The following is a 58375-nucleotide window of genomic DNA, read 5'->3' as shown; positions in this document are numbered from 1 at the left end:
CAACACCCGCACCAACAACAACACCCACACCGTCATCACAAGTGATGATTTTTCGTTTTTCGGATCTATAATTTGTTGATGTTTGTTTTGTTTAATTAATGTAATTTCAGATTTATAATTTTTCTCTTTTGTATTTCTGTTCGTTTTTTTATTTTTGTTCATTTTCATTCTTGCTTTTCTTATTTTCATTCCTTTCTGTTCATTTTCATTCTTTTTTTTTTCATTTTCGTTCATTTTTTTTTTTCATTTTCGTCCCTTGTTTTTCAATTTTCGTTCGTTTTTTTTATTTTCCTTCTCTCTATTTTCTGATTTCATTATACTTTTTTAGTTCCAGATCTGATTTCACTATACTTTTTGTTTTTTAGTTTATTTAATTTCATTTCGTTTTTTAGTTTAGATGCAATAATATCATATTTTTTTCGGTTTTTAGGGTTTAAGTTATAATGCTGTAAGTGTGGGTTATGTTGTGTAGGCAATTTCCAGTTGAACAACGAACAATATCAAATTGTGCTTTTTGCTTTGCTGTAAGAACAATTTCAAATTCGTGGTTCATTGATCAATCTTTTCTGTTTTGGATTGTTTAAACAATATCAATATGAGTAGATATATTTAGGAGTAAAAAAATGCAAAAAAAAGCGCAGCCCTTCGTTGTGAAGGGCTGGCTGCCTGGCTTGAAAAGCGCATCCCTACTTAAAAAGTGAAGGGCTGCTATTGAAAGGGCTGCTGTCAAAAAGCGTAGCCCTAAGGGCTTTTTTTAGCGCAACCCTTCTTTATTTTTCCACTAGTGAGCCCTATTTGTTTATTAAGAGTACCTTTTATTGTTAAGAGTAACCTCATCCTTTAAATGTAAGAACATTTTATCATACGAGTACCTCCATTCATTCATTAATATAACCTCATTTATATCCTTTTGTTTATAAAAAGTAACCCTATTTAAATATAAGAGTAACATTCTTCAATTGTTATGCATAACCTTTAAAATATTATAAGAATAAGCTCAAATTTTTTTTTAGAGTAACCTTGTTTTTTCACAAGTATAACCTCATTTTTTTCACAATTGTAACCTCATTTGATCGTATGAGAAACCTCTATTTAACCTTATCAGTAACTTTATTTAATCATAAAAGAAACCTCATTTATTCATACCAGTACCCCCAAATATTCACGCAAGTAACTCTATTTATTTATCCTATTAGCACATTCGTTCATAAGAGTAAACTTAGAGAAACTCCAATATTTATAATTTTGGGTCTGCAATATTTGAAAGTAGTTAGCTAGTTGATTAACCATTCGAGCAAAATAATTGATACCTGCTTTGGCAGCAAAACCTGCTCCACGAAGCTAGTCGCTCGACTTCAACAAAGGCAATATAACTTGAAATTGGAAAAAAAGGAAAAGGTGATGTTCACACTACATATTTGATATGTCTATTTTATATAAAGATTTTACCTCTGTCCCTCATTGATTATTGGTCTTAATTGTGCTCTTTGGAGCCACTTTTACTACTAATGTGCTCCTTGTAGTTTATTTCTATTTTTAGGTTGATCATTGCAGGAATTCGCATGTTTTAGTGCATTTTCTACTCATTTATATCACCATAAGAGATGATGATATACTTTCGAGAGAACGGACATTGAGTTGGAAGAGTTTTGAAACAAAGTGAATAGTGAAAGAAGTAGAAAAATGACTTCAGTCCACTCTTTTGATTATATCTCAAGTTCTACAAATACAAATGAAGTAATTTAAATTTTATTAGATTCTACATTTGAAGAGATTTCAACGAGTGGTCACTTGCCTGATTCCGACGAATAACGAAGAAGTTATGGTGTTTTGAAGATAGAGATTTTGTGTAGGCTAACGACCGCCCGGCCGGGCGGAATCCGCCCCGGGCGCCCTTACTTAGCCAAATTTCATCATTTGGAGAAGATTTGGATAAAAAGAAATTATTTCATTGAAGACCCGATCTGACGGGGAGCTATTTCCTATTCGGCGATTTATGACCTGACAACTGCTCGACCAGGCGAAGTCCGCCCGGGTTGGTCAGGCGGGGCTCTTTTAAGGTTTTAATACAAATACTTATCCTTTTAGGGTTGATAAAACAATGTTTTTATTATTATAGATTGAGCTTTTAATTTTCAAAGCACTCTTTAATAACTTAAGAACCCTAGTATTACTTTTTCTCATTTTTACATTGAAATTTAAATAGAAACGTTGATTTTACAAGATTGTTTCTACAATTGGTATTCCTTATCTTCTCTTATTATTCTTATTTAACTCTTGATTATTTATTCATCATGTTTACTTGTTTCACCATGAGTATGTTTGCTTCAATTATGATTGAGTAGTCTATTTCTAGGGTTAAAGGGATTCATGCTCAATTATGAAGGGATGTTTATAAAGTATTGATACTTGATGATGTATGTTGATTCCTATTGAATGTATTATCTCTATGCAATCTAATTTGGCTAGATTTGATTGTTATAGTATTGCAATATTAGGTTATGCGCCGGAAGGCTAGTTTCAATAGGTAGATTTGGTATTAATAAATTGCGAGAGCCTGTTAATATCATTCTATGGTTTATTTCGATTCGAGAAAGAAAACCAACCTGTTTAATTGCATTATTAATTATTGATTGTTGTGTTTCATTCTGGAATATTTTTCATTGGTGAGCCCATACCCTAAACTCTTTATTATTGATATTCTTGATATAATTATAGTTTGGTTTAGCATAATCACCAACAACACTCGTTCCCTATAATCTAAATTTGATCGACAATTAGGAAAAGAACACTATTTTTCCTGTGGATTTGACCATACTTTCATTACTACTATTTGTTAGAGGACTTTACGATTGCTTTTGATTAGGTGATATGGCTTTAGCCTGTCAACATCATTGGTGAGTGCATCTATATCAACAACAAAGGCACAATTTTTTTCGTTTCCTTCCTAATTATGATTGTATGAATGATTAAATTTGAAAATATTAATTGACATAAGGAAACCATACAAGCAACAATATATTATAGCTAGACTTGGTTATTGTAAAGGATAGTCTAGTGGCTAAAGGGTTAGGTTGAATTTATAGGGATTTTATTGGACAGGGCTTTAATGAAAATGGCCATTATGGGGCTGATAAAATATCCCAATAATTTTGAAATATAAATAAGATATTCCAAAAAATAATTACATGTATGGAATCCTATTCAATTATATATACTTACTTTTGTCTCTCTCTATTCATTTTTTTTTTCTTACCAAGTTGTCAACCCACCCATTATCGACTCGCGGCCCGTATTGACCCGACATGCTTGTGAATCCTTATGAATTAAACCTTTTTTACCCGACCCGCACCGAAATCTGCTCAATAATCAGGTCTAGTTGTAGCCTACCATTATGAGACTTTGTAGCTAGAAAGCAATATTGCTTAAAAATTTGATGTTTGGCAAGTCAAAATACAAGGTGTTGCATCTCACAATTGGAGTTGCTCTTATTATATATTTTACTTTTGTTATAAAAGTAATCTCATTATTTATAAGAGTAATTGTAACACCCCCCAAAATTCTCTCTTTCTAAAACATATTTTATTATAAAACTCTGAGAAACTTGAGAGTATTGCCGTCATGTGATCACGTTAAAGGCTTTAATACTATATACCAAATAAACTTTAAACTAATACAGCGGATTAACTGAAATAACTTACTCTTCATTGAAATAAACTTTATTGTTCAACAATGACAATGGAAAATAAGAAAATAAAAATAACAACTCAACCTGTAAATTCAGGTCGCTAAAATTAGGGTCATCATAAGGATAAAACAATAAAAGAACAAATATAAAAGTGTCAATAAAAAATACTAAGTACAGGTACATGCTGAATATTAAAAACATTACTTAATAAAACATTCGAAACATTTAATTTTGAAAAACCTTTTCTTTGATGCTTGTAACACTTATATTGTATTCACTATTTTGATGATGACAAATACTTAGTAGTTAGTATAGTTTTATTTTGAAAAAATATAAAATTGGAAAAATTGATAAGAACAATTCCAACTATGGGCGTTCCACCATTTTCAGTCCCAGTTAAGGATTATTTATGAGCATCCCAACTATGCATCATTTTTGCCAAAATTGGTCTCAGCGGGTCAACGACCTGCTATAACAGGTAAAATGAGTTTTTCTTTTGTTTGCCACAACCTTTTTCTTTTTTTTTTGCCACAAACTTTTTCTTCTTCCTCCTCCACCTCTTTATCACTCATCCCTCCACCATGTCCTTCTCTCTCCTGCACCGTCCCTCCTTACTGGTTTTGGGTTTCCTTCCTCTTCTCCCTCCTTGCTGGTGTTGGAGTCTACGGTGGTGCTTCTGCCCCAATTTCTCTCTCCTCGCAGCTTCTGCCCCAATATGCTCAAATTAACATTGTTTTTGTATCAACAACCTAATCAAACAAATCCTCCTTGTAGAATATTATGAATTTTTAAAAAAGAAACTTTCATAAATTGAAGGTCAATTAAGTTGCAGGAAGTTGACAGTAAATTATAGAGGCCGCCCAAGATGACTTGTGTCCACCAACACAAAAAATTTCTATTCGTGTTTTGAAAGCCAAAAATACACTCGGCAAATGACCCACATCCAGATTTACAATTCTAGACCAGCTCTTAGGGAATACTTCTAGGTTACATAGTACTGACTTCACATGTGGATTCACACACTCATAGACCGAAATTAGCAAATATTTAAATATAATGGATATTAGAACCCTGAATATTGAAACAAAAAATCAATTAAGAGAGAACTTCATGGTTTGACGATATATTTAGGTAGAAAACAAGCATTTTAGAAATTATTTATTTTATGTTCATTTGTAGAATCATCAAGCTTAATAATGCTTGTAGGAGGAAGCTATGAATTTGTAAGAGTATAAGATGGTTAACGTTGCAGCCATTGGATTGTTCCACCGCTATTGGCGTTCCCCGTTGTGTTTTAGTGGTTCGCATAGAGCCAAAGAGGGTGGCTGGGGAGGGGTGTGAGAGGGGGATCAAGGGTGGCAGGGGAAGGGGGAAGGGTGGTAGGGGAGAGGGAGGGGTGGCATGGGAGGAAAGTGGTAGGAGAGAGAAAAATGAAGAAGGAAACTGATTTTAAAAAAATCAACATGTTAAGCAAGTAACCAGTCAGTTGGGACCAGTTTTGGCAAGAATGATGTATAGTTGGAACCACTCGGAAATAATCCTTAGTTGGGATTGAAAATGGCGGAACATCCATAGTTGGGACTATTTCTATCAATTTTTCCTTTTATTAATTATTACATGTTGATCTATATTTTATTTGGTGGAGAAAGATTAATGAGTTTTAATCTAGTCAATCTATTATATATAAATACTCGATTTTATTATGTGGTATGTTTAATAAATCTCATAACTTAGAATCTTTTGAATGAAAAGATTCTTAAGGTAGTTAAGATATTGTTGTTGTTTTTGTTGAGAAAATTAGGATGATAAGTCGTGTCTACAATGAAGAAGAGTTGGGACAAAATTATCTCCAACAACTTACTTAATATATGGTGCACAAACAGCTAGAAGAAGACAATGAACATTGTTGCAAAAAACGTGGAGTTCAATTGTGCAGCATATTATGGGTCATGATTCCTAGATTTCAGCAAGTACACAACATGGAGAACGTGGAGTGAAGAATACGAAGCTACTGCAACTATTTAAGATAAATACTTGTTCCGAAAAAAATAACTTTCAAGCATTACATTCGAATATTTACTTAGAAAGATTTTCTATTATTTAGAAAGATTTTCTATTATTTTCTTCTTCTGCTACATTACAAATCATTGTAATATCCTTAGGCTCCCTTTGGTAGGGCGTAAAACATTTTCCTGGAAAACTATTTTCTTTTATTTTTAATTTTACATTGTTTGGTTTGCAAAGGAGTATGAAACCATTTTCCCTTGGAGTAAAATTGTCCTCCCAATGATGGAAAACCATTTTTCTTTTCAAATGAAGGGAAAATTATTTTTCCTTCCTCTTCCTTATCTCTCTTATGCACTCCTCTCATTACCTCCTTTTTCTCTTTCATTTTCTTTCATGTCATCATTTTTCTTACATGAAACCAAACAACGGAAAACAAATATTGGAATTGTGTTTCCCATTGTAGATTGTAATCCATACGAATCATTTTACACTGAAAATGTTTTACGCCCAACCAAACGGAGCCTTAGTGTTTGGGTGAGTAAATCCTTCTAATCAAATGAGAGAAGGAAAAAGAGAAAGAGAAGACTTCGAGTGAAGTCAAGTGAGTGTCACTAGTTCAGGGGGGAAATGGGTGACTAGGAAAGGTCCATCAATAGATATAAGAAGTGTATTTTAACCTATTCTAATAAGAGAAGTGTTGATTCAAATTCTCTTGGGGTCAGGGTTTTTCTTCCTATTGGGCTTAGGAAGTTTTCCTTGTAGGTTAAACTTTGTGTGTTTTTCTCTCTTTACTTTGAAGTTATTTCAATTCCGCATTTTAGTCGAAAATTTCCCATTGATTACAATTCACCCCCTCTTTTAGTCAAAGATTTCCTGGTAGGTTAAACTTTATGTGTTTTTCTCTCTTTACTTTGAAGTTATTTCAGTTCCGCATTTTAGTCGAAAATTTCCCCTTGACTACAATTCACCCCCTCTTGTAGTTGATCTAGTGTTCATGCTAGAATAACAATTGGTATTAGAGCCTAGTTACTCCAAAAATCAGTTAACCCTAAAGAGCTTGTACCTGGCACCATGAACACTACGGGAGAAAAACTTGATGAACGATATTCTACCCAACGTCCGCCTACGTTCAATGGGAAGCATTACCCATATTGGAAGAACCGCATGGACATCTTCATCAAAGCAAAAAACTATCAAGTATAGAGGGTTATTAAACTTGGCGATTTCGAAGTTACAAAGAAAAATGAAAAGGGTGAGCTAGTTCCTAAACCCCTTGAAGAATTTGATCACGATGATATTCATAATGGAGATGAACATTTTTCCTCATGAACACAACAAAGTCATGCGATGCAAGACTATAAAGCAAATGTGGGAACTCCTTCAAATTACTCATGAAGGAACTAGCGAGGTGAAAAGGTCGAAAATCAATATGCTTATGTATAAGTATGAATTGTCTCAAATGAAACAAAAGGAGCATGTTCAAGACATGCTCACTCGCTTTTCGAACATCATTAACGAACTTGAGTCTCTTGGAAAAGTCATTATTCCAGAGGAACAAGTTCATAAAGTTCTAAGGAGTCTCCCACAGGATGAGAAGTTGATGTCTAAGGTTACAGCTTTATTGGAAACAAAGGATTTCACCACATTTAATGTTGAGCAACTGGCCGGTTCCTTGATGACCCACAAATTGGATCTAGGAACTCACGACATTGAACCTGTGAGACCTAAAGCTCTTGATCTAAAGATAGAAGATCAAGAAGAGTCAAACACAGATGACGAAGAAGCAGTAATGATCACTCGAATATTCATAAAGTGCTTCAATAAGAACTACAAGGGGAGGTCACAAGGAAGCCTTAAAAGTTGAGCTGTCATAAGTATGGAAGCCTTGATCACTTTATCAAGGAATGTCCTCAATGGGAAACCGAGAAAGGCAAAGGAAAATTCAACAAAAAGAACAAGGAACATCAGAAACCTTTTTCAAGAACTGACATGAAGCGAGTCATGGTTGCAGCATGGGGAGAATCTGATTCTGTTAAGGAGAAGGAACAGACAGAAGAAGAAACTACCCATCTATGCCACATGACTAAAATTGAAGACAAAGAAGAATCGACAAACACCAAGGTATGTTATAACACCATAGGAGAAAAGCTTACATAACCTAACAAAAACCAACTTGTAAAATGACTTTTGGAGACCTTAGACGATTATAAGGGGATTTGTGTTCAAAAAAAGGAACAAGTAGAAAATGCCTTAAAAGTCACTAAGAAACATTCAAAGTGGCTTAACTCATTAAAAGTCTGATATGGAAAAAGGGTTCTTTGATATTTTTGATGAAAATCGGAGTATTTAAGAAGCTTTTGAGAAGGTTAAAAATGAGAACTACTTCTTGAGTATGGAATTGGCAGAATTGAAATTATTTATTACTAAAGGAACTAGTCCTTCTACTAGTATCAAACGAGATTTCGAAAAATTAAAATCTAATTATGAAAATGCGTTGAGTGAAAACCTGGTACTTAAGAAGGAACTAGAATCCTCAAGGAACAAGCTTCTTGATCTAGTGAGCTGGATACAAAAATATCAAAACAAAGGAAGAGATGGACTTGGTTTCAATCACAAAAAGAAAAACAAAAACAAAAAAAAATATGTGGATCTGCCAAGTAGCAAAATATGTTCATACTGTGGGAACAGTGGACACATAGTGCCAGACTGTTCCATCAAGGAAGAACGTATTGAGAGAACTACCTACATTATTAAGCAGGTATGGAAGGTTAAGAGTGATTCAAATCCAACAAAGGAACCCAAGCAGGACTAGGTTCCTACCACTAACTAGTTGTTTTGGATGCAGACTGAAGTGAGGGGGAACAATTTGTGGTTCCTCGACAATGGTTGTTCTAAGCATATGACCGAAGATAAATAAAAGTTTCTCTAACGTTATGTTTACAATGGAGGCATCGCGACCTTCGGAGATAATCTTACAGGTAATATAGTAGCGGTTAGTAAGATTGGAAAATTTCAGTCACATTCCATAGATAATGTATTTTTAGTTAATGGTTTCAAAATAGTTTACTTAGCATTTCTCAGTTTTGTGCTACGTGTAATATAGTGAAGTTTAATAATGAGTCTTTTATAGTCAACAATGAAAGTACAGGATCCAAGATCCTTGAAGGAACAAGGAAAGGGAATATTTATACGGTTGACCTAAACCTTGTTCCTAGGAACAATCTCACATGCTTGAGCGCGATTGAAGAAGATCCCCTACTATGGCACAAGCGTTGCATCACGCCAACTTGTCACTATTAGACAAACCAACTGGGAAAGACTTAGTGATTGGATTATCAACAATTAAGTATATGCACCACGTTGTTTGTGATTCATGTGTAAAAGGCAAGCAAGTGAGGTCCTCATTTAAATCTAAGAAAACGATAAGCACATAAAGTCCATTGGAACTCCTTCATATGGACTTATATGGCCCTGTATGATCCAAAGCAAATCGGGTAAGAAATATGTATTGGCTATTGTAGATGATTTTTCTAGATATACATGGGTTATCTTTCTCCATAGCAAAGATGAAACCTTTGATGATATCTAAACCTTTGCTAAAAAGATTCACACGAACTAGTGGTTTTAAATGGAAACATTTGAGATCTGACCATGGAAAGGAATTTCAAAACTCCAAGTTTGATGAATTTTTCAGCAATGAAGGCTTAGATCACAATTTCTCTGCTTCAAGGACACCACAACAAAATGGAGTAGTTGAAAGACAGAACGGGACTCTAGATGACATGGCAAGAACAACGATTATTGCAAGCGATCTTCCAAAAAGCTTATGGGCCGAGGTAGTGGACATAGCGTGCTACATCATCAACCGAGTCACGCTAAGGCCAATTACATTAAAGACACCCTATGAACTCCATAAACCTATATATTTATAGGGCAAAAAGTACAAAAAGATGCCTTAGAGAGAGAAACTCTCCCTTCTCTCTAGGAACATTGTTCCATTGCTTTTCCTTTTAGCATTTTCCGTTGTAGCCATGGCAAGAGGAAGAGCTAAGAAGAGTGCTCAAAAGGGAAAGGGGAAGAAAACTGGACCTTCATCATCTCCGGTGAATAAAACGAAGTCAGTGGATGAGGTCACAGGGGTAGATGCGATTAGAATCCCTAGTCCAGTTGTCGGAAAAGATAAAGTGTCTGGAAATGTGGTGAGAAAAAATGTGGAGGAGATGCTGATGTCGAGTGTGGATGATACAATAACAAAATCCATAGAGAAGAGCACACTCTCAGAATGGTTAAATGGAATCAAAAGTGCAGAAAAACCAGCGAGTGCGCCTCGATTATCATGGGCTCAGAGGGTGGAGAATGAAGTGGCGGAGGAAGGTATGACTAGCAATATGAATCAGGTAAATGACCCTTATATAATCTCAATAGAGCTTGATGATATACAGGAGGAAATAGAGTATTGGATGTCTGCTGATGTATGTTATGTATTAGGTTCCAATCCACCTATCTCTGTTATGGAGGGCTATTTTAAAAGGATTTGGGGGAAAAATGGTATTGATAAAATTGCAGTTATGGGGAAAGGAGTCTTTCTAGTGAGATTTTCTACGACTAAAGCAAGTTTAAAGGTGATGAATGATGGATTTCAGTTCTTTGATCAAAAATCGGTGATAGTGAAATTATGGGATCCTAATATGGAAATAAACAAGGCAGCTGTTAATTTGGTACCTATCTGGGTTAAACTTCCAGGGCTACCATTTAAATACTAGGGAGAGAAGAGCTTATTTAAAATAGCAAGACAAATAGGGAAGGTAGTGAAAATGGATGCAGCAACTAAGTCTAAGGATAGGCTTAACTATGCAAGGGTAATGATTGAAGTTGGGATCCAGGGACAGCTACCAGATAACATCCAGTTCTATAACGAGCATGGGGTCTTATTGACTCAAAAAGTGGAGTATGAGTGGAGACCCATTCAGTGTGCCAAGTGCCAGGGTTTTGGCCATGAAACTGAAATGTGTAGGAAGAAAGAGGGCAGCAAAAGGTGGGTTAAAAAGGCTACACAGGTCATAGACCAGGCGGGATTCATTAAGGTCAATGCTCAAAGAGTGACTAATGAATCAAACACAGTAGAGGTTCCAGTTCACAACACCTTCTTACCTTTGGAAGAGGAGGTGGAGATTGATAAATTGGAGAATGCCTTGGAGGATAAAGGATGTGCAGTTACAGAGACAGATGGTGATATTATTGGGGTAGATAATGAAGGAATGGAGTGCAGGAAGGATTCTAATTGCTAGAGTGGTGATAGCAACAAGAGTAAAGAGCAGAGGGGGGAGCCCTCTATTCCAATTGGATAATATTCTGACCTGGTACATAAGAGGCCTAAACAGTAAAGCAAAACAAATAGAGATTAGGAATTTTATTGCTAATCACAATGTTAAGCTGTTTAGTCTCTTAGAAACAAGGGTGAAGCCTTATAACTTAGGTAAGGTTTATTTAAATCTGTGCCCTGGTTGGTGTTTCACTGACAATTTTCATTGTCATGCTAATAGGAGAATAATAGTTGGATGGTGTCCTATTGCTTTCTCTGTAAATGTTATTCAGGTTAATAGCCAGTTCATTCATTGCTTGGTTAAACCTAAGAATGGTGTGGAATTTGGGTGTACATTTGTCTATGGATTCAATGATGTAAACAGTAGACTGGAGCTGTGGGATGGTATAAGGACCATATATAGTTCTAATGGGAGGCCTTGGGTTTTACTAGGAGATTTCAATGCTCTTAGTAATATTGAGGATAGAGTTGGAGCTATGGTCAGGTTAACTGAAACTAGACCCATGTTGGAGTGTATAACATACTGTAATTTGGTGGATGTGAAAGCTTCAGGGAGACATTTTACCTGGAACAACAAACAAGAAAGGCAACAGAGGGCGTTATCAAGAATTGATAGAGTGTTAGCAAATCAGGGATGGATTGATGTTTACCATCAACCTGAAGTTTCTTCCTTGCTTGAGGGGGACTATGATCATACACCAATGGTCTTAAAGGTTTACCCTGAGCTCCAGCACAAGAAACTGTTTCATTTCATGAATATGTGGTGTAATCACCAAGCTCTCTGTGATATAGTTGGTCAGATATGGTTACAGCCTATTGTTAGATGTGCAATGTTTAGGGTGATGCAGAGACTTAACAGGGTTAAAGTGGAGTTAAAAAAGATGAATAAGGAGGGTTTTGGGGATGTGGAAGCCAATTTGATTAAAGCCAGACATCAGTTGATGGAGGTCCAGGAGGAGATGCATGCTAATGTTAATAATAGCAGTGTGGCTACTAGAGAGAAGCTATCCCAAGAGAATCTGAATAGGGCTAGAAATGATCACCAGCTTTATCTTAGGCAGAAGTCTAAAATCACATGACTTAGCAGTGGGGATGAGAATACTAAGGTGTTCTATCAAGCACTGAAGCATAGACAGTATCATAACAGAGTGAATACAATTCAAGGGTTGAATGGGGAGTGGTGTTCCAATCATGACCAAGTTGAGCAAGCTTTCTTAAGCTGTTATAAAGATCTTTGCTCTTGCAAAGAGCAGAAGCAGACTGTATTTCCTATGCTCATGAATAAAGGGAAGTTACTAACTGAAGCTCACATCCAGGTGATTAATGAAGCTGTTACTAGGGATGATGTGAAGAGGGTGATGTTCAGCATACCTGATGAGAAGGCCCCGTGCTGATGGCTTCAACAACAAGTTCTTCAAACACTGCTGGGATATAGTGGGTAATGAGGTAACATATGCAATATTATATTTCTTCAGGACAGGAAAGCTGTTGAGAGTGATTAACATCACTACTCTCACAATGATTCCTAAAATTAAATGCCCTGAGAGTGTTGTTGATTTTCGTCCCATTGCTTGTTGTAATACAATTTACAAATGTATTACAAATCTGATTAGTGAAAAGCTCAACAAGATTCTACCTGATATTATCTCTGACAGTCAAGGTGCCTTTGTTGCTGGTAGAAGTATCTTGCACAATGTGCTTATTTGTCAGGATCTCCTCAAATGGTATAAAAGAAAATCTGCTAGGCCAAGCTGCATGATGAAAATAGACTTAAAAAAAGCCTATGACATAGTGAGTTGGGCTTTCATAAAGCAGATGCTAGAAGGAATTGGGTGCCTTAGTTTTTTTGTGGATTTGATAATGGTGTGTGATACTACTCCCACCTTCTCTATTATGCTAAATGGGTCCTTGACTGGTTTCTTTGGAGCCCAGAGGGGCCTTAGACAAGGGGACCCCATGTCCCCTTTGTTGTTTGCACTTGGAATGGATTATTTAGCAAGGATCATTAAGTTTGTGCAGGAAAAGGAAGGGTTCAAGTACCATGTTCACTGCAAGGAAATAGAACTCACACACCTTTGCTTTGCAGATGATCTCCTATTATTCAGCAATGGTGACTTCAGGTCTATTTATACACTGTTGCAAGGCTTTCAAATGTTCTCCAATGCTTCAGGCCTAGAGGTGAACAAGCACAAATCAGAGATGGTCTTTATTGGTATGGCAAATGGTGATATTCAAAGAGTGGTTGATGTAAGTGGTTTCACTAGGAGTTGTCTTCCTTTTAGATACTTGAGAGTATCAATTTCCACAACTAAATTGAAGAGCAAAGACTTTTAATTGCTAATTAGCAAAATGGTGAGTAGAATTAAAGCTTGGAGTACTAGGCATCTTTCATTTGCTGCTAGATGTCAGCTCATTAACAGTGTACTCTGAGTATTCATGTGTATTGGGGGTCAACTGTTCATACTTCCTAGGTGTGTGCTAAAGGAAATCAATAGTATTTGTAGATGCTTTTTGTGGACTGGGACCTTCAATGACAGCAAGCCTGGTGCTGTAGCATGGGATGATGTGTGTAAAAACAAAAAGAATGGGGGGCTTGGATTCAGGGATATATTGAGCTGGAATATGGTAGCTATCTACAAGCTAGCCTGGAATATAGCACAGAAGCAAGACAACCTATGGGTCAGGTGGGTGAATTGCATATACATAAAGGAAGCTAATTGGGGGTCCTATGACCCTCCTTCTCATGCAAGTTGGACCTGGAAGAACATTTGCAAAGCTAAGAATACTCTTAGTGTGAAGCTATCTGGTGATCAGTGGATGTCTAATACTCAATTCAGCATAAAGAAACATTATCAGTCCCTTACTAATTATCCCATTGCTCAGCAATGGACCAGCTGTGTTTGGAATAGATACAGTCTACCCAAACACAGGTTCATTTATTGGCTAGCTACACAAAATAGATTGAAAACAAGGGTTAGAATGCAGCAAATAAACATCAGTGATTCTAACAGATGTCTGTTATGTCAGATTCACCCTGAGAGTAGAGATCACTTATTCTTTGCTTGTGATTTCAGTAGAAGGTGTATGATTGAGGCTATGAGCTGGCTGGAGATTCCCTTGAATGGAAAGTCCCTTCTTCAGAGGAGCAGATGGGTTAGGGGGAGATACACTGGCCCTAAGTTTAAGAAGAAGGTCTGTATTGCTACAATGGCAGCTGTGGTGTATCTGATTTGGCAAAACAGAAATATAGCCTATTGGGATAATGTTATTAGCACTGTTGCTCACACTATGAAAGAGCTTAAATTCATTATTAAGAATAGGATTATGCAGATTATGAGCTCCAATGTAAGAGAGATTGATAAATGTTGGCTTGAAGGATTGTAATTGCTCTGGGCCTGTCCAGTAGCTGAGGTGGATTTAGAGGATCCCTCTTAATTTGTAGGTTGTATTGTGAGTTTATGGGCTTAATAAAACTTTAATTACCAAAAAAAAACTATATATTTTTTACTTTTGTGTTTTTGGATGTAAATGTTTTGTACATAACAATGAAAAAGCCAATTTAGGAAATTTTGATGCTAGAAGTTATGAAGCTATATTTCTAGGATATGCTTCAAATAGTAAGAAATATAGAGTCTACAATAACAGAACAATGTGCATAGTGAAAAGTGTCCGTATTATTTTTGATGAAACTAATTCTTTGTAGGAACTAAGTTATGATGATAACTTTGTGATTGGATTGACTCGACTTGAAGAGTCAAACCACTATGATGAGGAAATAACAAGATGGATAATGTGGAGTGAAGAATAAGAAGCTACTGCAACTATTCAAGAGAAATACTTGTTCGAAAAAAAAAAAAACTTTCAAGCATTACATTTGAATATTTACTTAGAAAGTTTTTCTGTAATTTTCTTCTTCTCATACATTACATATCATTGTAATATCCTTAGTGTTTGGGTAATTGAAATTTTTAGAATATCCTTGTAATCTAGTGAGAGCAATAAATAGAGAAAGAGAAGACTTCGAGTGAAGTCAAGTGAGTGTCACAAGTTCAGGAGGAACTGGGTGACTGGGAACAAGTTCCCAGTGGAACAGAGAAAGGTCCAGCAATATGTTGTAAGAAGTGTCTTTTGGCCTATTCTAATAAGAGAAGTGTTGAGTCAAAATACCTCAGGGTCAAGGTTTTTCTTCCTATTGGGCTTAGAAAGTTTTCCTTCCAGGTTAAACTTTGTATGTTTTTCTCTCTTTACTTTGAATAAGTTATTTTAATTCTGTATTTTAGTCGAAAATTTCTCCTCAACTACAATTCACCCACTCTCTTGTAGTTGATCTAGTGTTCATACTAGAATAACAACTTATATAGTATAAATTATATAATTTAATTAAGACCTTTTTCTCTTCACCTAGGTAACTTTCCTAAAGTGTGCATACCTGCAACTTTAGTGATACTTAATGAGTCAATGACGAGTAATTACTATCTTGTCCACATGACTTACTACAAGAAGTACATGGAAAAATTACGTAATGGTTATTGTTCTTGCTAATAAATAACAAGTCGTTGCCTAGGTAAATAAATAATAGCTACCATTCTTGCCAATAAATAATAAGATGTTGTCGCTTAATAATTGCGATCGTAAAACACTACAAGAAAATAGGTTTTGGGCGACGAATTTGAAACTCAAGGGCAACAAAACTGAATATCGTGGCCCATAATTGACAACAAGAGCGACGAGTTGAATTTGTTGCCCTAGGGAACACTATTGTGCGACAAAAATGTTTTTTGTTGCCCAAATACATATTAGGGCGACGAAACTAAATTTGCGTTGCCCGACAAACTTACATATTACGTTGCCATTGTTTAATGATGGGCCAGTTCAAATTAAAAATTCGTTGCCCAAACCAAAGAAAAAAATGCTAAAAAATTAAACTGGCTCCAAAATTTTCCCACAAAAACACGTTCTTTCCCACCCCCAGAGAGTTCAACTGCTCACAACTCTCTTCGGTTCACATAGGTTCAGTGGTGGCATCTTCTTCAGTTTTTTCCGGTGATTTGTGATTTCCGACGAGATATTGGACGTCTCTCAGGTGACGACTTCAATTGTGATGGCCAATTAATTTTTTCATTGGATCAAATTGACATATCTCACGTTTCTCAGCATCTTCTTCGATGAATTCTTTAATTATGATCGAAATTTTGGTTTATGGTTAGTTGTTACCTCTTATGCTCTGCCCTAACCTTTTAAAATTTCGCAGGTGGTGATGTGGGTGGCTGCCGGAGATCAACGGTGAGGCTAGCGGCAATTTCGGCGGCAAGGTTGGTATCTTTTGTTGTTTTACCCTAAGTTAGGAATCAACATTGGTACGAATTTTCTAGGTTGGTGAATTTGTCAATGTTTTATTGAATTACTTAAATTATTTGTTTCTCAATATTGGTACGAATTTTCTAGGTCTTCTACTTTCTTTCTCTTTCTCTCTTCTTCATCATCATTCTTTGTATTTTTCTGTTTCAAATTTGCTGTTTGATTTACTGTATTATACCAATTTTGAATTTTATTAATAATCATGTACAGGGACGGCTGTTCACAATAGTTATAAAGGGGGATATTATAGTATGTAGACTCGTTGATATCATTTTTTTGGGTGCTAGGATTTAGTGCTTGACCATTACTATTTCTGTATACTATTAAAGTGTTTGAGGGCTAGTGCATTACCCAACCTTGTGAAGCCCATAAAGGCAACTTTTCTGCATTAGACAAGATCTTGTGCTTTTGAAAGTGAACTATTTTATTAGATTATACTCCCTAGGTCCCGTAATGATATTTCATACTTGTTATTGGGTTGATGAAGATTTTCTTTTTAAGTGTTATTGGCTTTCTTCTCTTTCTCTTTACCACTAACAATTTGAAATTCTACTTTTATTACTGTTGGTCAGATTTTTATGGCTATAAATATTGAAGAGAATCATCTGATCAATTCAAAAAGTATTAATTATATCATGCTTTATTGCTGCTGCTTCTTAGATATATTAGATCAGATTTGGTTTAGAGAAGATACCAGACAGTGAATGTAACAATACTTGTATGGATGATGCTATGTGAGAACTGAGAAGTAATGCGAATTAACTAGTTTGATAGCTAGATTTTTAATGAAATAGCATTGACATGTAGGCCCTGTAAGCAAAGGAAGATAAATAAGGATGATTATTATCTCAAATTCTGCAATAGCTAGATGAAGATACACCTAGAAAATTATTACTTTTTGAATTGAATGTTTTACTTTTTGAAGTGCTCATCCTTCATAGATGTCGTTGTCCTTGTTGTGATTTTTTTAATTTAGTTGTCTGCACTACCCCTCTGTAGACACCCCCCTTGCTGCCACCACCCACCTGCAGACACTCTCCCTACTGCCACTACCCCTACAGAGACTCCCCCTACTGCGACCACCCCCTTGCAGACCCCTCCTTGCTGCAACCACCCCTGCAAACACCCCCTTGCTGCACTACCCTCTGCAGACACCCCCTTGCTGCCACCACCCCACACTCCCCCTGTGCCACCACCCCTACGGCCAAAACTAATCTTTTAAATTGACACTATTGCTCGATAGTGCCAAAACTAATTTTTTTTGCATTCAATTACCTAAGCTAGTAAGTTTGGAGAATTTTTTTTTCTAACTGAATGAGAGATATCTTTTGTTTTTCTTTCTTAAGGATTTTTTCTTACTTGATTGAAAGAATGAATACCAATCGAAGTTGGATGAATCATAGTGGGATAAAGGATAGGCGAAAACCGGAGTATAAAGCAGGGGTCGATGAGTTTCTAGAGTTTGCTTTCAAAGAAAAAAGTGATGAAACATCACTAAATGTCCCTGTGTGAAATGTAGATTGCTTTTTGCCCAAAATCGAAAAAATGCAAATTCACTTACTAGTACATGGTATCGATAATGGTTACAATCCATGGGTGAGTCACGGGGAATCAGTTGAGCTTGAAGGCGAAACAGAGGTGGTTTCAAACGAGGAAAATGAAATAGAAATGCCCTTTGACGACATGGCTCCATTAATTTTTGAAGCAACAAATGCATGGAATTCAACTACTTCTTCTGTGCTCGATGATAATGGAAACAATAGAAAGTCAGACAATCATGAATATCCTAAGGAGTTAATGACATTAGTAGAAGACATGGAGGCCGAGTTGTATCCGGGTGTACCACATTCAAAAGATTAGAGTTTATTATCTCATGCTACATAATAAAGTTAGCAATAAATGGAGTGATAAATCTTTTTCAATGTTATTGAAGACTTGCATAGGGCTTTTAACTATGACAAGAATTTTCCTGCAAATGCTTATGAAGCAAAAAAATACACAAAAGCATGGGTTAGATTATGTAAAGATTGATGCTTGTGTTAACCATTGTATTTTGTTTCGAAAAGAATTTGCGAATGAAGAAAAATGTCCTAAATGTGTAGCTCCTAGATGGAAGGAGAAAGTGTGCAAGGTGGTGATGAGTATTCAGATGGCAGGATGTCCAAAAGACAACTCGAGTTCCTCAACTGATCTTGCGTCATTTCCCCTTAATTCCACGACTACAAAGGATGTTTATATCTTCCAAGTTAGCAAGACATATGCGTGGCATAAAGATGATAAGAAGGATGATGGGATAATGAGACACCCGCAGATTCAGAAGCATGGAAGTCTTTGGACAAAACATTTCCAGACTTTGCTAAAGATGCACGTAATGTACGATTGGGTTTAGCTAGTGATGGGTTTAATCCTGGAGCTAACATGAGTAGTAGATATAGTATTTGGCCAGTGATGTTGGTGCCGTACAATCTACCCCCTTGGATGTGTATGAAGAGTGATAATATGATATTATCTTTATTAATTCCTGGCCCTAAATCTCCAGGAGATGATATAGATGTATTTTTGCAACCTCTAGTAGATGAACTTAATGAACTGTGGGAGTTTGGGGTAAAAACGTTTGATGCCTATGCGAAAGAGACTTTTAATATGCGAGCGGTGTTGTATGGACCATTAATGACTTTCCAGCTTATGCTAATTTGTCTGGTTGGAGTACCAAAGGGGCCCTTGCATGCCCTAATTGTCATATAGACACAAATCTCATTATTTGAAGCGTGGACACAAATATTGCTATACAGAACATCGAAGGTGGCTACCAATCGATCACAAATGGAGGCTTAATAGGAGCTCCTTTGGTGGTAAGGTACAAAGGGGTCCTCCTCAGTTCCTTTAATGGGGTTTGATGATTTGAAGCAATTAAATGGATACTCAAATGTGGAGTTTGGAAAAGCTTCTAAGGGAAAATGCAAGATAGGTGAAAGATATATCGTGCATCAATGGAAAAAACTAGTGTCTTTTTCCAATTACCTTATTGGAGACATCTCTTGGTTCGACACAACTTGGATGTGATGCATGTGGAAAAGAATGTGTGTGAAAGTATATTAGGCACAATGCTTGATTTACCGGGAAAGAATAAGGACTCTTTAAATGCCCGACTAGACTTAATAGACATGAAAATGCATGATAAGCTACGTCCAAAGTCACTTGGGAATGATAAATGGCAAGTCCCACCAGCACCTTACAACTTGACTTTGAGTGAAAGGAGAAAAATAGTCACATTTCTATCCAAATTAGCTTTTCCAGACGCTTATTCATCAAACATTTCAAGGTGTGTCTCCTTGCACGATGGGAAGGTAATGGGAATGAAAACTCATGATTTTCACGTTTTCATGCAAGACTTACTAACACCTGCCTTCCAAGGTGTTTTAGATGAAAATGTTCTAACGCCTTTACAAGAGCTCAGTCTTTTTTTCAAGCAACTGTGTTCTAAAACCTTAAAGGTAGCAGAACTAGAGAAGATGGAAATGAATATAGCAATCACCTTATGTAAGCTGGAGCGCGTATTCATTCCTGCCTTCTTTGATGTAATGATACATCTCCCGATTCACTTGGCTACTGAAGCTAGAATGGCAGGTCCTGTACATTATCGTTGGATGTATCGCTTTGAAAGGTCAGTTGTTAGTAGTTAGGTTATCATAGGATGTATACATGTAGTGTGTTTTACTAATATATCTCTTTTAGGGCAATGCGAACGTTCAAATCATTCGTGCGGAACAAAGCTCACCCAGAAGCTTCAATTGCTAACGGGTACATTGAAATGGAATGTCTGACATTTTGCTCGAGATATATGTCTAAGATTGAGACGTTACACAATCGTCCAGATCGAAATGATGACATTAACCATCCTCAATCCTGTAACTTGTCTGTCTTCTCTAAAATAGGCAAGCCTTTAGGGAAGGCAAGTCTAACAGAAATGACTACTAAGGATAGACGAGAAGCTCAACTTTACGTCATGTTTAATTGTGATGAAGCAAAACCTTTCTTGACGTAAGTGTGATATTTGTCATGCATAATGATTTTTTTTTCCATTAATAGAACTAATTAGTTGCTTATATTCTTATGTCTAGTTGAATATGAGCATGCACCAATTTCTCAAAGGATTGACCTTTGCAAGTGGTTTGAAGATAGAGTAAGTGAACACATTAGTTTTATTTTCTGTATCTTTATTTTGTTTCCGTGGTTAACTAATAATGATATGTAGATTACAAATCTATGGAAAGAAGGGGATCCCAGAGTTACTGAAGAATTGTTGTGTTTAGCACGAGGACCGATGAAAGGTGTTGTCACTTTTGATGGATACGTCATTAATGGGTTTAGATTTCACACCAAAAAGCGGCAAAGAAATCGAAAAACACAAAATAGTGGCGTAGTTGTGAAAGGGGACGAGGAAAGTGGGCAAAAGGATTTCTATGGGGTTTTAGAGAAGGTTATTGTGCTAGAGTATGATGCTCTTAAGAATCGAACTAGTCCCAATATCGTTCTGTTTAAATGTAAGTGGTTTAATGTGTTCGACGAAGGAAAAGGGATTAAAAAGGGTAATTTAGGAGCAGTGCTTATTAATGTAACTCAGAGGTTAAAAACAAATGAGTCATTTGCATTAGCCTCTCAAATTGAGCAAGTCTTCTATGTACCATGTCATAATGAGCCACAATGGAGATTTGTTATTAAGGCAAATCCAAGGAACTTCTTTGATTTCCCTAATGACGAAGAAACCGAAGAAATTGAATCATTATGGGAACATGTGTCACAATCTGTAACCAACTACGAAGATGTTCAAGATGAGGATATTCCAATAGTGAGAAATGATGTTGAATATACCTTGGTTGAGGCTCATATCGAAGAAGATTTGTTGAATGAAGTGGATAATGAACATGAGGAGGATGAAGATGATGAAGATGATGAAGAGATCGAAAAAAGTGAGGATGAATTTTCGGACACGGAAGATGAACCTATCTTGCATGATTTTTACAATTCTTTTGAAGACGAGGGGTCTCAAAGTGATAGTTCTACTAATTCATCTACTAGCAATTGAGTAATGGTATATTGTATTGAGATACACTCTAAAAATTATGTTTTAACCTTTACTTTTAAATTTTTAAAGTAACCTTTAAGTTTACTTTATTATTACCAATTTACTATTTTGATAATAGCGAATTTTTTTTATATTATTGGTATAAGAGAGTAAATTCAGGTGACAATTTTGAGTTTGTCTATAGTTATATACTACGAAATGTCCTAGATAAATGTTTGTAGGTATGCGTCTTCATAGTATGTTGTTTTCTACAATTTTCCTTCACTGTCTCATTACTACCTCTCGGTTAGGTAAAGATAGTTTGATACTATGACAAGTCCCTAGTTCTTTCAGTGTTTTACTGGTTACATGTATCTAGTATAGTAGATAACGTACTTGATCTTTCACTGGGATAGAAGAGTGAGAAATACCTTTCCATCACCAGATGTCTTACTCTTACCCTTTAAGGCTTCCTCTGCTTTCTTGAGACCTCTCTCTCGAATTGCCCTGGCATCTCTTGAGAAGTCTGTCTCAGTTTCGAGAGTGGTTGTTGCTTTGCTATCATTCTGTACCTGAATCTCTTTAGAAGACTCGTACTGAAACAAAACATTCTTTGAGTCCTTGGTTGATTCAGCAGAAGCTGATCGTTTGGATGTCCCGGAAGAAAAGTATAATTTGTTGTTCGACATGTCAGCCCTTTTAGCAGTATGTAACACGGAAGTCTCCTTATCATCATCTTCAACTTCATCTAGAGCTGAAGGTCGTTTCTAAATGTTCTTGTTATTTACTGCCCAACAGAAGGAAGTTCAGCTACAGTTAGAGCATAAAACATGAAAATAACACAAATCAAACCTTGCTCCACCGGTTCCTGCTCACTTGCCTCCGACATTCTGATAGTGAAAGCAAATTGGCTTATGCAAAGTGATCTGAAATTGTCAGCAACTGCCACACTCCAGAAACTGCAAAGAACTAAACTCTGAAGTTAGAATAGAGAAACAAAACGAATCTATATCAATTGCCTTAAAGACTATTTCACAGTAGAGACCCACAAGTGATCTTCTACTGTGTGTCTTTATTATCTCCCAGTCTTATTGAGTTGCATATAGATTATAGGATTTTCTAGTGGTAAAGATGTGGAGTAGCAACAGCAAGAAGAGGAGTTTTCCTATGTATTGTGAGACAAGAATCAGCACCGAAGTAGTGATCTAATTTCCCGCTTGAACTTGGTGTTTGGGCGATCCAGAATCAGCACCGAGAAAGCTATTCAACCTGCTATAAAATCAACAAAACGGTTTGATTTGCACTAATCTAGAGAATGATGCAAAACTCTGGTTGCAGGCCAATGCTTACATCTAGATAACCTGTAATGGTGATATGAGTAGTAAGAGTAAGCAGATCTTTACAAGGAATTAACTTTGTTACTATAAGGGGGTAAAACATCTTTCTTAGTATGGGAGGCCTGTCTTCTTCCCGTGAATTTGGAGTCAGTGCCTGAATAATTGCATGGTTCATCAGTGAAAGAAATAAAACATCCTTCCTCTGTTGAGAGTAAAATTCTAGGTTAAATACTTTTTATCATACCCCACCCCCCCGTCACCCAAAAAAACAGGTATTTGAAAAGGCTAACTTGTACTTCCAAAGGTCTTACACAGACAGTCAAGCTAACAGTTTCTAAACACTAAAGTATTCATGCTTGTACAGAATGTTTCCATCTATCACAATCAACCAATGATAGTTACCTGTCTCGATATCTTTTCTGGCCAGTGAATTAAAGGTGGCACCATTGTCAATTTGTTCCAACCGGTAGAACACTGGGGGTCTAGCAACTAACTGTCTCTGAACTTTGACAGACTGAACTGGACCACAGTTGCCATGCTTGACCTACAAGTTTTTTGTAATTTTTGATTTAAAGACATCAATGGTCCAAGATGTGTCTTGGAAACTGTGGAAAGGCAATGGGCAATTATTTTAAGACTCAAGTTTTTTTTTTCTTTGACTCACCTCTTTATGCTAAAAGCATCAAATGAACAGCTAAAAGCATCTAATGAACAGCTTAAAGCATCTAATGAAGAGTTCAAGGCATCCAATGAAGAGCTTAGAGCTGAATTTTCTAAATTGAACAAAGAAGCTATTGAACGTGAAAAGAAAATGAGAGAAGATATGCTGAAAATTTTGAAGACATGAGGTATAAGTTTTTTAGCTTTCATTATTATTATACTTGGTATTATTAATGTCGAAAATTTTCATTGTTTAAATCATCTTCTTATTTAGTTTCAAGCTAATTAAAGACAAAATATCTAGATTAGTTTTTACACCGGCATTGATGACCTTCGATGAGGATTAGAAGTGAAAACAAGTTTTCAGGGGAAGCCTATCAGAAATTTTTGACATGAAAATACCATTAAATAAAAAGAAACAAGTCATATGAAATTTTGTTGTTATATTTATGTCTATATGTGTATGGATCTGGAGATTTCCAATTCACTATACTCTTGGTGATATAGCTTAGAATCCACTGCTGAGATTGAAGTTAGATTGGCTTGTAGAGATTTATAGGCATGTTCTAACCTCTTGGTGATATTGAAGTTGGTTCGGCTAAGAGCATCCTTATCATGAACCTAAAAGTGGGTCTCAGACTCACTTTTTCCCCCTGCACACCCCCCCCCCTTGTCCAAGGCCAACCCCCTGCAGACAGTATACCAAGTATGAACCCGTCGCAGAGCAGTATGTTGTTTCAGCATGGCGATCACTCAATCGCCTTCCCCTTTTCCCAAAGGTAGCTGAGTTAGTTGTTCCCACAACAACCCTCTGCTCCAAGAAGTATAATCAAACTGTGAAAATAGGCAATGATAAGGGTTACAGAGTTGCAAATTATATGCCTCTGGTGCCTATTGACAAGATTGTGAAGGTGTGCGATGCTCAGGAGGGTGAGACAGAGTCTGTTGCTGTTAATGGAAATGGAACTGCTATGCCTGTTGCTGCACACTGACCTTGAATATTACTTCTTCTGAACTTGCAAATTATGATAAAAAAGGTTTTGTTGTTCATAATTTGAAACTTTTGCTAATAGAATTTAGTTTCCGTGGTTACTGGTTAGAATATGTTTTTTTTTTGCTCAATATGTATGTTTCTATGTTTAGTTATGGAGACATATTGCTTTGTTCTTCAGAATTTTAGCTCATGTCATTGACTTCTATAAATTTGTGGTGTGGATGCTAATTTAAGAAGTGGACTGTATAAAAGTAAGCGTTTCCATTTGAGTGAAATTATGGTGTGAACCGAATGCCTCTTAGACTGTTTGCAGCATTTCGCACTCCCCGCAAATTATATTAGAGATTAGACAGGTCTGCTTTATCTCAGCTGACTACACTCACTTAATATTCTTTATTTTAGTCACAATCTAGTTATGTCTCTCGTCCTTTATTTTAGTCACAATCTAGTTATGTCTCTCGTTCAGGATCTTGGAGAGAAAGAAGAGTTTGTCAAGGTCATCTTTAGTATAGTTGGGTTAAATATCTGTCAAGGTCATCTTTAGTATAGTTGGCATAATATCATTGCATCATGATTTAGCACTTAAGAAGCAAGTAATTTGAAAAAAAAAATTATCATGCTTTAGAGTATAGACTTCAGCTCATTATGGCATTCTACATTTTCCTTTTACAGATCTATCATAATTGTTTTATTTTATCAGGAATAATGGTTCATGACTTATTATAACGTTTTTTTTATGGGTATCTAATTATAACGTTTTTTTATTTTATCAGGAACAATAGGTCGTGACTATTTTCCGGAACTAGCAGAGGGGAGCTATGATAAGGCTTAGATTATGTGAATTTTTTCGTAGATTATAGGTACTGCTAATTAGTTTTTTTAAGATTTACTTAGAATTATAAGGTACATTGAATGTCAAATTTGAAGATTATTTTGTTGTACTCCGATTATATACAATTTGTTATTCTATCTCATACTTTTGTTTTCATGTCATTTATATGAACAGGGAAAAAGCTTATAGATTACACGATAACAATAATTCGTAGTCCATACCAATTTGGGCAACGAATAGAGTTCGTACATTGTCATTTCAATTTAGCGTTTGATTGAAAAATATGTACAACAATTCGTAGCCTAAAGTATTTTGGGCGACGAAACCAGTGTTGCCCAAGACATCATGTCATGTAAGACTACAAGATATAATGGGCGACAAAAAACAGTAATTGTTGCACAAAGTTCATTAATATTGGGCAACGACGTAAGAAACTCGTTGCACAAAAGACCATTATGGGCAACGACGTAAGAAACTCGTTGCCTAACTGTTTTCATAAATGTGCAACGGATACGGACTCATAGCACAAAAGACCATTATGGGCAACGAATGTAATTCGATGCCCAAGATGTGGTTTGTGCAACGACCACAATTTTCGACGCACAAAATACAATGGGCGTCGAGCCTAAGACGACGAAATTGGCGCGCAAAAATTTCGTTGCCCAAACCTTTGTGCAACGAACTTGTCCCATTGGGAGACGAATATTTTTGTTGCCCAAAACCTATTTTCTTGTAGTGAAAGACCATATATCTAATGAAAATCCTTTGAAAATAATCCTCCTATAAAAAGAATAATAGTTCGTTTTTGAAGAGACGGTCTCACGTTAGTGTTAACGTGAGACCAGCTGATGTCATGCTCACATCATGCGCGTGAATCAAACTAGCAGTATAATTAGTTAAGCTGTAACACCCCAGAATTTCAAAGCAGAAAAGAAAGAAATAATAATAATAGAAGTATAGGACGATGGCAGAAACATCGTCTTCTGAGAATGTCACCCACTACAAGAAATGCGTTTAAATATCTAAGTGATAAAACCAACATAAATAAATAGTATAAATAAATTAAATTGATAACCAAAAGAGAAAACTAACTCTTAAATTAATAAAAGAGTCTAGGCCTAAAACATCTAACATTTTAATGCTCACATCTCAACCCGAGCCCAAAACCAAATAAGATTGTCATCAACATATCCTGCAAAAATAAACAACAAACATCCACAATCAGTGGGGAGCAACTAACAGCTCTCCCGGCTCAATTAGGATCCATGTAGAAGTTATCAAACGTTAATAAATAAGTCCGAATCAACATAAAAGATCAAACTGAACCAAATAACAGCAAAACAACAACTAACAGTTTAACATGGTTAAATAAAGTAAATCATAAATAGTAAACTTAATATAGACATACAAGATAAAAAAACATAAGCCTCCAAAATAATATAAATAGCTTTTGAGAAAGAGCAGAACGCCAGTGGATCGCAACCCACTTCCTAAGGTTTGTCAGATCGAAATCTCCAGACAGCCTATGGGCTTACGTTCCCTACTATCTGTGTCTAAGAATGGCCAAACTCCCGATGCAGGATAGTACCAGCTCAGTACTTCCCAACCTCTCGGACGACAACAATTAACCCAGGTAATACCCCTAAATCGCAACCTAGGTGGTTGGCATGTTCTTCACCGGGGACTACATCTATCCCACCGGATATCTTAATCTCAATAAAATATTTTCACAATTAAATACAATAATTCATTCATCAAATATAAAATAATAAGGATGCCCTTCAGGCCTTACACCTAAAATCAACAGAAACTAGGATCGCAATCCAAGAGTCTCAATTCAACAATATTTATTCTTTTCAAAGTAATAGTAATATAATACTAATAAAAATCATTTCACCCAACTAAAAAGAATAAATCTTTCTTAGAACATAAATATACACCAAATACACAATATAATCAGATACTCCAATACTACACTCTCGTTGTCTGAATTTGGGTACAAGGTTAATTACAACGTTAGCTATAATACCCCCGGTACATAACTCTTGGCGAAACGGTACTAAAGACAGTATTATTCTCCCTTGAATACTGTAACGTCGACAACTTAGATATTGATTTATAAAACTACAATATTATTATACTCTTAATATAATTACAACAACAATACCATCATAAAATAAATAAGACACTCACGATATTATAACTATATGTAAATATATCATTCAACTCATGTACACATATAACAATAGTCATATATAAATGTACTAATTAACAAAGATAGATGTAATTCCCCACAACAACCCATCTGACTTGTCAAACACTATCCCTTTTACTGCTACAGGACAAAGGTGTAAAATATATATATAATTAACAAAAGAAGAAGTAATTATCACAACTAACCATCTACCTATTTCAAGAACTTACAGATCAAGAATATTATACATCACGGAGGATGTACCAAAAACTTTAAGATTATGTAAGACATAACAATCTTGTTAACAGCTATAGAAAGAAAAGTCACGAACAAAACTCTTTCTTCAAACACGACTTAAACTAGCATACATCAGACATTCATGCTCTCAGTTACCAACATCATGATCGTGTTAAAGCTAACCATAACTGTATAATGATATGATTTACAAAATTTATTAGCCAAAGCATAAGTTGAACTGAAGACAATAAAACAAGAATTCTAACCAGCAAACTCAAGCAAGAATAACAACACAACAGAATCATTGTCTTCCACAATATTTAACACTCATAATCATTCATGTATAACAAGTATAACATTAAAAATATGAAGCTTTACCCACCCACAAATTATAGGATATAATTTACAGCAACTCAGATATTAAGACTAAATAATTTCTAAACGGACTCTAGTCGTACTAGGTTCGCCATTAGTTACCTTTGAAGACCTCCAATTGCTTGCATTTTCATTATGTACTGCTCTGCTCCGATCTCGATTCCCGATAATTTATAGCTCTGATTCCAAATCTCTCCGGTCATAATGAAGGCTCATATGTCCTAAACGTGCTGTCCAAATTTCAGGGTGATCCAATGGTTCGATCTTCTGCGATGATCAAATTCGTGAAGGTACGACAGGAAAACAAAACCGGGTGACCCGTCTGATTGAAACAGAAACTGCAGTCTCTTCTTTCCCTCTCTTCAAAAAAAAAAAAAAAAATTACACCACGAACAAGATCTTTCCAAGTAGATAGATTTTGACTACTCATACGTCCAATTCCGATGAGATATGAAGGAGATACGATGCAAACAAAATGGGTGTGCATAAATGGACGAAAAATGCAAAAGAGAGAAGAAGAGTTGTGAAGCACTTTTTTTTTCCCTGATCGGTTCAGTAGCCAAGGGAAATAAAAAAAGGGGTTACAAGTTGAAATTGATGGGGTAATTATGGGGTAATAAAATAGGTGTTACAAAGAGATTTTAAAGGTCGAAATAAATCTGAAAATAACTCTCATACAAGACATAATTTCGGACAGCTTTTAGGAACATAAGGCTTCATGTTAAAAAGTCGTGCAACTGTCCAAACTCGCTAAAACCGAATAAATAAAAATACTAGATCAATCATGCATATTAAAATAGTAGAACATATATAATTTCTAATCTAATAAATTTGACAAATACAACATTTAAAAAGTTGGAAAACAAACAACATAAGATATAATATTTTTAAGAAGTAAAATATTCTAAATTTAACGGAAAATAATAATTAAGAGAAAATAATTCGAAGAAATTATGAGCGAAAATATGTGGTGTTACATAAGCGGTTGGACCTATTAATTATGTTAACCTTAAATTTCTTCTGGATGAATTAATTAAGCGGTAAAATATATTAGTTAAGCATTAAAGTATATTAGTTATATAATAGAAATCAGGTTATAATGCATTTAGCTAAAAATTAATAACTAAAAATCATAACTATGAACCTTACAAATATAATTATTAATGCGGAACCATAATTATAACTAATGATATGAAAACTATAACTAATAACGTGTAAACAATTACTAATAACTAAAAAGCATAACTACTAACCTTACAAATATAACAATTTATCCAGAATCATAACTATAACTAATAACATGAAAGCCACAACTAATAACCTATAAACAATTACTAATAACTAAAAACCAAAATTATTAACCTTACAAATATAACTATTTACCAGTTGCATAACTATTTACATGGAAACGATAACTAATCACCATAAAACATAACTATTGACCTAAAAAAAATGTAACTTTCTACCTAAAAGTTATAACTCATAATAAGAGATTCATTAGAGTTTAGACCCATTGATAGAGAGAAACAAAGAGCTTTCAGAAATTCTCATCATCAAGATTGAAAAAGTCGCGAAAAAGGACATTATATTGTTGAAAGTTTCATATGTACAAAATAGAAAAGAAAGAAAAAGAAAGAGATGTCGGCTTCAGAAAGAAATGGAAGTTGGGTGGATGAGAGGGAAATGGCACTGTTGAGGAGAGAGAAAGGGTATAGGAGAGATAAACGCGAGTTGGTAGAAGAGAGAGACATAGCAAATAGAAATTAGAGTTGGCAGAGGAGAGAGAAAATATAAATTGAGGGGTAAATGATGGTTTTACTAGCATAATTAATTGGTCCAAGCGCTTAACTAATATAATTCAACGCTTAACTAATATAATTCAGCGTTTAACTAATTCACCCAGAAAAATTTTAAGCTTAACTTAACTAATAGGTGCAAGCGCTTAACTAATAATAACACTGTTGTTATAATGCATATGTGTGATGTAAGCATGACATAAGTTGGCCTCATGTTAACACTAATGTGAGACCGTCTTTGTTGGGCCTTTGGGTGAGTGGCTTTATGCGAGGGTAACCTAGAGGAAATTTGTCTTACCACGGGTCTTCGAAAGGGGGTTCAAAAAAAATTATTTGAATAACATTAATAGTTTACAAAAAAAAGTACCAAGCTACTCTCATGGTAATAGTGGTTGAGATCGTGCCTTTTGACTTTGAGATTGAGAGTTCTATTCCTACTAGGGGCACTTTGAGGATAGGGATTTTCCTACCATTCCTACTCTCAGAGTGTCTAGCCGGCTAACCTAAGTCAAATGACCTGTGCGAGATTCCTGTCTGGTACGGTAATTCATCTTACCAATCCAAAAATAATAATTCACAAAAAAGTAACCTCATTTACTCATATGAGTAACCTTAGTAAGTCGTTCATATAGAGTGAATGGATTCGTATCCCCTTTTTGTTATAAAAATAACCTCATTTGTATGTGAGAGTAATCTCATTTCAAAGTAACCATATTTATTTATACGACTAACTTCATTTGTTTATAAGAGTAACCCTTTTTATTTATTAATATCTTACATATCTTTTTAGAATTTGGTAATGCACCCTTTTGTATTTTAGTTGTTGCCTCCAAGATCATCATCCCACACATCGAGTATAGAATGAATCATCGAGTATACCAAGATGTTTTAGAGGGTTTGTGCACAGAGGAAGAGTTTGTGCAAAACGGTCAACTTCAAATAGACACTTCTCACAACAGACCTAATATTTTGGGGAAGATTCAAATTGAAGGAAAAAATTCCATTAAAAGAGCTAGATTTCAATTAAAAACGAGTAAAATATGATCTTTTAAAAATAAGCAGACACAATTGACGCGGGTGGGATCAATAAAAAACAGGCTAGTAATAATTATACCTAAATGGGTCGGCCCATACTATTCCTAAATCCCTAATGAACTCTCAACTCTCCCTCTCCCTCTCCCTCTCCCTCTCCTTGTCCCCAACCAGACCTCCGCTGGTGTGAAACCAACTCTACCACCCCCCTCTCTCTCTCTCTTTGAACTAGCCAAACAGCCAAAAAAGATTCACAAAAAAACCGGGAAGAAAGGACCTTCAAACATTTTCAAAAAATCTCAACCGAAGTTTATTTTCTAGATCTACCATATTTATACTGTTTTACGAATATTTATTTGGTTATGCGAAGATTTCTACGCATTATACGGGTTTTAAGTATTATTTTACGAAGATTTCTACGGTCAAGGAGTCAAGGTTAGTCATGTGATATTTTTTCTTCTTATTTTCCGAGTGTTCTCGGTTTATTTATTTTGTATTAACGTTGTGAAGTATGGTTCTTCATCTGGATTATTCTTCTCGTGTATTTTCTTAATTTGGAGCTCATGACACAATTTGAAGTGGCAAAATGTCATAAGAACTCTTGCATAAAGTGAAACTTTTTGTAATTAGACAACAAGCCAGCATTAGAACAAAAAATATAAGTGTTTGGAGAAGATTGGGATGTAAAATTTTGTTAATAATACAAATATTTGTTATGAGGTAAAATTCCAGTCCACTTGGCAATAATATAAGGGCAGCATACAGGTGGCATGTTAGAATATAGTGCTAATAGTATATATATAGGGGCAAGATTACATGAGAATGCTCATATATGAAAAATGAGAATAAATCTCAACCACACGATTGGATTAGAGATACAACACTTGTTCATTGAAGTTACACCCTTTAAAAATTTTGAGCCAAAAAAAAAATTAATTTTTTTGAATTTTTTTTTAATATTCTTTTTTTTTTAAGTTACATCACTTTTTCATTAGACTTATATCACTTATTCATAAGAGTTATAGCAAATAAAATTCATTTTCATTTCTCATATAAGTATGCATTCTCATATGAACTCACTTTATATATATATATATATATATATATATATATATATTTATATATATATATACATATATATGTATGTATACATATATATATGTATGTATATATATATATGTATGTATATATTTATATATAGGTTTAAGTTCATATTAGAATCATCCTTATGGTGAGAACCGTGAGAACCACTTATTTTTCCTCATTTTACGAAGATTTTGATCATTTCATAATATTTTTGCTCATTTAACAATTTTATGCTCATTTATCAACGCTTTTGCTCATTTTACTTTTTTTCTCATTGAACTTTTTTATGTTCATTTTACGTTTTTCTTCTTTTACATTTTTGTTTATTTTAAGTTTTTGATAACTTAATGTTTTCTACTCATATATATATGGGTAAGATCACATGATAATGCTCCCTACATGAGAAATGAGAAAGAATCTCAACCACACGATTGGATTAGAGTCACAACACTTATTCATTAGAGTTAAACCCCTAAAAAATTTGAGTCGAAAAAAAATATTTAAATTTTTTTTCTTCTATTTCTTATTTTTCTTGGAGTTATATCACTTTTTCATTAGAGTTACATCACTTATTCATACTTATTTATAAGAGTTATAACACTTAAAATTTATTCTCATTTCTCATGTAAGTATGCATTCTCGTATGAACTCACTTATATATATATATATAGAGAGAGAGCTATCAGTTTGGTTAATGAATCGCTGGTTGAACTGAACAAACTGAGATTTAAACTGAATTAAACTGAACTGGGAGTAACTGTAATTGAAATCAATTGAAAAATGCTAAACTGAAACTGAAATAAACTGTAAATGAAAAACCAAAATTGAACTGCAACTGAAGTGAAACAAACTGTAACTGAAAATAACTGCGAAAAACTGAACGAACTGAACTGAATATTTAACTGAATAAACTAAACTGATTCAAATTGAAATTGAAACTGAATAGAAACTGATTCAAACTGAACTTTTTTAAACTGATTTTTAATTGTACACGAACCGAATTCACATATTAGCCAAATTCATGATAGTACCTCCAATTCACATAGAAACACAGAAAATGAACTCACACTGTGTCAGCCTTTAATATACTTGAGCGTCAAAATAAAGCGTCGCCCATGATTTAATTTTCAACGCTCAAAATTGGGAGAGAAATTATATTTTGACGCTAGGTTTGTCGCTCTATTAGCGTTGCTCCAAGGCTAGGACGTCAAAATATCAGATTGTGTCCCCCATACTAGGAAGCATGTGCCATGAAATCTATATTTTTTGCCCATCTTGGGGCGTCACATTCATACACTACGTCGCCCATATTGTGAGATTTTAGGCGATAATTACTTCTATTAATTTCTTCGCCCAATATTTTTACGCATGGGCCACACAATTAAAAATTTGTTACTCATATTCAAGTAGAACTACTATTTCATTAATTGTGGCCAATCTTTTGTCTAATTAATTTTACAGTTTTTGTTTCTCAAATTAGACAAGGATTGCTACTACCTCTTCTATTTCTTAGTTGAAATGATTTCAAATTTTTTGTTGTCAATATACATTATACATATGAAAAATATGTAGTGAGGAGTGAGGAGTATAGTACATACAATTGAGTCTCAAAAGAATTGGGAGGATATAATAAACTAATTTACAGCATAAAATTTTTACAAATTAAAATAATCCTAAAAAGAAATCTATTAATACTTGTGATTCCATCCATTAACAACCAAGAAATCAAAATCCACTAGAATTCAAAGCATCGACTCTGCAACACTTGTAAGACATCACTGTCAAAAAGAAGATTACATAGTTAGAAGTTAGAAGTGGATCTGGAAATCAAGCAAAAACATACGGTTAAGAAAAAAAACAAAATATAAAATCCATCATATTTTTATTTATTCTCCATTCATATATAAAACGAATACCAATTATTAATGTCATTTATGAATAAAACAAGAATTCAACTTAATCTCTAGAAACCCCAAAAAGAACAAAAAAAAAATAAAGAAGCAGAAATGAGAATACTCAACAAAAATAGAACGAACCCGGAAACTAGAAAAAAAGAAAAGAAAAAAAGGAAAGAAAAAAACAACTCCATCCATCATTTATCTTTCCCAAACAATTACTAGAGAAACCAAGAGATTCTTCGTTGGTTGCTTTTGCTCTTCTCCCATTTCTGCTAAAATTCTTCGTTGGGGAGAGTGTGAATTAACATGTCGGCTTGTTTAGGTGGCGTGAGGTAATCCGAATTCCCGTGACCTTTTACTTGCACGAGGATGCTGATACTTGGTGGGAAAGTGTAGGACCAATCGTTAAAGCTCAAGAGAATTTTAACTGGGAAGCGTTTAAGGTAGCGATTAAGGCTCGGTTCTTCCCCGAGCACATTCGTAGGCAGAAATACAATGAGTTTAGTAGGTTCAATTAGAGCTATAACATGAGTGTGCAAGAGTACGCTCAGAAATTTAATGAGTATGCTTGCTTCTGTCCAACTGTAATTCCAGATGAGGGAATTAAAGCTCAGAAGTTTGAAGACGGACTTAAGTTTGATGTTCAGACTCGAATGGGAGGTGGTACCTCAACTACTTTTGCGGAGGCGTATGCTAAGGCCTCAAACTTAGAGAGAATTCTGCAATGTGAAAGAGAAGTGCTAAGTATGTATAGGAGAAAGGAACCTGATAGCAACAACAACAGCCAAGGGTACGACAAAAGATGCTGGAAACAACAACAACAATGGTGGACGCTACAACAATCGCAAAATCGAGGAAGCAACTTGGGAAACAGAAGACGACATGAGAAAGCGTTATCCTGAACTCTTTTCTGAGGTACGATTATTGAGTTTCGGGGAAGAAACTCCTTAAGGGGGACCGAACGTAATACTAACAAAGCGCAAAGACAATGTTTCGTTAATATTAAACATCTAACTTTAAAGTTCGAGGACGAACTTTATTTTTAAGGAGGAGTAGATGTAATATCCCGAATTTTCAAAGATTATTTTATTATTTATTAAGATTTAATATTATTTCCACTTAAAATCATTTTTATGATAATGAGATTTTATTTGTTAACTATGTTCATTAAAATAATGATTTCATTTAATTTTGATTTATTTAACAAGTTTCAATTAAATCATTTACTTGTTTTATTATTCATTTCATCATTTATTAATTAAACTCTTTACTTTGTTGGTGGGAATTTTCGTTCAAGTTGTCCATCCATATACTTTTTTTTTTAGCCCAAAAGAAAAGGTAAACCAAAAACAAAAAAAGAAAAAGTGAAAACAGTTTTCACCACCTTCCTCCATCCTTCCTCTTCTTCTGATTTAGCAGTAAATGAGTTAAATGGGTCATCAATTTTCAACTTTTGTCAGTAGAAAATTCAATTTTCCCAACCACAATATCAAATTTAGGGGTAAATTTTCAAAGGCTAGACTCCATAGCCTCTTATCTCTCACATCCAACATTAATGGCCTTAACCAAACTCCAATTTTCTGACCAACCTTCACTATAAATACTGAACTCCACTCACTAAAATCCTCAAGCAAACAATCTAAAAAAAAAAAAAAATTTGCTTCAATTCATCTCTCTCCCTCTTTAATTTATGAATTTCCATTTTTAAAAGATAAAAATAAAAATTTCAATCCAAACATCAACCTCCTCTCTGCTTCTCCTGCGAACCACCACCTTTTCACCACCACAACAAAACCGCCTGAACCACCACCTGACCCGTCGTCGACCACCGCCAGCTTCTCATTCCCTTCGCACCTCCGTCGTCCTTCCTTCCTCTCTCGCGCGACGCCTCTGCTGTCGCGAGCGAACAACCGAGCCTTCTTTTCCGTGGCGCCTGAGTTTCGCCGGGGAACCGCCACACAACTAGCACCACCGAACTCCCTTTTAATCTCCCCTGTTTTCGCCCCTCTTACCAAAAGGTGGTGGTGGTGGTTCGAAGGAATAACATAGAAGCAGAGAGGAGGTTGGTGTTTGGATTGAAATTTTATTTTTATCTTTTAAAAACGAAAATTCAGAAATTAAAGAGGGAGAGAGATGGATTGAAGCAAACCTTTTCTTTTTTCTTTTGAGATTTTTTGCTTGAGGATTTTAGTGAGTGGAGTTCAGTATTTATAGTGGAGGTTCGTCAGAAAATTGAAGCTTGGTTAAGGCCATTAATGGTGGATGTGAGAGATGAGAGGCTATGGAGTCTAGCCTTTGAAAATTTACCCCTAAAACTGATATTGTGGTTGGGAAAATTGAATTTTCTACTGACAAAAGTTGAAAATTGATGACCCATTTAACTCATTTACTGTTGAATCAGAAGAAGAGGAAGGAGGGAGGAAGGTGGTGAAAACTGTTTTCACTTTTTCTTTTTGGGTTTTTAGTTTACCTTTTTTTTTGGGCTAAAAATAAAGTATAAGGATGGACAACTTGAACAAAGATTCACACAACCAAAGTAAAGAGAATTAATAAATGATGAAATGAATAATAAAACAAGTAAATGATTTAATTGAAACTTGTTAAATAAATCAAAACTAAATGAAATCATTATTTTAATAAACGTAGTTAACAAATAAAATCTCATTATCATAAAATGATTTTTAAGTGGAAATAATATTAAATCTTAATATATAATAAAATAATCTTTGAAAATTCGGGGTATTACACAAAATGTGATGCTCCTACAGCCATAGAGGCCTTCCGAAGAGATTTGCTTGTAGAATCAGATTTGTATTAGGATTTGACAAAATACCTTTGTTCGAAGATGCCCAAGCCAAAGCTCTTGTGCAAATTTGGTTTGAGGAAGATTTTTGACACCAGAAAGGGAGTAACTTCCTAGGCAACTTTCCAAGCAACTTCGTAGTCAACTTTCCAAGCAACTTCCGAAGCAATTTCCAAGCAATTTCCTAGGCAATTTCCAAGCAACTTCCTAAGCAACTTTAACAACTTCATAGGCAGATCCCAACAAGAAATAATCATCAAGATGACAACTCAATAAGCATCTTCTTGTGGCAAACTCAACATGCATCTTTCGATGACAAATCAAATAAGGCATCTTCGCGTAGCAAATCAAGTATTTATAGGCAAAAAGAGTAACATGTTATTTCTGTGTTTTACTTTCATTTCTATTTTTATGTAAGCAAATAGTTAATCCTTTAACTAAATTTGTTGTGCGAGATTTCCCTCGATTACAAAATAATGACAATTTCGCGCGATTACAAAACAATGGCAATTTCCCTCGATTACAAAATAATGACATTTTCGCGTGATTACAAAACAATGGCAATTTCGCCTGATTTTTTAAACAATATCTAATGCAATTTCGCCTCATCACGAAACATGCGCAAACAATTGGTATGACCTTTCAAAAAAAAGGAAAAATACCTATGCAATTACAAAACAAATGAGTACAAAAAGCAATTTCAAAACGGGTCGACGTTTTAGTTTGCTATAACATACATGCATGATACAAATGAAACACGTCATTTTAAGCGAAATGACAAGCAAAAGAAAAGCAAATTTCAAACAAATGTATACAGATTGCTTCCATCAAGCAACATAGGAGAATCATATACAAAATGCTTCTAGCAAATACATACAAAAGACAAAATATTGAGGTATATTCAATTTCAAATTGTCACATAAGGAATTTTCAAAACGTCACATGAATTTTGTAACAATCTCATACGCACCCAAACAACATTTCAAAGCAGAATTTCCTAATTTGTCATCATTGCTTCAACCGAACGAGGAAATTGGGGATTATTGTTATGGGGTAAAATTCCAGTCCACGTAGCAACAATGTAGTGGTAGCATATGTTTACGGGTGGCAACAAGCGATTTGATTGAAGATGGAAGCACGGATTGCTGATGTGGCAGGAGGTTAGTTTTGACTATCCTAAGAAGAAGGAAGTCATTAACATCATGGGGAAGACAAGCAAGGAGGTTACACTAACCTAACAAAGATATGGTGGAATTCCTGGAAAAGAGGATCTAGAGCTTGCTAGTAGGGAAGTAGTTAAATCCTCCAACGACAACATAGTATTACACTATAAATAGCTCATTTATGTAGCGTTTAAACATAATCTCTTCACACAAACACTTGAGCTCAATCACTTTCTCTCTCTATCATTTTTCTTTCATATTCTTAATTTGCCATCTCTCTTTCTCTCTAACCTGAGTAGCCCATTAGTCTTGCCAATCAGGCGAAACCAGTGTAGTTGTCAAACTAATATTACTATAGTGGATTGGTAGAACACCGATTCAACTAATATTACTATAGTGGATTGGCAGACCTCCTGTGGTTTTCTCCCCATTTAGAGAATTTACACGTAAAATTGCTTTGTATTATTTCTGTACTACACTTCGCTTATTTATTTTGCCAAGTATTGCAACTTAATTGTTAACCCTCTCCAAGCAAATTGATCCGAGTGTGAAATTAGCCCTAAACAATATCTGAACAAAAAACAAGAGTTTTCTGCACTAATGTCAATTGTGTATGTATCTCTATTACATGAGTTAGCCAATGCTTGCGGAGATTAGTGTCTACGTAAAATACCCTTTATTATATACTCTTTGAAATTTATTGTTAATATACTATGACACAACTCAACCTACTGAATCCATTTTCATCTTTCACTTCGGCCTCTGGTAGGCTCAACAAGTAATAGACTATGCGATTGAACTTGTTGCCACGTTTTTTAGCAGCTAGGCGCATTGCTGTTCGGCCACGATGTTCAATAGATAGCAATGATTCAGGGAGCTTGATATGGAACATCTATATGATAGCAACTTGGCCTCCTTGACATGTCTTGTGAATGGGGTAGGACATGTCTTTGTTGAGGTAATTAATTGATTTTTTAAACTTTCTAAAGAAGTAATATACTATGCCAACATAAACATTGAACGCAGCATAAGAAAGAGTTGTTAATCCTTCTTCATCTTTAGACTTGATTAGCTCACCTTGATACTTGAGTATTGTTTGTATCATTTCTGTGATTTGACAAACAAACAGTCTAAATTTAAAAGCTTTGAATAAACTGTTCTACCATATTAACTCTGAATATAAAATAAAAATTTATTGTTATTATTAGCATTATGAGATAGGTAATATTGGATTGAATCCCAATGATGATAATATTTAGTAATCCGAGAAAGGAATGGCAAATGCAACTGTCATGAAAACGTAGGGCTCCCTTTGCAATTTGCAAATGGTTTTTGAGGAAGTGTGTTTTCGTGCTTGTTTGCTTCCCATCCAATGTGGAAACTAGGCATTTCTGAGGGATGTTTTTAAAAAACATTTTTCTTTATTCTCTTTTAACGGTGTAAATGTTACGGGATAAACTTTTCCACTTGCATTTGCATCATCGTGAACTTCATAGATTCAATGACATCGGACAGATGTTTGGACTTTGTATTTTCAGAGCACAAAACAAGGAATTTTTAATTGATCCATGAATAAAGTACGTTCAATTTGTTTCTCTAGCGCCTTGCAATTGCTAGCATTATCAATTATTATTTTAAAAACCATTCATGTATTAGAATTATGTTATAAGCATTTGTCTTTTTGTGATGCGTATCGAACTTTTGAATTACGTATGTATGAAGAAAATTTGAGTTTCAAGTGACTGAAAGTACTGTAGAGGAGTGGACTAAGACTCTTATAATGTGTATATGTTATATTGTCTTAAGCCTTCTATTGTAGGCAAGCAAATGTATCGGACATTCGTTGTAAGTGTTTGCCTCTCTGCATTTTTCGTCTTGTGTCTTCTCTTCACTTGTGCCTAAATTGAACTATTCATGACGAATCTGGGTCATTATGTCAGAGATCTATGGTTGGGTCACAGTTTAAGAAGATGGTTTAGAAAAAAAAAATAGGTGTTACTTTTTGGTGTAAATACGAGAGAAGCTACTCTACCATTAAATAACCCAAATCTACCCAAAATCAGAGGACTACTATGTTAATCAGTTAATTGACCATAATAAGTGTCTCTGTAAGATGAGAGAAATTATAATAGGCTACTAAACAAAAAGTAGAAGAGAGGCAGGGGAAATAATGATAGATAGACCAGAGTTTTGTGCCTTTAGTTCTTTAAAAAAAGAGGCATATAAAGTGGTAAGGAATAATAGAAGCAAATAAAGTGGTAGAGGAAATTAGAGGCAAGTAAAGTGGCAAAGAGTGATCATATAGAGGGAGGGAATCCTTGGAAAACCTCACAGAGGGAGGGAATCACTAGATTCATATTTTTCATATGTGAAGAGTTTCATATGTGAAATGTGTTGGTTGAAATATTATCTAATCTTCTTATGGTGTTTAATTTATTAGAAGAGTCGCACCTGTGATTATGCTTTATAGTTTGGACGCTAATTTTATTGTTTTGGTATATTTGTTAAATTATAGAAACTGAATGGTGTTGAGTGTATCTGTCTCTATCTCCCTCTGGGCCTGATTGTGGTCTGCTTTATTTGGTCATTGGAAAACATGCAATTTGTTCGGTTTTTGATATGGGATACTCAGACTCCAGTGATGTAATGGGATCACTACGATGATGTAACTTGAAGATTCGTTGAGTTCTCTATTAACTTGTTTAACTTGAGTGGATATTATGTCAAATTAGTTTGGGCTGTTATATACTTGGAAAATAAAGTCAAGTGCGCATAATGGGATTTATGAGTCGAGAACATATAGGCTAGCTGATGATAGTATTTTACCCCTCTTATTCTTTAGTCTTCAAGAAATGGGAAATCAAAGAATAAGGACCTTACAGGTATCAATGCGAATTTGGTTCTGAGATTTAAAAGTTTTATGATATAAATTGTACAACTTAGAATGAGCACTGCTTATATGAGACATGCAAACTATGGCAAATAAGAACTGGCAACAAAATCAGAAACTAGTTATAGTTTCTGAATTTTTTTCTTTTGGTTTTCACAGAAATAAAAACACGAAACTTGCAACAACCACAAACTATACCAAGCAAACAGTTTAAGCTTTCATTAGTTTTCAAATTTTAGTGTTCTTTATGGACGAACAATGCCTTTTCTTTCTAGATTTTGGAAATGACTTCCAGCCTTCTGTTGTTGGACCTTGTTTCATTTTGTGTTTCTTTGTGCAGGGTTAATCTGAAGCTTAGTTTTGTTTAGCACTGTAATAGACACATGAGCCTTTGTTCTAGTAAGGTTGATCGTCACTAATGTCCCTGCACTATGCCTTTGGAGGAGTTTCCAGGAAGCTTAAGGTTTGCCAGCCTATTTATGGGGATTGGCAATTCGGAAGCTGGTAGAATTTTACTAGAAATGTGCACTCCCTTCCACAAAGTAACTATATATATCCATCTCAGCCACCTCACAAGAAGGTGCGCACAACAGACAAACCAGTCGATAGGAAAGTCGTAGATCAAAAAGTTTACATGAGAGATTTTTTTCTCAAATATTTTGAGGTATACCTCATGGATGACTGCCAAAGAACAGCTGCAGAGGCTTCATATCAAATGGGACTCCGCTACAGTCACTCAAGTACTGAAAACCCATCCTGCAATTGAGAGAGAGGCCTGGTTGTTCTTCAGTTGGATTTCGAAGGGTTTTAAGCATGACCAGCTTACATACACGACAATGCTGGATATATTTGATGAGGCAAGGAGGATAAAATTCAATGAAGTATGTCTTCCAGCTTATGCAGGAGAAAGGATTAAAGTTGATGCCATTGCTTATACTTTGATGCTCCATTGGCTTTCTAATGGTGGGCTGGTGACTTCCATGGAGCAGTGAACATGTGGAAGGAGATGAAAGTTAAGTGTTGTCATCCAACTGTTGTTTCTTATACAGCCTATATGAAGGTATTGTTTGATAATAACAGAGCTGAGGACGCGACTGAGATTTACAAGGAAATGCTTCGATCTGGACTGAACCTACTCGCCACACCACACTTACACAATCTTAATGAAGCATCTTCTCTGTTCCGGTGAGCTTTTAATACATGATTGTACTTTTCTGTGTTTTGTTTACTACCATGTTGGCTGCTATGTGATTTATGCTGTGGATATGTTTACAGTGAATGTAGTCTAGTGCATCCTGTAGTTTATGCAAGCATTTCTTTGGGCAAAGCTTTTCCCTTTTTCAAGCAAAACTTGGACTTACCTTTAAAATATACTGAGTAGTGTGCTCTGATGCCCTGTTGTTTTGATGATAGATGGATAAGGTTCTTGTTTTATTATAAAAGAACTTTTTTCATGGAAGTCTGTCCATCATATAAAGATAACTAATAACCTAATTTGAGGAGATTAAGATGTGCATATCCTTGCCCAGAGTAATTCCCCTCTGAATTTTATAATCTTTTCAAGATAGAGGCATAATTCCTCTCAAAGAAAAAACATAAGAGGCATTACAGATATGGCCCCACATCAGATTATTTTCTATGCTGATCAAATTATTTATGCTTATGGTTGTTTATGTGACAGACTGATTAGCGTGCAACATTTCTTGGTAATGTCCAACAACCAATGTTGGGATGCACTCTGCTTTTGGATTAGCTCCATGGTGGTTAACTTGTTACTCGGTGGTAATGTTAAACTATTTTTTTGTTATCACACCTCTGAAATTTGTTTCTGTCAAGCTTAATTGAATTCTTTAATTTTTTTGGTGGGGAATTTATATGATGGTGCCACAGAGGCTTGCGTGCAAATTATAGGATGTAGCAAGGTCTATCGATAATGTGTGCAAGAATATTTGGAAAAATTAAAGCTAGCTATTGCGGAAGTCTCCGGTGTGATCCGGCATCTTCGGTGAGATGACATCTCTGGAAGTGTCTCTGGCGTCTTCTCCGGTGTATCCGAAGTGAGGGAAGATGGGAAGAGTGAGAGTACAAGAAAGTAAAGTAAAGTATGGATTATGCACTACAATGTTAATTTGAGTACCCGAAAGAACATATAATTCTTACAAAAAAACATGAATTTTTTTCAACAATTTTCGAAGATAACAAACACACAATTTAAAATTAAAGAACATGTAAATCTCTAATTATAAAAGAACATATGTCGTGAAGATTATAGCATATTGTAAAATAATATCTAGTTTAAAATAAATGAACATACTCTTTAAATTCAATATTTGAAGAAAAGTAGCTTGCAATAACCATTTTTTTAAAGGAAAAACAAGCTGCAAGATGTAAAGAAACGGAATGGTGAATAGAGAAATATATAAAAAGTATATATTTATGGCGATACTAGTAAAATATAGGCTGGTAAATAACAAAATCCTAATTAAGGATTCTTGGGTTTAATGATATGGCTTCTTATCTCACATATGGGAGATCAATGTTCAAATCTTGGTAGAAGCAAAAATTTCATAATTGGGGTGGGGGGCGGGGGTTGGAGATTGTTTCATAGAATATATATATATATATATATATATATATATATATATATATATTTTATCACGGGGTCCCCGAAGGTGCCCTCTCAAAAAAATAAAAATAAAACCCTAATTTAGTCTGCTACAGTGTGCACAGACATTTAGTATTTCCTTCACTGTCGAAGCAATTTTAAAAGTATGTATTACCTCACTTTATGCGCTGGAATACACCCAATTCCCATTATTTTAGGTTATTGTGTAAAGATGGCTCGGAACAGGCTTACATAGTATATGTTACAGTATCATGTATATTAGGCCATGGTAAGGCGAAAAGCTTTATGTGTTTACAAGCCATACATGGAAACAACTCTTGACCTTAGGCTGGAAAGTTGGGGCCAAAGAAAAAAGTCAAGATATTGGGATATGGCAAGGGCACCCCAAGCTCATTGGGCTTTCAGAGGCATAACGGGAAAGAGCGGACCAGCTAACCTAACTGCAAAGAAAGCAGTCGCAGCCGGGGATATCTTCTTTTTTGCTGGATGTCGTGTTTGCGCACCAACAGGAGTCGGTCCTTGGCTATTCAGTTCCAAGCGCGCAAGCGTTCAAGACCTTCTTTCGATAAGAAAATTCTATGCCTTGGTCTTGGCACGAAAGGTCTTATCGCATATGATGACGTGACATTGTCAAATCTGGCTAGTATGAAAAGAATTTTGTTAGACTATATGAAGTTGGACACTCGACTCCTTGAGGGTGTAGTGCAAAAGGCTCTAGGAAATGCCTAAGAGTAGAGATGCTAACAAATTCATTAATAAAACCTCAGAATTCACAACAAAAACTCAAATTTTTCGTCAATGATCCTAGATTCTGAAATTCAGTAACAAAAACTCAATTCTTAACAAAAATTTGACACATAATTCCATAAAATCACAAATATAGCAACAAAAAATAGAATCATGAGTCACAACAAATTCCATTTGAGTTTGTGGTGGGCGAGTGGCAGACTGTTGGTGCGCGCAAAGAGATTGTGGTGGTTTGCCAGTGCCGAGTCGAAGAGAGAGAGAAAATAAGAAATGAAATTAGAAAATGTGAGATTGAGAAATTGGAGGTTAGAGGAGAGAGTACAAACCTGGTGGTGCACGCCATGGACGGTGGACGTTGGGTGGGCAGCTAGGTTTAAGATTTTTAAGTTAGGCTTTACACCTTCAAATCTGGGCGCTGGTGCGTGGTGGTGTAGACATGCAGTACAGTGGATGTCGTCGGAAAGATGACGTATGGTGGAGTCTGGAGAGAGGGTGTGAAGGACAGGTTGGACTTGGGAGTGAAATGAATGGTTTATGGTTGGAACTTTGGACGTGCAGTATAGTGGATCTGTGGCCCTTGCCCGACCTAGTTAGTTTTTTTTTAAAACGGATGTGCGGATTCGGATCTTGGGTTAGATTCGAAATCGGATCCGCAACTGAGAACAAGATTTGGATTCGATAGGTCTAAAATTTTAAGGTCCATGTCCGGGTCCACGAATCCGGGCAAGTCTAGGATCCATTGCCATCCTTATTGATGATTGAAAATTAAGATTATGAGCCGAGTTTTTAAATTTTGCTCTTTAACAACAAATAAAATAAAGATTGTGGGATGATTGTCATGGTGTTGGGGCATTGGGTTGATCAAACTCACGGGTCATCATTGACTTCTTTTGGGAAGAGAAGTTCACATTTTTTGCTATGTACCAATGCTTTTGTGTCAAGTGTTACTGCTTTGATGAGAGAAAATATTATTTGTTGCAAATATTGTAAAAGTTATATCTTGAAAAATATGATTCCAAAATAAGATAATAATATATTAGTGGTTTTATTTTTTTAGAGCTCTACAATTAGACATTTATTTTGCTAGATTTTAAAAATACTTTTTTTTTCTCCATATGTATATATTTTAAAAATCATTGTTAAGGAAATATATTGATTAAATATTATGGGATGAAACTTTATAGTGAGAGAGAAAGAGGAGAGAGAAGTGGATTATTTTTATTTTAAGATTACTATAAATGGTACTCTATACAACACCGTGAGTTGTAAAGTCTGAAAGAAATACAATGTGCAAACTTTGGTAAGACAAAATTAAGAAAATTAAGGCAAAGCAAATAAGCATGATAGGACCCGGCCCATGGGAAATACCATGGATCAAGTTCTTGATGTTTAAGGTATAGCAAGGTACTTAAATGAGTTCTGTCAAAAAAAAAAAAAAAAAAAAAAAATACTTAAATGAGTTAAATACAATTTTAAGGACACTCTTGACAAGGAAAACGTAAAAATTGGCCAACTAAATACTCCATTCGTTTTTTTTTTTATTGTTAAACTTCACCTTGAGCTAGAATCAAGGAAATTTTGCAAAACCGTGAAAAAGCTACAACTAAAGAATGTTTGGTTTTTAAAAAATGTAAAAGAATTATTGTAGGAGAAGGTAGGTGGATATTGGTGGATTAATAAAATGGATAGTGAGGATATGAGGTAGGTAAGAGTAAAAAAACTGTTGTGATAGATTACTGTATAAGGAAAAAAATAAAAGTGTAACAATAGATACAGCCAAAAAAGGAAAGAGTAATAATAAAAAACGGAGATAGTACAAGTAGTATATAAAATAATACTACCTCATTTCTTTTTATCATTATTTTATTCCTTTTATTTTACTTGTTTTGAATAAGTGTAGCATTTCCTTCTTCAATAGTATATTACACCGTGTTTGGTAGTCGTTAATAAATTATGGTAATGAGAATGAATTTTAAGTGTAATGTTACATAGAAAGCAACCTTATAATATCCATGGGAGACAATTTTAACCCTTAAATTTGTGTTTTTTTCTCAACAGGGAAATAATCTCACCTCTAAGCTTGTATTTTTTTTTTCCAAGGAGAAGTAATTTTCATTACCACATATAAGGTGGTAATGGATGAGAATGAAAATTGTAATCCGACTTGCGTGGACCCGGTTCACACTAAAAATAGTGTGGACCAGATCCAGGCACGTGACCCGTTATATCACTTTAACATATACTATATCATTTTAACATACACTATATCATTGTAACATATACTATATCACTTTAACATATACTATATCATTGTAACATACACTATATCACTTTAACATATACTATTTCATTGTAACATACACTATATCATTTTAACACACACTATATCACTTTAACACACCCTATATCACTTTAACATACACTATATCCCTTTAACATACACTATATCATTTTAACATACACTATATCACTTTAACATATACTATATCATTACTAGAATTTTTTTGCACATTTTTTTCAAAACAAAAACTCGATTTTCTTCGGTATAAGAGTCAAAATTTGAACATTAGACATACTAAGTATAATTGTTTTTAGTTGTAAAATTTGATTGGTTTAGTTTCTGTCACTTAAGTCTCTCACCATTCTTTTTTTTTTTTTTTACTTTTCAAAGTTAAATTCTATGAACAAAATAGAAAATTTATTGAATTTATTTATGATTTCTAATATTATAATTTTTTAGTTGATTTTTGAATTAAATATAGTACTTCATAAATTGTAAAAAAAGTGGACACTTTTATTTCAAGTCAGATTTTTCATAGGTTGTAGTTTGTAAGTGAATTTTTAAGTTTTTATAAAGTTTCCTCATTTTAGTGATTTGCATAACGTAAATTGTGCAATTTTATGATTTTAGTTGACTTGTGAGTGATTGTTATAATTATATTGTTGGTATTTTTGTTTGAAGCCCCCTTTGATTTGTAAGTGAATTTTTAATTTAGAATGGGAAGGGGGGCAAAATAGACATTTCAAAAAAGGACACCATTGCTCCCCCTTCCCTTATCTAATAGAGATAACATACACTATATCACTTTAACATACACTATATCACTTTAACATACACTATATCACTGTAACATACATATATCATTTTAAGATACACTATATCATTTTAACATACACTATATCATTTTAACATACACTATATCATATCAATATATACTATCATAAACTCACGTGATATGGATCGGGTATACACTAATTAGTGTGCATCGAGTTCATATTAGTTTTTTTAAAATTTAAGAAAAAAAATAGATATTTTAGGATAAATTAGCATTATCATTTGAATGAATAATGATTTCTTTACAAATTTATATAAATTTATTTCCATTATCACTATTTATGAATTATGATCCAGTACCAATCGAGCCGTTAAATTACAAATATTTGGAAGGTGGAAAATGAGGCTTTGGTGGCAACAGAAGTTGTATACACGTTGTATTCGGTTGTTGATTTGAGGGCCAAGGGTTGTGTTTGGGCTGCGTGTATTCGTATTGGTGTGGGCTTCGCTAATTGCTGAAAGCATAACTGATTTTGGCAACATATATGATATCAAAACGTGTAGCAAGAATTGGCAATTAAGTCTTTACTGCAATTCTTGACTTGTTCAGTTGTTTGCCTGGTGTTTGACGTAATTGTGTGACTACGGTTCTAGTGTTTTTGGCTTTGTGGTGCCTTAATCCTCTTGCACTTCTCCACTTTAGTATCATGTGAATGCTAGTGTTTGACTTACTGAATTCTATTTCAATTTTAGTGCTTTGGCAGCATTTCTTTTCGCACTGGCAATTGCATATTTCTAAATTCTAATGGTCATGAGTTATTTTATTTGGTAAAAGGTCATAGAAGACGTTCTTTACACAACTTTTAGTATAGGATGTCAGTCGACTTCCTAAATAGGGAAAATAAGACTTATCCACCTTTTCCATTAGAGATGTTAATAAATAAAACAAATTGTATTGACCACCAATTCTATAATTTTAAATTGGAAGTCTAAAATCTATGGTTGACAATTGAAATCCTTAAATTTAAATTCTAGGGTTGCTCTTAATTTTGATAATTTCAATAAAAAAGATGTTTAAAAGCGGACAAATATTAGTGCATTATTTTTTTTATTCAAGAGAGGAGAGAAGTCCCAACAAAAGAATAAAAAAACAAGCAAAAACAACAAGACTAAGACAAACTAAGGAGAGATAAGACGTGGTAAAATCGCACCCCCACAATCTTCCTCTAATATACAACTAATCTTTAAAGAAAGATTATAATTTTTACAGAATGAACAGATTACTAGTCTGCGAGATACCACAGTCGGAAGCCAATTCACCGCCTTATTACCTTTCTTGAACACGTGAAATACCTCCACTGCCCAATCTAGCTTACTAAGCATATTACGACAATAGTGGAGTTCCTAGGCACAGTCACCACTAATTTTTCATCCTCTACCTAAAATTTGCAGACAAGATATGCTATCTAGATGCACTTCCAACTTTGTAATGTGCAAATTACGAAATTGAATACCTCTATTTAATGCCATAACTTCAGCTCGTAGGGCGTGACAATGACCACAGTTGGCCGAAAGTGTTGAGATCATATAACCACCATTGTCTCATATAATAGCTCCACCTCCAGCATCGCAGCTCCATCACGGTTCGATAAAAAACCATCCAGGTGGCAGGGGTTGCTAGGAGATATGTTTCAGTTTAGCTTGAAGATCATCATCACCATATAAGCTATGTAAAGTCTTTTAGAATCTTACTCGAAGAGAAACTCCAATCTCTACTGGAAGCTCGACACTACGTTAAAAAACAAACCAATTCTTCCAACGCCAAATCCACCATATAGTAATCCCAAAATAGGTTTCCAATTCTCATTTCCAATACTTGGATGAAGATTAGAGGTTATCCACTACTTTAACAGGAGTTTGATTAAATTGTGGTTGGAGTGATTGACTCCCTAGAGTGCTCCAAACAACTCTTGCAGCAAGGCATCCCTGTAGAATGTGAAGGGAAGTTTCTTCATTAGCTCCGCATATGTAGCATTTAGGACAATGAGTCATATTCCTTTTGAATCGATTTCAGTTTCCCCGTATACGGTCATGATAGACAAGCCATAAGAAGGCTTGTATCCTTTGTTGCACTAGAGCTTACCAAACGGGCATCCCAACAGTTATCTTCTACTAAATCCTCTTCATGGCGCATGATCCTAATAGTTGATTTAATAGAAAATTTCCCTTTAGCATTTGCTTACTAGTAAACAAGATCACCTAAACCTAGATCTTGTTTGACCTCATAGGTTTGAATGAGTTTGAGATTATCAGGAGGTAAGTACGACCAAAAGACGTCCTTCTTTCATGCTTGACAATGTTCGCACAATTCCTCAATAGTGGCTCTAGTAAGCTCCATTGGCACCTCCGTGATAGTTATGTCACAAAGAGGTATAAAAGTTCCCATTTGTCATCCCATAATAGAGTGTTTGTTCGATTACCTATTGCGTTGTGCCATACCTTCGTAAAGAACTCTCGAATTTTTCTGTGATGCCCTGCCACACATTTACTCTTCCCACCCTTGAGGACAAACTTATCCAGATCACAACATCCATTGCAGTATTTAGCACGTAGCACACAAGCCATAAGGCGTATGGTAGAGGTGTCAATCTGGGTCACTGGCTGGGTTTGGATTGACCCAGGCTGGGTCGGAATAATCTGGGTGACACCGTGTCATGAGTCGGAACTGGGTGGGTCGGGAACTGGTCGGGTGAAACTGGGTGAGAGGATCTCGGAACTGGGTCGGAAATGGGTTGGGTGAGACTGGGTCGGCCGGTATCTGGGTTGGGTGAATTTAGGTCGGAATGGAATAAGGTGAAGTCGGTCGAAATCGGCTTTCGGAATGACTTGGGTCGGAAGAAATCGGCTTTCGAAATAACTTGGGTCGGAAGAAATCGGGTTTCGGAATGACTTGGGTCGGAAGAAATCGGGTTTCGGAATGACTTGGGTCGGAAGAAATCGGTATCGGAATGACTTGGGTCGGAAGAAATCGGCTTTCGGGTTACTTGGGTCGGAAGAAATCGAAATCGGATAACTCGGGTCGGAAGAAATCGGTTTCGGAATGACTTGGGTCGGAAGAAAACGGCTTTCGGGTACTTGGCCGGAAGAAATCGATATCGGAATAACTTGGGTCGGAAGAAATCGGGTTTCGGAATAACTTGGGTCGGAAGAAATCGGCTTTCGGGTTACTTGGTCGGAAGAAATCGATATCGGAATAACTTTGGTCGGAAGAAATCGGTTTCGGAATGACTTGGGTCGGAAGAAATCGGTTTTCGGGTTACTTAGGTCGGAATCGATATCGGAATAACTTTGGTCGGAATAATTCGGCTTCCGGAATTACTAAGATTGGAAGAAATCGGCTTTCGGGTTACTTGGGTCGGAAGAAATCGATATCGGAATAAGTTGGGTAGGAATAATGCGGCTTTCGGAATTACTTGGGTTGGAAGAAATTGGCTTTCGGGTTACTTGGGTCGAAAGAAATCGATATCGGAATAACTTGGTCGGAATAATCCGGATTTCGGAATTACTTGGGTCGGAAGAAATCGATAGGAATGAATTGCGTCAGAATAAATCGGCCTTCAGAATTAATTGAGTGTTCAACAAATCGACTATCGGAATGACTTGGGACTTGGGTCAGAATAAATCGGATTTCGACTTGGGTCGACAAAAATCGGATCTCGGTGGGACTTGCCGACTTGGTTCTTGGAACGACTAAATATCGAACCGGCGGCTCCGTAGCGTATTATGTATTTGTGTATAGATTATGTCATTATACTTTATACTTATAGTGGTATATTATAGTAATCTGTAATTATACTGATATTGTGAATTGTGATTGGGTAATTGTTAATTTTTTAATAATACATTGAATCATTAATAGTTTGATACTTATATTATTATTATTAATTTGAAATGTTACTACAATAAGACTTATAAATTATACTTATATTATTGGGTCATTCACCATTATTGGCTATTGGCAATTGGCCTATTGACTAAGTTACTAAGTAGTAACTAGTAAGTATCGCTCATTATATTCAGTTATTTAGTTATTCTTATTCATGATTGCATATGTATTCAAGTAACAAGTAACAACTAACATATAACAAGTAACAAGTAACAGCTAATAACAAACAGCCATAAGGATTATTGATTATAGAGTTATAGACTTATAGTGTTAGGGTTAATAAACTATTAAACTTAAACATTTTGTTAGTTAGTGACTTACTTACTCTTTGTCTGAAATCTGAATCAGTTACTATATAGCAACAAAAAGAGTTAGAATTAAAGAATTAGGTTGACGTTAAAACATTAATGAAAGCATCTTAATTAATTTGTAATTATAAAATTGTTCGACTTTTCATCGATCATGAAACAACTCAACAAGTAACAATCATCAATGTTAATCACTTAATCGAATATGTCATATGAAGATCAGAAGATTATACATAATCATACACTATTAGTTATTCACTTATTTAGTTATTTTTATTGATGATTGCATAAGTATTCAAGTAACAAGTAACAACTAACAGGTAACAAGTAACAACCATAAGGATTATTGATTATAAACTTATAGTATTAGAGTCAATAGACTATTAAACTTAAACAGTTTGTTAGTTAGCTTAGCGACATAAATCAAATTGATCATAAGATATTAAGATTGATTGTCTTCGACATTAATCAAAAGTCAAAACCATCAAATGATCATACGATTGATCATCGATGTTATTACACAGTTTTAACAATAATCAAAGCATACTATAAATCCGTCTATTTCATTACTTAAATAATCACACATTAATGCATTTCATACTTAACAATTAATAATTTAAACTTTCATTGTTTCACAAACTTTTCACATCAATACAATTACATCATTATCATTATTGAACTTTTAAAGTAAGTAGGAATTATTAAAACAGTTAGTAAACATCATTCATAATTATTTTTACATTAATGATCTTGTTCATAATTTAAAATAGTAATTAAATTTCTAAAGTTTGTAATTTTATTAATTTATAATATTAATAATTAGTAATTAGTATTACTAAACAAATTTACAAATTAATACTAAATGTCTAAAAGAACTATAAATGAAATTTAAATGAACTCTAAATGAAATCTAAAATCAGAAATCTTAACTAAAAACCCTAAATGAACTTAAAAAAATTAATCTTACCCACTCATTCAAACAATGGTTAAATCTCAACCTTTGATCTAACCCTAAACCTCAACCGTTGATCTAACCATAAATGAATCAATCTCAACCCTTGATCTAACCCTAAACCTCCCCTAACTCCCCTTGGTATATAAACCTAAATTTCTAAGAGTCACACTCATTTCCTCACTTCATTTCTCTCTCATTCATTTTCTCTCATCCTCTCTCTTATTCCGGTTTCTCTCTAAGTGTGAATTAGGGTTTCTCTCTAACTCTCACAGTCTCACACTCTCACTTCCTCACTTCCTCACTTCCTCACTCTCACAGTCTGATACATTCATTTTCTCTTCTCTCAGCTCTCTCTTATTCCGGTTTCGTCGAAGATGCAGCAAAAAAGAAGATAAAAACAAAGCTTTCGGGTTTCGTCCAAGAAGAAGCAAAAAAGAAGATAAAAAACAAAGCTTTCGGATTTCGTCCAAGAAGAAGCAAAAAAGAAGATAAAAAAGCAAAAAAACAAAAAAAAAGCAAATTTAGTCTTCAAAAAATTATGTCGCAACCACCAGGTAAGTTTTCTTTTTTCTTTTTTTCTCGATTTCGTTTTTTTTTAGATTTAGGAAGATCTGCACTTGCATGTGATTGTGGGAATATATGTTGGTCCAGTTTGCAGATTTACTGGAATATTATGTTTTTTTTTAATTTACTTGTTTTTTTGAAGATCTTGATTTTTTTTAATTATTTACTTTTTATCATCTGTAAAATTGTGAATGTGAGTATTTAGTTACAGATCTGATATCTATACTATTTTCGGAATATCATGGATATGTGTTTGAGATCTATACTTTTTTTTACCTTTACTTGTTTTTTTTGTCCAGATCTAGATTATTTGGGTTTTTTTTCCATGTTTGCTACTTTTTTTTAAAGTTCAGTTTTTTACTATTTTACTTTTTCGGAATATCTTTTTTTTGTATTATTTTACTTTTTATTTTTTTACGGAATATGTGAGATTGTGAGTATGTGACTATGTTTTTAAGTTTTTTTTATGTGAGTCAGATCTGGAACTTCATAAATCATAATTATAATTTAATGTGAAATTGTGAATGTGAGTATGTTACTATGTGAGATATGATATCTATACTTTTTTTTTGAACTTTACTTGTTTTTTTTGTGTCCAGATCTAGATTATTTTGGGATCTTTTGCCATGTTTGCTACTGTTTTTCAAGTTCAGTTCTTCATAGTGATTTTTTTTGTATCTTTTTTTGTATTATTTTGCCTTTTATTTATATATGGAAAATGTGAGATCTGAATTTGCCTTTGTATGTTACAAAGCCATGTTTGCCTTTTATTTTGCCTTAAAATCAGATCTGGAACTTCATAAATCATAATTATAATTTAATGTGAAATTGTGAATGTGAGTATGTTACTACGTGAGATCTGATATCTATACTTTTTTTTTTGAACTTTACTTGTTTTTTTTGTGTCCAGATCTAGATTATTTTGGGATCTTTTGCCATGTTTGCTACTGTTTTTCAAGTTCAGTTCTTCATAGTGATTTTTTTGTATCTTTTTTTGTATTATTTTGCCTTTTATTTATATACGGAAAATGTGAGATCTGAATTTGCCTTTGTATGTTACAAAGCCATGTTTGCCTTTTATTTTGCCTTAAAATCAGATCTGGAACTTCATAAATCATAATTATAATTTAATGTGAAATTGTGAATGTGAGTATGTTACTATGTGAGATCTGATATCTATACTTTTTTTTTGAACTTTACTTGTTTTTTTGTGTCCAGATCTAGATTATTTTGGGATCTTTTGCCATGTTTGCTACTGTTTTTCAAGTTCAGTTCTTCATAGTGATTTTTTTTGTATCTTTTTTTTATTTTGCCTTTTATTTATATACGGAAAATGTGAGATCTGAATTTGCCTTTGTATGTTACAAAGCCATGTTTGCCTTTTATTTTGCCTTTGTATTAGTTCTTCATTTAATTATAATAATTATAATTATATATAACATTCATAATTAGTTTTTTATGTGAGATCTGAATAATAAAATCATCTAGGGTTTGTGTTCTAGAATCTAGCCTCGGTTTTACACTTTTACTTAAATTGAATAATAAAATTAATAAAATTTATTTATGTTAAATAATAAAATGATCTAGGGTTTGTGTTCTGGGTTCATAAGTTCTGTTCATGTATGTTCCTGTTTTCTGGGTGCAAGTTTTGGGCATTGTGTTTTGGGCTTTTTCTGGGTGCTTGTTTATATTGGACATTTGGAGTTTGGACTGTCTTTTGAGCTTTGTATTTGGGTTTAGGGCTTGACTATTTAGGGCTTGACTATTTAGGGCTTGACTGTTTAGGGTTTGATTGTTTAGCGTTTGTGTTTAGGGTTTCTGTTTAGGGTCTAGAGCTTAGGGTTTTTGTTTAGGGTTTGAGTTTAGGATTTCTGTTTAGGGTTTAGAGTTTAGGGTTTGAGTTTAGGGTTGGGGATAAAACCCTAAACCCTAAACCCTAAACCCTACTTTATATGACTGTTTTTTTTATGTGAGATATGGAACATACATTTTGTAAAATAATTAAAATTGTATATTAAATTGAACCAATTCTTTTATATTAAATTGATTAATTAATTCATAATGTGACTTTTTTTATGTGAGATTTTGAACATACATTTTGTAAAAATAATTATAAATGTATACTAAATTGAATCAATTATTTTGTATTAAATTGAATAAATTCATTACATGACTTTTTTTATGTGAGATATGGAACATACATTTTGTAAAATAATTAAAATTGTATATTAAATTGAACCAATTCTTTTATATTAAATTGATTAATTAATTCATAATGTGACTGTTTTTTTATGTGAGATTTTGAACATACATTTTGTAAAAACAATTATAAATGTATACTATATTGAATCAATTCTTTTATATTAAATTGAATAAATTTATTACATGACTGTTTTTTTTTATGTGAGATATGGAACATACATTTGTAAAAATAGTTATAATTGTGTACTAAATTGAATCAATTCTTTTATATTAAATTGATTAATTAATTCATAATGTGACTGTTTTTTTTATATGAGATCTAAACATACATTTTGTAAACATTCTTAAACCTGCCCTAAACCCTAAATGTGAGATCTGGAACATTTATTTGTTATAATAATTATAATTGTATTAAATTGAATAAATTCTTTTATATTGAATTGAATAATAAATTCATTATGTGACTGTTTTTTCAATGTGAGATCTGGAACATTCTTAAACCTGCCCTAAACCATTAAACTTGACTTTGACTCTTAAATCTAATCTAACCCTACACATTACCGAACCCTAACCCTAGAATTCAATACGTTTGACTTGTTTTTCAGTTCATCCATTGACACTGAACTCTATTATTGGGTCGAATTCTTTGTCTGTTGATGAGGAAACTGTTTCTCCCCAAACCCATGACCCTGTCCTGTTTGGGAGGCGTACAACTAAGGTTTGGCAGCACTTTACTTTGTTTAAAACAGAAGATGGTAAGATTTTTTCTACATATAAGCACTGTAATGTTAAAACCTATCGTGCTGAGGGAACACAAGGTACTAATAACCAAAATAAACACTTAGAAAAATGTGAACTTTACTTAAAAGTTAAGCAACTTCAACCTGGGGTTCATTATGATCAAAAAACTTTTTGTCGTATATTTGCTGAAGCTATTATGTGTCATGGATATCCTTTTTTGATGGTTGAGCATGCTAAGCATAGAGAATTACTTTCTTACTTGAATCCTAATGTGAAACATATTTCTAGGAATACTATGCTTAAGCATTGTACTAATCAGTTTGTTGCACTTAAAACTCAATTAAAAATAGCTATAGGTAATTTAGAAGGAAAAATCTGTTGTACTTGTGATTTGTGTTCTGCTCTTAACAATGTTAGTTTCACTGTTTTGACTGCTCATTATTTTGATAACTCTTGGTTGCTTCGTTCTAAAATTCTTGTTTTTAGACATTTTCTTGGTTCCCACACTCGTAAGGAGTTGGGTGAGTTTACTCTTGATTTGTTTGATGAGTGGAATATTAGAGATAAAGTGTTTTCTTTAACTTGTGATAATGCTACTGCCAATGATGTTATGATTCAAGAAATGGTTAGGGACTTAAATAGGACTAATATGCTGCCTTGTTCTGGTAAATTTTTTCATATTAGATGTGCTGCCCATATATTGAATTTGATTGTTCAAGCTGGTTTTATGTTTATGGATAAAACTGTTACAAAGTTGCAACAAGTTGTTTCATATGTTTCTTATTCGAACATTAGGAAAGAGAGGTTTGATGATTGTGTTAAGTATGTCAACTGGTTTTTCTGGTTTGTTAATTGGTGATGTTCGTACTCGTTGGAATTCTACTTTTCTTATGCTTCGTAGGTGTTTAGAAGATAGGGAGGCTGTAGATAGGTATTGTTTGCTTGAGCATGGTCTAGATGTTTCTTTAAGTGATTTTGAATGGGAAACTGTCCAAAATGTTTGTGATTTTCTTGAACCGTTTTATGATATTACATGTCTTTTTTCTGGTTCTGATTACCCCACGGCTAACTTATATGTGGAGAATATTGTTTTGATTGAAAGTCTTTTTTATTATGCTCAAGAAAACCCAACCGATTCTATTCGTCTTATGGCTGCTCCTATGTATCAAAAATTTAACAAATATTGGCAAAATTATTCTCTAATTCTTACTATTGCTATTATGCTTGATCCCCGTTACAAAAAAAAACTTTGTTCATGAGTTGTATGCTACTGTTTGATTGAAGATCTTAATGGTAAGGTTAAAGAAGTTGTTGATGCTTTTAGTGAGTTGTATATGCACTATGCTACTGTTTATTCTCACCTACAATCTTCTTCCACTACATCTTCTGTGACTACCGGTTCTGAGTCCTCCACTCCAAGTTTTGCAAGGTCACTTGCCCGTCCATTTAAGAAGACCAATTTAGGAAAGGTTGGCTATTATGTGTATCATTTTAATCTATTAGTGATTGCTGTTTGGGAATAGTTTAGTGATATACTATTTACTTTGCTGTTTTTGAGAGTTTTGGTGCCAATGTTGCTGCTAGTAGGGGTGTTGAAAATGATATGGAATCATATTTCAATGCCCCACATGTTCCTCCTGACCAAGATGACCACTTTGATGTTTTGGCTTTTTGGAAATCTCATGTGACTGTTTATCCTATTGTGGCTCGGATGGCTAGAGATGTTTTGGCTATTCCCATTACATCTGTGGCTTCTGAGTCTTCATTTAGTATGGGGGGCAGAATTTTAACAAAGTACCGCACACGTTTGCTGCCCAAAAATGTTGAGGCTATAGTGACTTGCCAAAATTGGATATTTGGTTATTCTAAGGATGAGGATGAGGAGTCTCTTGAGGTGCTTGTTTATATTGGACATTTGGAGTTTGGACTGTCTTTGGAGCTTTGTATTTGGGTTTAGGGCTTGACTATTTAGGGCTTGACTATTTAGGGCTTGACTGTTTAGGGTTTCATTGTTTAGGGTTTGTGTTTAGGGTTTCTGTTTAGGGTCTAGAGCTTAGGGTTTTTGTTTAGGGTTTGAGTTTAGGGTTTCTGTTTAGGGTTTAGAGTTTAGGGTTTTTGTTTAGGGTTTGAGTTTAGGGTTGGGGATAAAACCCTAAACCCTAAACCCTAAACCTTAAACCCTAAACCCTAAACCCTAAACCCTAAACTATAAACCCTAAACCCTAAACCCTAATCCCTAAACCCTAAACCCTACTTTATATGACTGTTTTTTATGTGAGATATGGAACATACATTTTGTAAAATAATTAAAATTGTATATTAAATTGAACCAATTCTTTTATATTAAATTGATTAATTAATTCATAATGTGACTGTTTTTTTATGTGAGATTTTGAACATACATTTTGTAAAAATAATTATAAATGTATACTAAATTGAATCAATTATTTTGTATTAAATTGAATAAATTCATTACATGACTGTTTTTTTTAT

The 58375-nt window shown here is 34.5% G+C and overlaps 2 long non-coding RNA genes across 4 annotated transcripts; one reads left to right on the top strand and one right to left on the bottom strand.

Moving 5' to 3' along the window:
* Positions 1 to 26301: 26301 nt before the first annotated feature.
* LOC130590060 (uncharacterized) lies at positions 26302 to 28507 on the bottom strand. The gene is made up of 2 exons (XR_008967651.1): positions 28173 to 28507; positions 26302 to 26456 (listed from the first exon to the last, which is right to left on the bottom strand). It is a non-coding gene; the product is annotated as an uncharacterized LOC130590060 (long non-coding RNA).
* A 2491-nt stretch (positions 28508 to 30998) lies between these two features.
* On the top strand, positions 30999 to 45820 carry LOC104903618 (uncharacterized). Of its 3 annotated transcripts, XR_002040929.3 has the most exons (5): positions 30999 to 31333; positions 38668 to 38806; positions 41079 to 41923; positions 42420 to 42520; positions 42629 to 45820. It is a non-coding gene; the product is annotated as an uncharacterized LOC104903618 (long non-coding RNA). The 3 variants fall into 3 exon arrangements; XR_791509.4 differs by having other exon boundaries at positions 38671 to 38806; positions 42420 to 45820; XR_791508.4 differs by having other exon boundaries at positions 42420 to 45820.
* Positions 45821 to 58375: the final 12555 nt, after the last annotated feature.

The sequence above is a fragment of the Beta vulgaris genome, chromosome 9 (genome assembly GCF_026745355.1).
Source record: "Beta vulgaris subsp. vulgaris cultivar EL10 chromosome 9, EL10.2, whole genome shotgun sequence".
In the NCBI taxonomy this organism is placed as follows: Eukaryota; Viridiplantae; Streptophyta; class Magnoliopsida; order Caryophyllales; family Amaranthaceae; genus Beta; species Beta vulgaris.
The sequence above is the reverse complement of the archived record's forward strand: the minus strand, read 5'-3'. Positions and strand labels throughout refer to the sequence as shown.